This window comes from Globicephala melas, chromosome 1, assembly GCF_963455315.2.
Source record: "Globicephala melas chromosome 1, mGloMel1.2, whole genome shotgun sequence".
Lineage (NCBI taxonomy): Eukaryota > Metazoa > Chordata > Mammalia > Artiodactyla > Delphinidae > Globicephala > Globicephala melas.
The window spans coordinates 80,657,178-80,728,080 of record NC_083314.1 but is presented as its reverse complement, the minus strand read 5'-3'; the positions used below and the strand labels follow the sequence as shown (position 1 = coordinate 80,728,080).

General features: G+C 46.0%; 10 non-coding genes across 10 annotated transcripts; 8 read left to right on the top strand and 2 right to left on the bottom strand.

The window, feature by feature from the left end:
- Nucleotides 1-1,597: 1,597 nt before the first annotated feature.
- Nucleotides 1,598-1,671, top strand: TRNAN-GUU (transfer RNA asparagine (anticodon GUU)). Its single transcript has one exon. It is a non-coding gene; the product is annotated as a tRNA-Asn (tRNA).
- Nucleotides 1,672-9,554: 7,883 nt separating this feature from the next.
- Nucleotides 9,555-9,627, top strand: TRNAV-CAC (transfer RNA valine (anticodon CAC)). The gene has a single exon. It is a non-coding gene; the product is annotated as a tRNA-Val (tRNA).
- Nucleotides 9,628-18,802: 9,175 nt separating this feature from the next.
- TRNAV-CAC (transfer RNA valine (anticodon CAC)) lies at nucleotides 18,803-18,875 on the top strand. Its single transcript has one exon. It is a non-coding gene; the product is annotated as a tRNA-Val (tRNA).
- Nucleotides 18,876-26,434: 7,559 nt separating this feature from the next.
- TRNAH-GUG (transfer RNA histidin (anticodon GUG)) lies at nucleotides 26,435-26,506 on the top strand. The gene has a single exon. It is a non-coding gene; the product is annotated as a tRNA-His (tRNA).
- Nucleotides 26,507-30,176: 3,670 nt separating this feature from the next.
- On the top strand, nucleotides 30,177-30,250 carry TRNAN-GUU (transfer RNA asparagine (anticodon GUU)). The gene has a single exon. It is a non-coding gene; the product is annotated as a tRNA-Asn (tRNA).
- Nucleotides 30,251-36,009: 5,759 nt separating this feature from the next.
- Nucleotides 36,010-36,082, bottom strand: TRNAV-AAC (transfer RNA valine (anticodon AAC)). Its single transcript has one exon. It is a non-coding gene; the product is annotated as a tRNA-Val (tRNA).
- A 15,941-nt stretch (nucleotides 36,083-52,023) lies between these two features.
- Nucleotides 52,024-52,096, top strand: TRNAV-CAC (transfer RNA valine (anticodon CAC)). The gene has a single exon. It is a non-coding gene; the product is annotated as a tRNA-Val (tRNA).
- A 5,954-nt stretch (nucleotides 52,097-58,050) lies between these two features.
- Nucleotides 58,051-58,124, bottom strand: TRNAN-GUU (transfer RNA asparagine (anticodon GUU)). Its single transcript has one exon. It is a non-coding gene; the product is annotated as a tRNA-Asn (tRNA).
- Nucleotides 58,125-58,805: 681 nt separating this feature from the next.
- TRNAH-GUG (transfer RNA histidin (anticodon GUG)) lies at nucleotides 58,806-58,877 on the top strand. The gene has a single exon. It is a non-coding gene; the product is annotated as a tRNA-His (tRNA).
- Nucleotides 58,878-69,684: 10,807 nt separating this feature from the next.
- On the top strand, nucleotides 69,685-69,755 carry TRNAG-CCC (transfer RNA glycine (anticodon CCC)). The gene has a single exon. It is a non-coding gene; the product is annotated as a tRNA-Gly (tRNA).
- The last annotated feature ends 1,148 nt before the right edge of the window (nucleotides 69,756-70,903 follow it).

Below are 70,903 nucleotides of genomic sequence, written 5' to 3'. Positions count from 1 at the left end.
TTACTTTTCTTCGCCTTCACACTTTTCCCATTGCCCAGAGAGGGCAGACGATTGTCAGGGCAGGACTTGGGACTTCCTGGGTCCCTTGGCTACACAGCACCGATGACACTCCAAAGCTGCCACCACCTCCTACGTGTAATATATAAAGTGTGTCCGCAGTGGAATGGGCATGGGAGGCAGGAGACCTCTCCTTTTCTTCTTCATACACTTCTGATGAAGGGGGGCTAAGTTTTTCTTACCACTGTAGATTTGTTAGATTTACCGCGCAAGTAAAAATTAACGTTTACACCAAACACTGAGACAAACCAGGCCATACTCACCAGGGGTGACTCAAAATCAACGACATGCTGTGGAGGCCACAAGGCAGCGCTATGACACTTCGGCAGTCACAGACTCTTTCCTCACAGCGTGGGCAAGTCAGTTTCATTCCAATTTCTTAATATATCATGACCCAGAAGTTGCACGGCTTAAAAGAAGTGTACACATACCCAGGTACCCAAGAGCACTCATTGCTGGGTCATAGAGCACGTGCATCCGAGTTGTCTGACAGTGTATACAGTATTTATGTACACAAAATACCACCACACTAAATATTCACATGTGTAATAGGTATAAGTCCACACTATGTCTCAAAATAATAATCTGCGTTATTTCATTTCCCCTTTACTTCTTCATTTTCTCCCAAAGCCATTCCTCCCCTTATCCAATACACAGAACAGAAAAATTCGCATTAAAAGAAAAGAGCCGTCGGCCAAAAAACAGAGTCAGTAAGATGCCCAGTGTTGCTGGGAGACGTCCCAGGGACTGGACAAGAGTTGACTCAAGGAGGAAGGAGGCCCTTGTTACCAGGAGGAAGTTCACAGCACCGGGCTGAGGAGAAGATGAAACTTCCTTCTGGAAAATCAAGAAGCTGGGCGGCAACAAACAACACAAAGCGCTCCTCCAGGAGAACTTCAAGGTCAGTCAAGGTTTATGAGTGCAAGGACCACAAGGGGTCTCTGGCTGATACAGGAAGAAAAGAAATCCGTGGAAAGGACGTTGAGGGATCACAGAATGGCCGGGAAACCCGGAGCGTCCTGCTGAGTGCCAGACCCTGTTCTGGGCGTGGGGACGCAGGGGCGACCATCACGGCGACTGCTGCCGTTGTGGAAATCGCGTGACGGACACCGGAAACCAAAACACCACACGGGCCCCCGGAGGCCTCTCGGAAGGGTGGGCAAAGTCACATTCATTGGGTGTCGGCGAGGAAACCGGAAGAGCCGTCATGGATGCCCACCGGGAGTTCAGCTATCCTTGGACCCCAATTCGGTTCAGGCGCGGAGGGTCCCGGCCCGGGCTCCGGGTGTCTCCGGGGGCGCTGGCATCTGAGGCGAGTGAGGGGCAAGGCGGGGTCAGGCCATTCTGCTGCCCTTTTAGTTTCGGATAAGGCACCTGAGGCACCAGTTTCAAACAGGATAAAGAACATCATTCATCGCTCTAAACTTTCCGTTTTTCCGAGGCTTTCGAACGGGCACCGTTCTCCTGCGGGACAGGCGGCACATCCTGGGAATTAGTAAGTGTCTACTGCAAAGAGAGTCCAGAAAAGGCATGTGCTGTTGTCTCTGTGGCGCAATCGGTTAGCGCGTTCGGCTGTTAACCGAAAGGTTGGTGGTTCGAGCCCACCCAGGGACGGTGGGAGAGTTTTCTTTTCTTTTTTCTTTTTCCCCAGAACCCATTCAGGGTTTTCGGTGCTGAATACCATTCCAGGTGTTCCATGCTGATTATTACCTGTACATCTGCTTCCACAAAGTTTACCGAACTGTGTTCGGGGTCCTGTCCACCTCACCACTGCTGCCAGTCTTGGGCCACCCCGACTTCCCAGCTCTATTGTCTGTCGTCTCTACTGGACTCCATACTTGCCTAACTCACGACCTCCTGAAAGAGATCAAGGAAGCCACGGTCTGGTGGGATAAAGTCTTTATTCTGCCAAGTCTATAGACTTGGACAAGAAAGTTATATGTTATGTGCCTCAAATTTTTCATCTCTGAACGTTAGTACTTGTTCTGTGAATGATGTTATAAGTGAGCTCATCATCATAATTCTCCTCTGCATTGTTTCTGATAAAGGCCTTTCTTCCATGGTTGTGTATTACTTGGTTTCATGGTTTCACGATGACGAATATGCTGCAACCATCATTATTGTACACACACCTCTGAGCACCCGTGCAGGTGTTTCCATAGCTTAGAGAACTGGAAGTGCAAGTGCTACCTTTAGTGTTTGTATGCTTCTAATGTTGGTAAATGCTTCAAATTTTCCTTCCACAGAAGTGGGACTGAATCATATTCCATTTTATTTTCCAGTCTTTCAATGTCCCTTTCTTCATTTACTTGCCAACACAGCAATCTTTGTATACATCTCTCTAAGATAGTCTAACTAATAAAGGGAGCAGTGCCCTCCCGACATAACTAAGGGGAAGGACAACAGAGGGACATTGTGGGCATTACACAGAGATATTCTATTGCATACGCTCGAAAGCTCAACATTCAATATTTTTAAAATCCTCCAAGAACTGTAATTGTTTTCTCTGCTGACCTAGTCAACAGGGTCCAGAGAAGACTACCCAGAATGACCTCTTTGATAACGTCCTGCCAAGCAACTTATCCAAAGAGAAGAATCTCACTGATCCCAGAGGTTTTTTCCTTCTCCCCTTTTCTCTTTTATTTATAAATTTTGCTTATACTTTTAATTTGATGAAAACAATCTAATGCCTGTCCTTCCTCGTATAAAAAGGGGAATTAGCATGGGAATAAGTGTTTCTGTGTTATTCCTTGTCAGTTTTTTGTTTGTTTCTTTGTTTCTGTGTTTTTTGGCTGTGACTATAAAAGTTAGCCCATCTAAGACACATCGTGGGAGCCAACAGAATCCTGCCCCCCCACAGGTTCCTGCTTCAGACCTGGACCCTTAGAGTTATTAGCTCACGTTTCCTCTGTTCTGTTAAATCTCATGTGCAGAAATTGAGCATTTTGGCTTTTTCATACTGTGTGGTTACTGGACAAGGATTTTCTCTCTCTCCGTCTCATTTGTGCATCACTAATTTCTCCTCTCAGTGCGGGATTCTGGTTTTAATTCTAGGAAGTGAACGTCTGGGGATAATCCCTGTTTGGTGGTGGTTTACAGGGATCCATTCGCTGTTAGGTAGAAGATGACAGCTAATCTGGACCATGAGACTTTCTTGTCTGACGCTTTTCCTGAGGATTCTGGTATTTCCTGGTATGTGACACCGCAGCAGTGAGAAGCTGTCCACCTCTTGTCTTTCCTCTATTTGGTAAAAACCGCGTGGGCCAAGGCAATCCTTGTCAATAACTGCAAAAGTGTAGTAGCTACAATAAGGATGATCTTAATATGCAATGGTTCCCTTATAAGGAGCTCCACAGTAATAAGGGGATTAATACAGGAAGAATATTGAACTTTTAGCATGGAATACGCAGATTTCTTTCATTGGTATACTCAAGATTCTAAATAACTGAAAAAAGTCAAACAAATGTCCTTTAGGGATTACTTAAATCAGACTACAGAAAGCTGAGGAAAGACATTTATATTATTACAAACAAGCAACAAAGCCAGCAACATGAGCACTTGTGACAACCCTACAAGTCAAGAGTTAAAGTTTCCAGAACTGTAAGCCAGTTCAGTCCTTAATACAGATGGATGAGGAGCAATGACGTCATGCACAGATACATACCCTGGAAACTCAAAAGCATATCACAGAAGTACTCCGATTTTCACTAATGAACTTCCTTCAAGGACCTATGTGGCTGACTTATTTCATTTTGTTTCCCTCACTGTTAGTTGCTGTTAATGCATATCGTGGCCTCTGCTTTCACCTTAAATAATGCGCACTAGTTTGATGAATTTTTTTCCCTTTAAATATATTTTCTCAGAAACAAAGCAATATACTTTCTATTCCTTGGGATAGAATAGACAAATTTGGCCTCTAAAACTTTAAATTAATTAAAAATTAGTTTCCCAATTAATTTCAGAAAAGTAATAATCACTTATGTAAATATAAAATAAGAAAATTAAGAATTTCTGGGAAAAATGCATTACTACTTATGCTTTCAATGTGGTATTTATATGAGGAAAAATTTTGTTGTTGAATTGGTGGCTAGGAACTATAACAGATTTAGCTGTAGATTAAATTAATGGTCTTGATTACTGGGAAGAACAGTGAGAAATGAAATGAAATTGATTACAAAGACGACCGTTAATACTTTTAAGCAATTTAAATAATTTATACATTTTATATATAATGACATGTAAAATGTTTATGTCATGTGGTGTGTTTTTATCGAGGTTACTCGGAAAACTTAGATTGGTTTAATAATTTTGGTCTATAAATGACTATATATATTTTTTCAGATTATCTTATAATGTAGAAAATAATGGTGGTATAATATTCTGGTATGTACGTCTTGACTTTATTTTGGCTTGAACATCTGAGTTAAATCGGACTTTTTAAATTTCTTATACTGGTTGTACCAGTTAAATAAGGAAACATATTCAGGAAGATTTCAATGTCATTGAAAAAATCATTTAAATTTATGTGTTGAAGTATATTAAATATACTAGTCAAGTACATTAAATATACTAATATCTTTAAAGAGGAATGAATACTTGTAATTCTAGAAAACAGACGACTCAATTATTCTGCTTACAATTTCTGGTAAATATTTTTAGGTGTCATCTAATATGTGATTCCATATATACGAATATATGATTCCAACATTTTCAGGTTCCAACATGTGTCCGCTTAAATTACAAGTTCAAGAGTTAACTTTAATCCTTTGACTAACATTAAATTGATTTAATTAACGAATCATCTTTGGTTGCCTGCAAATTCTGTCTTTGTGCTTCCCATTTGCCGTGATTTCCTGATAGGTTGGCTGACAACAGCGCTTTCGTTGGGGAATGCTGTTGTTTTCTGGGTTCACATATATTTCTATAGTTTGTAGGTTTGCGGCTGGGGCTGTGGCTATTCTTATGTGTTCCCTTGACAAGAGTTCAGTAGCGTGGCTTGTGTTTTCACTGCTCTGACACGGCAGAATCATAACCTTAATGCTGCGCACTGCACAGCCTCTGAAACCTTCTCAATCGCCTCCTTGCTTCTCGTTACACATTCATTTTTTGCATCGCCCTTGCTTTTTATCACAGCAAGCACCAAAATCCAGCTTTGCACAGAAATGATATCATTGAAAAAAATGTAGGATAATCTAATGTTGGCAGATTTTACTATGTAAATTACACCTCAATAAAGCTTACATTTAACAAAAAAGGACGAAACCAAATGTTGACAGGATGGAGAGCACTGGAAATTCTTATTCATTTCTGGAAAGGGTATTCAAAAGTTCAACAGGTTGGAAGAAAATTTGGCAGCATCAGCTGAGGGTCATCCATACACAGTTACATGCTGTGGCCCAGAAATCGCACTTTTAGCTGTGCAATACCTTTGACCTGTGCTCTCCAATATGATAGGTACAAGCCACATGTAGCTACTGAACACTTGAAAGTTGCTAGGGCCACAGGTTGTAATGATAATATTTTGATATAGTAAGTCTCCTAAAACATTAAAATAGATTAAACTAGAAAATTCAAAATTCCTTGTGACAGGTTTGAAAACTAATAAAGGGAAACGTCACTAAAATGAAGTCGGGAGACCAGAAGTGGGAGCTCTCATGGGGTACCACTCAAGTTCAAAGACAGGAAGTGTCGTCAATTACAGACCCAGACAGAAGAAGCATCAATAGGAAAGAATCATGGATTACAGGCCCCAACAGAAAAACATGTACTTTGCATCTCCTGCAGGAAAGCAGCAACTTGGAAATTAGAAACCGTCACCACCCTGAACTTTCACTTTCCTTCAAAGGGCTTGGGTTCACAACAACCTCCCTCAGCTTCCTCCTCTTTCTGTTAAGTAAGGTTCCTTCCTGTCTTCTGTTTGTGGGACTTGCCTATGGCTTTTGCTATAGTTTGCTTGTCCTGAATTGCAATTCTTCCGCTATTCCTGAATAAACCCTTTTTGCTGGAAAAAACTAAAAAAAAATCCCAACTTTTATATATTTCTAAAGTTTTTACATTTATTTTGCTTCTTTGTTTTTGGCTGGGTTGGGTCTCCGTTGCTCGGCTATGGCTTTCTCTAGTTGCTGTGATTGGGGCCTACTCTTCATCGTGGTGGCTTCTTTTGTGGCGGAGCATGGGATCTCGGCACGCAGGCGTCAGTAGTTGTGGCATGAGAGCTCAATAGTTGTGGCTCACGGGCTCTAGAGCGTAGGCTCAGTGGCTGGGGTGCACGGGCTTAGTTGCTCCACAACACGTGGGATCTTCCCAGACCAGGGCTTGACACAATGTCCCCTGCATTGGCAGGCAGATTCTTAACCAATGTGCAACCAGGGAAGCCCCTAAATATATTATTTTTAAAGTCAACACTGGCATTATTCTGCTGGAATGGGGTGCGCTAGAAAAATGTGTATGTTCACCAAAAGTCAAAAAAAAATATTCATACCTTTTCAGAATATCCTCAACTGGAAACAACTGAAATGTCCAACAGTAGAAATCTATGGAGAGTTATATTCTTACAAGGACTACACACAGAGACAAAGAACTACGTGAAAAATAGGGTTAAATTTCATAGACATAATGTTGAGTGAAAGAAGTCAGACCCATGCCCCTCCAGGCCCCCAAACCCAGTGCATGCCCTGTGATCCAATTTATGTGAAAGTAACAGGCAGAGAGGTTGGAAGGGGTATGTGCGTGATACTCTGAGCTCTTGCATGGGAAGAGTCATGAGGAAGCCTTTTGTGGTCTGGTCGTTTTCCATACCTTAGTTATCCAGGTTGCTTCATCAGTTATTCACGTTGGTGTACACTGGTAATGGTTGGGGAACTGTACATTCTTTGTACTTTATTCATATTATGCCTCATTTTTAAAAAATTTAATGCCACTTGGTAATTGTTAAAGTGATGTTGATACTTTTCTTCTGCTTTGTCCTGGGTTAGGAGGAAAAGTAAGTTCAAAGTACTTACTGGGATATTTTTGTTGTCCTCAGATTTCTGGCTTCCCTTCAGTATCGGATGTCTGACTACTTACTTATATGTTGCTCAAGCCATGACCCTAAGCTGACATTCCACTGTTCTTACTGCGGCAAAGAGAGAAGCAAGAGTTCATGATCAAATCTTGCTCTGTTAAGAATCAATATGAGTCAAGGAAGGGGGAGGGTATATGAAATTGAGAAATTCTGATGAGGATAGTAGTTCAATTAGGCTTAAGTAACGCAGAGGTGCCAAAGGGAGGACACTGGCAGGTCGTCCACAAAGAACAGCCGCCACATTCACGTCACCGCTAAACTCTGAAGAAATTTTGGAGCCTCCACACATAGCCAAAACCCTTTACCTGATTAGTTCGGAACGTCACTAGATTAACCCGTCCAGACTAGGTGTTTGATGGCTTTCAGCTCTCTGTTCCTCAAGGAAAGGGAAAACTCCCCTTTCTCAGGCTTTGTGTGTGTGTGTGTGTTTGTGTGTATGTGTGTGTGTGTGTGTGTGTGTGTTTCCTCTCTTCTCTTTTCTGGCTCTTTTATAAATCCTGTCTTTTTTAATGACAACATCCTAATAACTGTCTCCCATTTTTATTAGGAACCATGTGAGCTAACTCATTCAAAATCTCTTTACTACTTGAAGTAAGTCAGAAAGAGGGAAAGAAATATCGTACATTAACGCATATATGTGGAACCTAGCAAAATGGTTCAGATGAACCGGTTTGCAGGGCAGAAAGAGAGACACAGCTGTAGAGAACAAACATATGGACACTAACGCGGGGAAAGTGGCAGAGGGGTTCGTGGTGCTGGGGTGAATTGGGAGATTGGGATTGACATATATACACTAATATGTATAAAATTACTAATAAGAACCTGCAGTATAAAAAATAAACAAAATTCAAAAATAATCTCTTTACAACTATTGTTGAAGTATGATTTTTATATTCACATCTGTATACACTATATTGGTAGCTTTGAAATGTATTCTTGGGTGGAGACTGCCATGGAAAAGGGAAGTTTAGGCCTTAAATTGTTGAAAGATAGGTCCTTCTTAGTCTTTAAATAGACAGTTTCCAGTTAGTATGTGTTTAACAAGCTCATCGTCATTCTCTCTGCGTCTAACGTCGTTGCTTCTCCAAAGGTCCTGTTTCCTCTTTCTCCTTTTCTTCTTCTTCATTTCGTTAATTAGTTTGGGGAGTTTTGTAGGCCTACCTTTCAATTTTCTTTTCCTTTTGAAATCTTGGAGGTTGAACAAGGAAGGGATGCAAATCTCAGTGAAGTTTTCTCAGTTACTCATGAGCATGGTGCCAAGGGGAAGGGCTCTGGAGGCAAAGTGCCTGGGTCTGAGTGCTGGCTCTCACTGTCACGGGGGTGAGACCCTCAAAAGGTTAGCTCAGCTTTTCAGTGCCTCAGTGTTATCATTTGCAATAAGGGGTGGTAAAGTCCTACACTATCTTCCAGGGTTGTTATGTGGACTTAATAAGTTATTCCAGAGTAAAGCACTGAGGAACAGTGCTGGCCACTCAGTAAGGCTCGAGAAAGCTGCTATTATCCTTATTGTGAAGTCTTTTATTTCCCCTTCTAACTGTACCACTGCTGACCTTCAACATTCCCCAGAACAAATTACGATTGTTTAGCTGACCTCTTCTCCCTCATATAAGTGACCTGCATCTGGAAAACTGGTTGGTGTGGATGGTGATCTAACTGGTGATCTAAAGGCAGTGGGGGACTGGATCCAACTTCATCAGCTTCTTGGACCCTGGGCAGGCATGACGATCGTTTAGCTCACGGTAGACAATCTCTTGCACATGTTTCTATAGCAAGAGCTTTTCACAGATAGTCAGACATACCTTAAGTATTATAAGAAAAGGGCAAGTATGCACCAGTGACCTGTCTTTTTGGTTGTTGTTGTTTGAAGAAATCAGAGGAAGAAAATAGAATTTACCTGGAAGTTGTAGATTTCCTCCTTCAGTTATGATGGAGTGTTTGTAGCAAGCTGGCATTCACCCTGAAAACGACTAAGTCAAGTGTGGATTAAAGGAATTCTGTTTGAAGGCTTTGGAGAAATGCAGCTAGGACCCACAGGATCAGCTCCAGAGAGAGAAAAGCTCACTGGAATGAACCTAATTCTCTACCTTTTCCCCTTAGGCCCAAAGGGCACTTGCGCGAATCCCCGGCTCCCGCGGCTTCTGGGAGCTGATGAGTCAGCGGGGCGACTCCTGCACTCGGGGGCATAGCTGTGGATCCGAGGACTCTGCGGTCGGTGCGGGAGCCCAAAGGCCGACTGTGGGAGACTCGGGGGGTCCTCCCTTCGGGGCAGGCTCGGAACCCTAAAAGCAGGGCCTCTCGGAAGCCGCAGTCTCCTTGCCTGAGAGTTCTTGGGGCTTCAAGTTTCATTCTTCAGTTAAACAACTTGGCGAGTAGGGCAGTGCTGGCAGGACCTACGGATTTCAGGGATGTGTCACTGAGCTGTAGCACCCGCCGTGTTTCCGTAGTGTAGTGGTTATCACGTTCGCCTCACACGTCAAAGGTCCCCCGTTCGAAACCGGGCGGAAACAAACGTTCTTCCTTTCTGAAACTTTTACCTTCCCTTTCAAAAAAGCAAAACGGCCGAAAGGCAGGGGCTGAGGCAGCGGGCGCAGCTGCATTTTCCATCCCCAAGGGACAGGCCAGGAGTTCCGTTGCTGCCTGAGAGCCTGCTCAGCGCTAGGAGCCAGCCCTCCTTTCTCCGCTCTGAGTCACTGCGGAGTCCAGGCCACAGCCAGCTGACCCAAGCGCGGAAAGGACAAGGCTGACTTCGGCTCATTTTTACATCCGGAAATCCCCTCACCTCCTAAGCAGGCGCCTAAATCTCTTGCACATGTTCACGCGAGTTATGTCTCTGGAAACCAAGGAGTTCATCCCTGGCTTGGCTTCACACAAGTTCATCCCTTCACACTTGGCTTTCCCCCACCTCGCCACACTTACGCAACAGTTTGATTTGCGTGACGAAACAAAAGAGACCGAACCCAACTGTGCACCGGGGACTCGAGCCAAAGACACGGAAATGAACAATGTCAGGCTCCACGAACTGAGCTGGTCGCGGAGGGGAAGGAGCCCGTACCGGTGCCGTTAACCAGGAGAGCCCCCAGAGCCAGGGCAGACATCAGGAAGTGGACGGATCCGCCCATCACCTGTTGACATCGCAGTCGGCACCTGACTCAAGAGAAAACCGAGGTTCACAGAGCATGACCTTGGCTCGGCAGCACAGAGCACTGAAGCTAGACCAGGACGGACCTTGTGTCCTGTGTCAGAGCCCACAGCGTCGCCCAAGACTGCAGATGTGAAGGGTGATGAGCAGCCGGGCAAGGGCTGGGAGCCTTGCACAGCTGCATTCAGCCCTGGGCTTCTGGGAAATTTCCGTTCCTGCTCTCTGGGTCTCTGAAGTGTAATCGTTACTTTTACAACTTTCATCTGGAGACGCTAAGTCCAGGCCCCTCAATGGTTCCCTGGTGGTCTAGTGGCTAGGATTCGGCGCTTTCACCGCTGCGGCCCGGGTTCGATTCCCGGTCAGGGAAGCCTTTTTCCTTTTTTTTCCTTTTTTTCCCCTTCAGCATCTCCACTGGCAGGAGTCTTCCTCTTCCTGCCCCGACCAGAGCTGTGTTTATTTCAAGGTTCAGATGCAGAAGAGCTTCTGCATTGAGTCCCCAAATGCCGGTGGGTCCTGGATCAGAATCCTTGACATCGCGCAGGCTGGAGGAGGTGAGATGTAATGAACAGCCTGGGCTGGCCAGCTCTCGCCTCGGCTCTTTTCTCCCTGCATGTTACAAACCCGAAGACTTGTTTACAGAGTTTTCATCCCAAGAGCATCGGGGACACGAGTTCATTGAAAACCAAAAGGAAAACCCTTTGAAACATACAAAAAAGTTGCAAGAGTAATAACATCGTATATTCTATACGTAAGTGCACAGTAAACATTTTCGCACGTTGGGTTTCTCACTCTCTCTCCATATATAAGAATGGCGACACCACATGAGAGTTCCTTGCAGACATCTCCACTCAAGATTGCTCCTTTCGTTTGGCGTGTCTCTCAAAGCCAGCTTCTGCAGGACTTGTCCTCCAAGACCAGGGGAAGCCTTTGTCCTCGCGGGGACGCCCCCTTGCCCTTTCAGGAACCTGAAATCCGTTCTCTTCAGGCTGTAGAGAAGCTTCAGGAGGAGTTTTATTCAGCTCCCCCCGAAGTGCAGGCCAGGCACGTTCTGTGCTAGTAGGAATCCCCCCGGACCGGCTGCCCTCCGGTCTCCTCCCGGTTGCCTTGGCGGGCAGTGGGGTCTTGGGTCAGCCTGAGCGCTGGAACCGCCTACCTGGGGAAAGGCCCTTCAGGGAAGTGCAGCTGCCCCTTGGCTGTTGCCTGGATCTCTGTGCCCTACAGGGAGCGTAAAGGGTTCTGACAGGACACAAAGGTGACGAATCCTTCCCTGTAGTGAGTGGGAGGATGAGAGGAGCAGATGGGAAATGCGTCAAAGGCAGGGGGAGTATTCTCAAGTGCTTGTCAGAATTGTCTGCATGGGTGGCTGCCCTATGATAATAGTGCTTAGTGTTGTCTTTTCCTGACCTTGACCCAGTCTCAGGTCCAGTGTGATTAACTGCTCTAAATCGTCCGTTTTTCTGAGGCTGTGAACTGGTAGAATTTTCCTGCGAGAAAGGCGGCACATCCTGGGAATTCGTAAGTGTCTACTCCACAGAGAGTCCAGAAGAGTCACGTGCTGCTGTCTGTGTGGCGCAGTGGGTTAGCGCGTTCGGCTGTTAATCGGAACGTTTGTGGTTCGAGCCCACCCAGGGATGGTGGTTGAGGTTTTAGAACTCATTCAGCCTTTTCCGTGTTGATTACCATTCCCGGTGTTCCATGCTGATTATTACCTGTACAGCTGCTCCCACAAAATTTACCTAATGCAGTTCGGGGTCCTGTCCACCTCCCGACTGCTGCCAGTCTTGGGCCACACTCCCCTTCCCAGCTCTATTGTCTGTCGTCTCTATTGGACTCTATACTTGCCTAACTTACAGCCTCCTGAAAGAGATCCAGGAATCCCCGGTCTGGTGGGATAGTCTTTATTCGGCCACGTCTATAGACTTGGACAAGAAAGTCATATTTTATGTGTCTTAAACTTTTCATCTGTGAACGTTAGTAATTGTTCTATGAATGATGTTAGCAGTGAACTCATCATCATAATTCTCCTCTGCATTATTTTTGATACAGGCCTTTCTTCCATGGTTGTGTATTACTTGGTTTCATGGTTTCACGATGACAAATATGCTGCAACCATCATTATCGTACACACACCTCTGACCACTCGTGCAGGTGTTTCCATAGCGTAGAGACCTGGAAGTGCAAGTGCTACCTTTAGTGTTTCTAATGTTGGTAAATCCTTCAAATTTTCCTTCCACAGAATTGGGACTAAATCATATTCTATTTTATTTTCCAGCCTTTCAATGTCCCTTTCTTCATTTACTTGCCAACACAGCAATCTTTGTATACATCTCTCTATGATAGTCTAACTAATAAAGGGAGCAGTGCCCTCCCGACATAACTAAGGGGAAGGACAACAGAGGGACATTGTGGGCATTACACAGAGATATTCTATTGCATATGTTCGAAAGCTCAACATTCAATATTTTTAAAATCCTCCAATAACTGTAATTGTTTTCTCTGCTGACCTAGTCAACAGGGTCCAGAGAAGACTGTCCAGTATGACCTCTTTGATAACGTCCTGCCAAGCAACTTATCCAAAGAGAAGAATCTCGCTGATCCCAGAGATTTATTCCTTCTCCCGTTTTCTCTTTTATTTACAAATTTTGCTTATAATTTTAATTTGATGAAAACAATCTAATGCCTGTCCTTCCTCGTATAAAAAGGGGAATTAGCATGGGAATAATTGTTTCTGTGTTATTCCTTGTCAGTGTTTTGTTTGTTTGTTTGTTTCTGTGTTTTTTGGCTGTGACTATAAAAGTTAGCCCATGTAAGACACATTGTGGGAGCCAACAGAATCCTGCCCCCCCACAGGTTCCTGCTTCAGACCTGGGCCCTTAGAGTTATTAGCTCATGTTTCCTCTGTTCTGTTAAATCTCATGTGCAGAAATTGAGTAGTTTGGCTTTTACATACTGTGTGGTTACTGGACAAGGGTATTATCTCTCTCTCTCTCTCTCTCCCTCTCAATTTTGCATCACTAATTTCTCTTCTCAGTGCGGGATTCTGGTTTTAATTCTAGGAAGTGAACTTCTGGGGATAATCCCTGTTGGGTGGTGGTTTACAGGGATCTATTCCCTGTTAGGTAGAAGATGACAGCTAATCTGGAGCATGAGTGTTTTTTGTCTGATGCTTGTCCTGAGGATTCTGGTATTTCCTGGTATGTGACACCGCAGCAGTGAGAAGCTGTCCACCTCTTGTCTTTCCTCTATTTGGTAAAAACCGCGTGGGCCAAGGCAATCCTTGTCAATAACTGCAAAAGTGTAGTAGCTACAATAAGGATGATCTTAATATGCAATGGTTCCCTTATAAGGAGCTCCACAGTAATAAGGGGATTAATACAGGAAGAATATTGAATTTGTAGCATGGAATACGCAGCTTTCTTTCATTGGTATTCCCAAGTTTCTAAATAACTGAAAAAATTCAAACAAATGTCCTTTAGGGATTACTTAAATCAGACTACAGAAAGCACAGGAAAGACACATCATTACAAACAAGCAACCAAGTCAGCAACATGAGCACTTGTGGCAACCCTACAAGTCAAGAGTTAAAGTTTCCAGAACTGTAAGCCAGTTCAGTCCTTAATACAGATGGATGAGGAGCAATGACGTCATGCACAGATACAAACCCTGGAGACTCAAAAGCATATCACAGAAGTACTCCGATTTTCATTAATGAGCTTCCTTCAAGGACCTAATGTGGCTGACTTATTTCATTTTGTTTCCCTCACTGTCAGTTGCTGTTAATACATATCGTTGCCTCTGCTTTCACCTTAAATAATGCGCACTAGTTTGATAAATTTTTTCCCTTTAAATATATTTTCTGAGAAACAAAACTATATACTTTCTATTCCTTGGGATAGAATAGAGAAATTTGGCCTCTAAAACTTTAAATTAATAAAAAATTAATTTCCCAATTAATTTCAGAAAAGTAATAATCAGTTATGTAAATATAAAATAAGAAAATTAAGAATTTCTGGGAAAAATGCATTAATACTTATGCTTTCAATGTGGTATTTATATGAGGAAAAATTTTGTTGTTGAATTGGTGACAAGGAACTATAACAGATTTAGCTGTAGATTAAATTAATGGTCTTGATTACTGGGAAGAACAGTGAGAAATGAAGTGAAATTGATTACAAAGACGACCCTTAATACTTTTAAGCAATTTAAATAATTTATACATTTTATATATAATGACATTTAAAATGTTTATGTCCTGTGGTGTGTTTTTATCGAGGTTACTCGGAAAACTTAGATTGGTTTAATAATTTTGGTCTAAAAACGACTATATATATATTTTCGGATTATCTTATAACATAGAAAATAATGGTGATATAACATTCTGGTGTGTAAGTCTTGGCTTTATTTTGTCTTGAACATCTGAGTTAAGTTGGTCTTCCTACATTTCTTATACTGGTTGTACCGGTTAAATAAGAAAACATATTCAGTAAGATTTCAACATTTAATCATTTAAATTTATGTGTTGAAGTATATTAAATATACTAGTCAAGTACATTAAATATACTAATATCTTTAAAAAGGAATGAATACTTGTAATTCTAGACACCAGATGAATCAATTATTCCGCTTACAATTTCTGGTAAATATTTTTAGGTGTCATCTAATATGTGATTCCATATATATGAATATATGATTCCAACATTCTCAGGTTCCAACATGTGTCAGCTTAAATTACAAATTCAAGAAGAAGCAGCATCAATAGGAAAGAATCATGGATTACATGTCCCAACAGAAAAACATGCACGTTGCATCTCCTGCAAGAAATCAGCAACTTGGCAATGAGAAACAGTCATCACCCTGAACTTTCACTTTTCTCCAATGGGCTTGGGTTCATAACAACCTCCCTCAACCTCCTCCTCTTTCTCTGTAAAGTAAGGTTCTTTCCTGTCCTTTGTTTGTGGGACTTGCCTATGGCTTTTTCTATAGCTTGCTTGTCCTGAATTGCAATTCTTCCACTACTCCTGAAGAAACACTTTTTGCTGGAAAAAAACAAAAAACAAGCCCCCCACAACTTTTATATATTTTTATATTTATAATTTTTTTATATTTAATTTGCTTATTTGTTTTTGGCTGCGATGGGTCTCCATTGCTGGGCGAGGGCTTTCTCTAGTTCCAGTGGTTGGGGCTACTCTTCATCGTGGTGGCTTCTCTTGTTGCGGAGCATGGGCTCTTGTCGTGCAGGCGTCAGTAGTTGTTGCATGAGGGCTCAGTCATTGTGGCTCACGGGCTCTAAAGTGTAGGCTCAGTAGCTGAGGTGCACGGGCTTAGTTGTTACACAGCACGTGGGATCTTCCCGGACCAGGGCTCGAACCCGTGTCCCCTGCCTTGGCAGGCGGATTCTTAACCAATGCACAACCAGGGAAGCCCCCAGAAGTATTATTTTTGAAGTTAACACTGGCATCATTCTGCTGGAATGGGGTGCCGTAGAAAAATGAGTATGTCCACCAAAAGTCACGAAAAAAAAAAATGTTCGTACCATTTCAGAATATCCTCAACTGGAAACAACTGAAATGTCCAACAGTAGAAAACTATGGAGAGTTATATTCTTACAAGGAATACACACAGAGACAAAGAAGTACGTGAAAAATAGGGTTAAATTTCATAGACATAATGTTGAGTGAAAGAAGTTAGACCCATGCTCCTCCAGGCCCACAAACCCAGTGCACGCCCTGTGATGCAATTTATGTGAAAGTAACAGGCAGAGAGGTTGGGAGGGGTATGTGTGTGATTACTCTGAGCTCTTGCATGGGAAGAGTCATGAGGAAGCCTTTTGTGGTCTGCTAATTTTCCATACCTTAGTTATCCAGGTTGCTTCATCAGTTATTCACGTTGGTGTACACTGGTAATCCTTTGGGAACTGTACACTCTTTGTACTTCATGAATATTATGCCTAAGTTTTTAAAAGTTTAATGCCACTTGGTTATTGTTAAAGTGATGTTGATACTTTTTCGTCAGCTTTGTCCTGGGCTAGGAGGAAAAGTAAGTTCAAAGTACTTACTGGGATATTTTTGCTGTCCTCAGATTTCTGGCTTCCCTTCAGTATCGGATGTCTGACTACTTACTTGTATGTTGCTCACAACCATGACCCTAAGCTGACATTCCACCGTTCATACTGCGGCAAAGAGAGAAGCAAGAGTTCATGATCAAATCTTGCTCTGTTAAGAATCAATATGAGTCAAGGAAGGGGGAGGGTATATGAAATTGAGAAATTCTGATGAGGATAGTAGTTCAATTAGGCTTAAGTAACGCAGAGGTGCCAAAGGGAGGACACTGGCAGGTCGTCCACAAAGAACAGCCGCCACATTCACGTCACCGCTAAACTCTGAAGAAATTTTGGAGCCTCCACACATAGCCAAAACCCTTTACCTGATTAGTTCGGAACGTCACGAGATTAACCCGTCCAGACTAGGTGTTTGATGGCTTTCAGCTATCTGTTCCTCAAGGAAAGGGAAAACTCCCCTTTCTCAGTCTTTGTGTGTGTGTGTGTGAGTGTGTGTGTGTGTGTGTGTGTGTTTCCTCTCTTCTCACTTCTGGCTCTTTTATAAATCCTGTCTTTTTTTAATGACAACATCCTAATAACTGTCTCCCATTTTTATTAGGAACCATGTGAGCTAACTCATTCAAAGTCTCTTTACTACTTGAAGTAAGTCAGAAAGAGGAAAACAAATATCGTATATTAATGCATATATGTGGAACCTCGAAAAATGGTTCAGATGAACCGGTTTGCAGCACAGAAAGAGAGACACAGCTGTAGAGAACAAACATACGGACACCAATGCGGGGAAAGTGGCAGAGGGGTTCGTGGTGGTGGGGTGAACTGGGAGATTGGGATTGACATATATACACTAATATGTATAAAATTACTAATAAGAACGTGCTGTATAAAAAATAAACAAAATTCAAAAATAATCTTCTTTACTACTAATGTTGAAGTATGATTTTCATATTCACATCTGTATATACTATATTGGTAGCTTTGAAATGTATTCTCGGGTGGAGACTGCAACGGAAAGGGACAGTTTAGGCCTTCAATTGTTGGAAGATAGGTCCTTCTTAGTCTTTCAATAGTTTCCAGTTAGTATGTGTTTAACAAGCTCATCGTCATTCTCTCTGCGTCTAACGTCGTGGCTTCTCCAAAGGTCCTGTTTCCACTTTCTCCTCTTCTTCTTCTTCATTTCATTAATTAGTTTGGGGAGTTTTGTAGGCCTACCTTTCAAACTTCTTTCCTCTTGAAATCTTGGAGGTTGAACAAGGAAGGGATGCAAATCTCAGTGAAGTTTCCTCAGATACCCGTGAGCATGGTGCCAAGGGGAAGGGCTCTGGAGGCAAAGTGCCTGGGTCTGAGTGCTGGCTCTCACTGTCACGGGGGTGAGACCCTGAAAAGGTTAGCTCAGCTTTTCAGTGCCTCAGTGTTCTCATTTGCAACAAGGGGTGGTAAAGTCCTACACTATCTTCCAGGGCTGTTATGTGGACTTAATAAGTTATTCCACAGTAAAGCACTGAGGAACAGTGCTGGTCACTCAGTAAAGCTCGAGAAAGCTGCTATTATCCTTATTGTGAAGTCTTTTATTTCCCCTTCTAACTGTACCACTGCTGACCTTCAACATTCCCCAGAGCAAATTACGATTGTTTAAATGTTTAGCTGACCTCTTCTCCCTCATATTAGTGACCTGCATCTGGAAAACTGGTTGGTTTGGATGGTGATCTAACTGGTGATCTAAAGGCAGTGGGGCACTGCATCCAGCTCATCAGATTCTTGGACCCTGGGCAGGCATGACGATTGTTTAGCTCATGGTAGACAATCTCTTGCACATGTATCTATAGCAAGAGCTTTTCATAGATAGTCAGACATACCTTTAGTATTATAAGAAAAGTGCAAGTATGTACCAGTGACATGTCTCTTTGGTTGTTGTTTGAAGAAATGAAAGGAAGAAAATAGAATTTACCTGGAAGTTGTAGATTTCCTCCTTCAGTTTTGATGGGGTGTTTGTAGCAAGCTGGCATTCACCCTGAAAACGACAAAGTCAAGTGTGGATTAAAGGAATTCTGTTTGAAGGCTTTGGAGAAATGCAGCTAGGACCCACAGGATCAGCTCCAAAGAGAGAGAAGCTCAATGGAATGAACCTAATTCTCTACTTTTCCCCCTTAGGCCCAAAGGGCACTTGCGCGAACCCCCGGCTCCCGCGGCTTCTGGGAGCTGAGGAGTCAGCGGGGGCGACCCATGCACTCGGGGGCATAGCTGTGGATCCGAGGACTCTGCGGTCGGTGCGGGAGCCCAAAGGCCGACTGTGGGAGGCTCGGGGGTCCTCCCTTCTGGGCAGGCTCGGAACCCTAAAAGCAGGGCCTCTCGGAAGCCGCAGACTCCTTGCCTGAGAGGTCTTGGGGCGTCAAGGTTCATTCTTCAGTTTAAAAAGTTGGCGACTAGGATAGTGGTGGCAGGACCTACGGATTTCAGGGATGTGTCACTGAGCTGTAGCACCCGCCATGTTTCCGTAGTGTAGTGGTTATCACGTTCGCCTCACACGCGAAAGGTCCCCGGTTCGAAACCGGGCGGAAACAGACGTTCTTCCTTTCTGAAACTTTTACCTTCCCTTTCAAAAAAGCAAAACGGCCAAAAGGCAGGGGCCGAGGCAGCGGGCGCAGCTGCATTTTCCATCCCCAAGGGACAGGCCAAGAGTTCCGTTGTTGCCTGAGAGCCTGCTCAGCGCTAGGAGCCAGCCCTCCTTTCTCCGCTCTGAGTCACTGCGGAGTCCAGGCCACAGCCAGCTGACCCAAGTGCGCAAAGGACAAGGCTGACTTCGGCTCATTTTTACATCCGGAAATCCCCTCACCTCCTAAGCAGGCTCCTAAATCTCTTGCACATGTTCACGCGAGTTATGTCTCTGGAAACCAAGGAGTTCATCCCTGGCTTGGCTTCACACAAGTTCATCCCTTCACACTTGGCTTTCCCCCACCTCGCCACACTTACGCAACAGTTTGATTTGCGTGACGAAACAAAAGAGACCGAACCCAACTGTGCACCGGGGACTCGAGCCAAAGACACGGAAATGAACAATGTCAGGCTCCACGAACTGAGCTGGTCGCGGAGGGGAAGGAGCCCGTACCGTTGCCGTTAACCAGGAGAGCCCCCGGAGCCAGGGCAGACATCAGGAAGTGGACGGATCCGCCCATCACCTGTTGACATCGCAGTCGGCACCTGACTCAAGAGTAAAGCGAGGTTCAGAAAGAGAGCTTGACCTTGGCTCGGCAGCACAGAGCACTGAAGCTAGACCAGGACGGACCTTGTGTCCTGTCTCAGGGCCCACAGCGTCGCCCAAGACTGCAGATGTGAAGGGTGATGAGCAGCCGGGCAAGGGCTGGGCTCCTTGCACAGGGGCATTCAGCCCTGGGCTTCTGGGAAATCTCCGTTCCAGCTATCCGGGTCTCTGAAGTGTAATCTTTACTTTTACAATTTTCATTTGGAGACGCGAAGTCGAGACTCCTCAATGGTTCCCTGGTGGTCTAGTGGCTAGGATTCAGTGCTTTCACCGGTGCGGCCCGGGTTCGATTCCCGGTCAGGGAATCCTTTTTTCTTTTTCTTTCTTTCTTTTTTTTTTTCCTTTTTTTCCCCCTTCAGCATCTCCACTGGCAGGAGTCTTCCTCTTCCTGCCCCGACCAGAGCTGTGTTTTATTTCAAGGTTCAGATGCAGTAGAGCTTCTGCACTGAGTCCCCAAATGCCGGTGAGTCTGGGCCTCAGGGTTCTTGACATCGCGCAGGCTGGAGGAGGTGAGATGTAAAGAACAGCCTGGGCTGGCCAGCTCTCGCCTCGGCTCTTTTCTCCCTGCATGTTACAAACCCGGAGACTTATTTACAGAGTTTTCATCCCAAGAGCATCGGGGACTCGAGTTCCAAAAATTCATTAAAAACCAAAACCAAAACCCTTTGAAACATACAAAAAAGTTGCAAGAGTAATAACATCCTATATTCTATACGTAAGTGCACAGTAAACATTTTCCCACGTTGGGTTTCTCACTCTCTCTCCGTACATAAGAATGGCGACACCACTTGAGAGTTCCTTGCAGACATCTCCACTCAAGATTGCTCCTTTCGTTTGGCGTGTCTCTCAAAGCCAGCTTCTGCGGGACTTGTCCTCCAAGACAAGGGGAAGCCTTTGTCCTCGCGGGGACGCCCCCTTGCCCTTTCAGGAACCTGGAATCTGTTCTCTTCAGGCTGTAGAGAAGCTTTAGGTCGTGTTTTATTCGGCTCTCCCCCAAGTTCAGGCCAGGCACGCCCTATGCTAGTAGGAATCCCCCCGGACCGGCTGCCCTCCGAACTCCTCCCGGTTGCCTTGGCGGGCAGTGGGGTGTTGGGTCAGCCTGAGCGCTGGAACCGCCTACCTCGGGAAAGGCCCTTCAGGGAAGTGCAGCTGCCCCTCTGGCTCTTGCCTGGCTCTCGTTGCCCTGCAGGAGGCGTAAAGTTTTCTGACATAACACAAAGGTGAAAAATCCTTCCCTGTGGTGGGAGGATGAGAAGACCAGATGGGAAATGAGTCAAAGGGAGGGGGAGTATTCTCAAGAGCTTTCCAGAATTGCCTGCATGGCCGCTGTCAGCTGGTTGTCTGCCCTATGATAATAGTGCTGAATCCTGTCTTGTCCTGGCCTTGACCCAGTCCCAGGTCCAGTCTGAATCCAAGCTCAGAGGCATCTCGGTTTACTGTACATATTCCATTGTGCCTCCCTCCAAAGTGAGGTAGTGATCCAACCTCTATTTCCAGGATCCCAGTGGATAGCAACCATGGGTTTTTTTTTTTTCCTTGAACTTTCTGTTTTGCTGAAATGTACGTCAGGCAAAGAAAAAAGGTTTCGCTTTAGATAAATTAGTACTCTCCATGCTAGGTACAAGAAAACAAATTCAGGTTGATAATTAGGATGAATCTCGAATACTTTTAACACTCTAGAGAATTCTAATAATTGATGTATAATTGCATAGTAAATATTTATGTCCTATCATAGTTCCAGAGAGAACTGCTTGTATGCATCACAGTGGTTTAATAATTTTGGTCTAAAATCTACTTTATGTTGTCTTCCAGATTTTCTAACAATGTGGAAAATATGGGTGGTACAGTATTCTAGTTTTTATAAGTCTTGCATTTATTTTCTATTCAAAATCCTAATGAAAGTGAACTCCCTAAATTTCCTGTATTGGTTTTAGTATCCCTTAAGCAAACTTTAATTCCAATAAATATTTATGTTTTCAAAATTTAAAATTATGTGTTCCACTCTACTCAATACTGTGTAATGACATATATGGGGAAAGAATCTAATAAAGAGTGGATATATGTATATGTATAACTGATTCATTTTGCTGTACACCTGAAACTAACACAACATTGTAAGTCAACTATACTCCAATAAAAGTTTAAAAAAATTATGTTCCAGTATATTAAATATACCATATAATATCTTTTTTTTTTTTTTTGGTACGCGGTCCTCTCACTGTTGCGGCCTCTCCCGTTGCGCAGCACACGCTCCGGACGCACAGGCTCAGGGGTGATGGCTCATAGGCCTAGCCGCTCCACGGCATGTGGGATCTTCCTGGACCGGGGCACGAACCCGTGTCCCCTGCATCGGCAGGCAGACTCTCAACCACTGCACCACCAGGGAAGCCCCTCATATAATATCTTTTAAATGAAGATTAACTCTTATAATTCTAGAAATCATAGTGACTTAATTATTCCACTTACAATTTTGGGGTAAATGTTTTTAGGTATCATCTAATATGTGATTCCAACTTGCATTTCTGTGTTACAATTCAGCTCAGTTTGCGATTTTAAGATCTATCATTATCTTTAAGTTCTTTGACTGATACTAAATCGGGTTAATTAATGTGTAATCTTTGCCTGGAGAATTTCTAATTAAGGTAGAAATAACAAAACACTGTTTTAATATGCTGCCTCATATTCTTATAGATTATAGAGTGGCCATAGGTTAAAAGATTAAGATGTGTGGGAACCTTTAGGAGATGTTGGTGAATGCAGCCATCATGTCACTTGAAGAAGTGTAAAACACATGGACTATCTAAGCCAGGAAGTAAGGACCTGTTGTTTACCTGAGGTTCTTGTTTATTTTTTTTTAAATCCTGATTCTTGGTTACTTGCCTTCTAGATCTGAAGTCACCCATTTTCCCCTGTGCTATGCATCTCTTGTTTCACTCACTGCTGGTGCCCTTAGGCTCTGGAAGGTGGATAAGCCTGGGAAAGACATGACGGGGTTTGGTCCCACTGTGATTCTTATTTTTGATGACTCCAGATGTGGAGTCATCCAGATATGGATGCAGTAGGGGCAGGGACCTCGAGTTTGCTCCTGATGCAGCATCTCTCCTGGAGAGGGGTCTGGTACCGTAAGCACCTAATAAGTGCTTGCTGATTGAAGGCAACCTAATGCAAGGTCCTGGAAAGCTGAAGAGGAGGAGAAGAAAGTGGGTAAGATCCACAGCTGCCTAGAGTATAAGGGACAGAGAGAGACAGATAGGCAAACACTCAAAGAGAGAGACAGGGAAATATCCTAGAACCTAGAAACATCCTAGATTTAGTATGTGAAAACCAAAGAGCTCTTGTTTGCTCATGAGATTCAACAGAGGAATCAATGGAAGTTGAACCAATAACTTTAAGGATCCAGGTTTGCACAAGAGGCATTATTGGGTGCAGAATTCTGTAGGTTGCAACAATCTGTCTCAAATGGGATCATTTTTGCAGAAATAGCCACATACTGTCAAGAAATCAGATAAAGACAGTCATGGGCATGCAAATGCACCCTGGTATAGGAGGGAGACCAGTCATTAGATCGTATGCATCCAACCAAAGCAGAAATGAAACTTATGAAGAGAAGGGAAGAGGAATAAATGTCTGGGACCAGCGTTTTTTGTTTGTTTGTTTGTTTTTTTCCTCTCTAACTGATAAGCTGCTTGACAGGAAGCAATCCATAGGCATTCTGGCTGATCTTCTCTGGATTCAGTTAAGTAGGTCACCACTGAAAACAATTATAATTATTGGAAGACTTTCCAAACATCTTGAGAATATAGCTGCTGAACATATGCAATATGGTATCTCTGGGTAATGCCCACATTGTCCTTCTGTTGTACCTCCCACTTAGTTGAGTCAGTAGGGCACCACTCCCCTTGTTAGAGTAACAGGTAGATGTACAGAAAGTTTGTTGTGATGGCAAGACTATGAAGAAAAAGGCTCTATCCCTGAGTTGGAAAAATACACTGGAATATAAATTAGCCCACCTATTGCAGTAAAAATAAGAACATAAAGAGATGCCTTCAGCTTCTGACAAAGGTGGAGTGACAGAAATCAGATTTACCTTCCTGCCTAAATCTCACTCTCCCCCTTTTCCCCACCCCTAAAGGGAAAAAAAGGATAAAAGACATGAAATACTGGTTTTCAAGACCCTGGAAATCAGGCAGCAAAGGACAGCAACCCCTGAGAGATGAGACACAAACAAGATGAGTCCTGCCACTGGCCCAGCTTACTGCTTTCAGAGAGTTTCCAGGCTGGGCCCCAGGAGGGGGATCTGAGGTCTATTCCTTGGACTGTGGGGATGAAGCTGAGTGTTGGTGGAGAGCAAGGCAGCTAGAGTTCACGGGACAAAGATCCAGTGATAAGAGAGAGAGGGAGAGAGAGAAAGCAGGGATATGAAAGCGTCTCCCTCAAGTACTTAGCAGAGTAATGAGCAGGGTATACTTATGAAGATACTGCATGAGGCTAAGGAAAAAAACTTTTAAAAAGATCATGGAACAATGCCTGGTGCTTACTCAGGACAGGCAATTGTACTTGCTCCCCCCAGCCAGACTGGACTACACATGATTCATGGGCTATTGGGAAGAACACCCAGGAAACTCTTGTTTCAGTGGTGGGAATAATCAGCCCTGGACTGACCTACCTAAAAAATCATCAAAGCAAGATCCAAAGGGATCAAACTGTTTACAAGTCACTTAACTGTACCCCAGAACAAAACTCAAGAAGTTTTATAGGAATACCAAAATAGCCAGTGCCCAAGAAGGGAAACTTTGACAATGTCTGGTATCCAATCAAAGAATGCCAGGCATGCAAAGAGGCAGGAAAATATGATGCATAAGGAGGAGACTAATCAATCAATCAAAACTGAACCACAACTGACATGATGTAAAAATCAGCAGAGAGGACTTCAAACAGTTATCATGACTGTTACATATGTCCAAAAAGTTAACTAGAAATATGGAACATGGCCAAAATTAAACTTTAGAGATGAAAACTATAACATCTAAGACAATAAATTCACCAGGTTGAACAGCAGATTAGACATTGCAGGAAAAAAAAAAGATTAGAGAACACAAAGCCATGAACAACTGACAAGATCCAAAATGAAACTCACTGTCAAAAAAAATGTTTTTAATGAACATAGTGTCATTGAGTGGTAGGGCAACATTAAAAGACTTGATACACGCGTGACTGATGTCCCTGAAAATACATAGGGAGAAGAAACAATCTTTGAAGAAACAATATCAGAAAATTCCAGTCATAGTAAAGATTATAAACCCACCGATCCAATGAGCCAAATGAACAAAATGAATGAGCACAAGAAACATGAAAAAACCACATCTAGTCACATCATAATTAAATTGCTCAAATCCATTGAAAAAGAATAAAATCCCCAAAGGGACCAGAGGAAAAAGATAGGGTACATACAGAAACAAAAATAAATGTCAGATTTCTCATCAGAAGCAATGAAAGTGAGAAGACAGTGGAACAACCTCTTTAAAGGACTGAAGGCAAAAAAGACAAGGTGGAATTTTATGACTCCCCCCCCCCAAAGTCTTTCCAAAATGAAGGTGAATAATGACATTTACAGACATACAAATGCTGAAACACTTCATCACCAGCAGACCCACATCCCAAGAAATGTTAAAGGAGTCCTCCAGGAAGAACAACACGGACACCAGACGGAAATCTGGACGTGCACAAAGGGATGAAGGAAAACAGAAATGGTATCAGCATGGGAAAAATATAAGATTTTTTCTTGTTTAAATCTCTTTAGAAACGTGGGACAGATTTTTTTAAAATAACGATGGATTGTGGGGTTTATAACATATGCAAAGTAAAATGCATGACAACAATAGCCATAAAGACAGGCAGAAGAGAAATGTGAAGAGATACAGTTACTAGTTGCACTCTTTCAGGAAATTCTGGACTCCCAGTGACTTGTCCTGGCAATCTCTTCTTCGATGCTCTTGGCCTCTTATGCACCAGACACATACAGGAGAGTCCTAGTGGCGGAGCCTTTTCCGGAAAGTATGTTCGGTGTAGGAAAAAACCACAATGCCTTTGAGTATTTCCTAAAAAGGAGTAGCCTTTCGATTAACCGTGACACGCTAACCCATTGCGCCACAGAGACAAAGGAACATTATTTTCCCCGCTTACCCCGGGATGAACAATCACTCCTTCTGCGCTGGGCGGAGCCTCTCGCCTTTCCAGGACAGCAGTGCCGGCTCCAAAGCCTCGGACAACAGGAGAGGTGGAGTCCCCGCAGCGCGTTCGACCCGTGGGAAAGCCGTGCGTCGGGCGATTCTGAAGGCAGAAGGGGAGCCGAACGTCCCCGCCGCAGATGCCAGTGCCCCGGAGACGCCCCCGGGCCTGAGCCGAGTGGAGCCCAAGGGAAGCTGAGTGCCCGAGGGGCTCGTAATGGTTCTTTCTGTTCTTTGCTCCGCCTTCATCCGATCTTCTGCGCGGGGGGCGCTGCCCTCCCTCCGCTCGGCCGCGATCGGTGGGGCGGGAGCCTGAACCAGGGGGTGGGGAGGGTTGGTCCAAAGGGGCAAACGCAAGAGGCGGGAAAGAAGCCGGCGAGGTGAGGACGAGGACAATGAGACTTCCCAGAAAGCACGTGCCGGATTTAGGGAGATGAGAATTGGTTTTTGGTTTTCTTTTGTTCTATCATCCTGTATCAGAATTGAAAGGAAAAGAGGGGAAACCGGTGCTCGGGCATGAGAGAGAGAATAGGAATACCTGCAATTTCCAAGAATAAAGCGCCGCAGTGACTGGAATCCTTTTACGTCATATGACATACATCAAGGGTAGTTGTTGTCACTTGGAATATAGCGCGCCGTGATCGTATAGTGGTTAGTACTCTGCGTTGTGGCCGCAGCAACCTCGGTTCAAATCCGAGTCACGGCATTACCTTTACACCTGGCGTCTGCTTTCCCTTTTCTTACACCCGGTAGTGGTCTACACTGGGTTCTCAGACATGTGACCGCTAATTTTTATCCAAAAAGGAAATTATTTAGGTGTATTAACAGAACGAAACGCACAAATCATTAACGAATAGCTATTTGATGTGAAATCATCATGAGGATTACGACATAGAAAATTTTTACCAACCAAGTATGGATGAAACACTTTGATACATGGATGAAGCCCTTTGACACACTTTCCAGGTAATGCCTATCCACCTGCTGCTACTTGAAACTATTCTGATGTCCACCCCTCAGGTTAAGCTTGTTCTTTCTTCAAATTCACATAAACGAATATATACTTTTTACTATCTAGGTATTATCAAGCAGAGATTCTGAAGTCGAGTTTCTCACTAGTAGGGGAATCACAGAGGTCAGCACATCATGAAGGCAATGGACAAGACTTTGCCCTGGAGAAAGCACCTTCAAGATCATGGTACTTCTCCTGCTAGGTAACTCTAAGTACATACCCCACAGGCCACCATCTTTCACTCAGGGTCATCATCCTCCCCTCCACCTGAACCGAACCACTCTCCACAAAGAAATTCTAGCGAAGATCTCCCAATCCCCCCGCCCCTCCCCACACACGCAGAACATACGCGCCCGCCCACCAGACTGACCGCCTTAGGGCAGCGGCTCCAGAATCACAGACACCCGCAGCCACTGTGCTGTCTCATCTACTGTTGCCTCTGCTGGCTTGGTCCACCCTGCTCCCCCTCCTCTTGCCTTGCAGTGGACATAACATTTATCCTAACAGGTCTTCTGAGTGAGTGTCCAAGGGAGAAGGGAAAACGTGCCCATTGCCTGGTAGAGACCACGGGGATTCAAAACAACTGCAGCTGGAGAAGTTGGGGCATTTACCTAGATCACCATCCTATTGATATTCTGGTGTTGATTTTTACACCTACCTTCTGCTTATGTCGCAGATAACAGCTTTCCCTTGTGGTAGTGAGATGAATTGGAAACTCAAATTACTCAGGGAAATGAATGTGAATGAATGGATTGAAAGAGAATATTTAAAAAATATATTCCGCCCTCCCTCAACTGACGAGTGCATGGAGATGGCAAAGGCCTGGGAGGCCCAGCATGTCCGCTGATGCTGGGCCAGTCATTGGATCTGAACCTGTTGCTGCTCGGAACACCTGGAGCCTGGGTCTCTGTCTCTGAGAGATGCTTTGGAGGATCCATCTGCATGGCAGCGACCGACCACACCACCCTGTTTCCTTTTACTGAGGCTAAGCCGGGATCTTCCTGGATCACAAAGGTAGATATTTTAATGACCAAAAGTTATAAGAAAATATTATTGACATTTTTACTCATCAGGGAAATAAGCATTAACACTATAAGGAGGTATCATTACACACCCTCCAGCATGGCTGTAACTTAAAAGAATTCGTGCTCCAAATGCTGACACAAGTGTGGAGCAATTGCATCTGTAGTATAGCTGGTTTGAAATCATTCTAAAATACTGTTGGCACTTTCTAATAAAGTTCATCTTGTACCTAGTCCATGACCCAGCAGTTGCAACACTTCTATGAATGCACAAGTATACAAAAAGATTGATATGAATATTCATCAAAACACCAAGAATATTCATCAAGAACACTAATTAACACCACCCCCCACCAAAATTACTCCAATAATACCAAAATTAATAAGTGATATATATAATATGAATATGTTTAATGAACAAAATGTTGCATGAAACAAAAGTCAGTTACCAAAAATGTACATTCATTCATCTGAATTTCAAGAGCAGGCAATAGTAATCTATTGCAATAAACTTCAGAATAGTAATTAACTAAGTGATCTAGTGTAGGAATTGCCTAGAAAGGGGCTCAAGTGACATTTTTAGGATGATGGCAATTTTCTATAACTTGATCTGGGTGGCGATTACATTTGCCAAATTTCAACAAACTGTGCCTATGCCCTAAAGATTTGTGCTTTTTACACTATGTGAACTATATAGTTCAATGATTTACTGTTCCCATAAAAATCAGTGCATGGTGGATGAAGGCAGGTTGGTGTAGACCATGACAACTAGTTTGCATTTTATTGTAAACTCATTAAAAACTCATTCTCCTTTAGTGTAAAAAATCCCACTGATATTTGAAATATCAAATATTCTTTACCGGAAAAGAGGGCAATCACCATGTCATTTCGTTAGTGCAAGCTATAGACAAGGATCCTTGAGAGGCAGTATTTCAACTTTGGGGATATGTTCTGCTCAACAGTGAGACAAGGAACCATCCTAGGTTTCACTTTGACTGGCACCCGCGGGTTTGTGCACTGTGGGATTTACTCCTCACTGCATCGTGCTCTGCGGCCAGTGCCAAACTCTGCTCTCCAACCACTGCTAAGGGGCATAGCTGGTGCTGGCATTAAAAGCAAATGGATGGAATATTATTCAGCCATAAAAAAGGAGATATTGCCATTTGTAGCAGCATGGATGACCTAGGGATTATCATACTAAGTGAAGTAAGCCAGACAAAGACAAACATCATATGATATCGCTTATATGTGGAATCTAAACAAAACAAAACAAAAACGATACAAATGAACTTATATAAAAAACAGAGGTAGACCCACAGAGGTAGAAAACAAACTTATGGTTACCAAAGGGGAAAGCGGGGGAGGGATAAATAGGAGTTTGGGATATACACAGTGCTATATATAAAATAGATAACCAACAAGGACCTACTGTATAACACAGGGACCTATACTCCATATTTTGGAATAACCTATAAAGAAAAAGAATATGAAAAAAATAGATATGTATGTATAACTGAATCATTTTGCTGTACACCTGAAATGAACACAACAGTGTAAATCGACTATAGTCAATTTAAAAAAAAAAGCAAATGGAAAGACAGGTCATAGACACTACCTTGCTATAGCTTGGATTTGAACTGAGGTTGCTGCAGCCACTATGCAGTGTTATCCACTAGACAATCACAATGCACCACAGGCCTGCAGGTGACTTTCTTGACATAAATATATTCACACTGCTTTTGCTGTTTTATTCTTGGACACCTACAGATGTTCGTGCTTTTCTCTCTTTCATGCTCTTCTCCGATTCTCCCTCCCCATTCTGCTACTTAATAAAAACAACTCTCATCTCAGAATCTGGCCCGAACCTCCTCACAGGCTTCCTGGGAGGTCTCGCTGTCTCATCCATGCCTCTGCTTGCTTTCGCTGCTTTTCACCTTTTCTCTTTGGACCTGATCTCTTTCCCGCTGCTGCCATACCGAGCACACCTACTAAACCTGCGGGGCAGATGGTCGGGTGAAGGCGGAGCAAGCCGGGAGCCGTTACAGAGCCCACCGGGCGTTCAGCTTCCCTTGGGCCCCACTCGGCTCAGGCCCCGGCCGTCTCCGGGGCGCTGGCATCTGCGGGTGTGGAGCAATGCGCAGTGGGGACGCTCGGCTGCCCTTCTGCCTTTGGAATCGCCCAACGCACGGCTTCCCCATGGGACAAACACGCTGCGTGGACTCCACCTCTCCTGTTGTCCGAGGCTTGGAGCCGGCGCCGCTGTCCTGGGAAAGGCGAGAGGCTCCGCCTAGCTTGGTAGGCATGCTTGCTCTCTGTGGGCCTGAAGAGAAGGGACTCCTCGTGTCTCTGTGGCGCAATCGGTTAGCGCGTTCGGCTGTTAACCGAAAGGTTGGTGGTTCAAGCCCACCCAGGGACGCGTCTCACCCTTTTAGAATGTAAAGGATGTATCAAGGTTTCTAGTCTGCGCATCCTCTCCCATGCTCCACTACTAGGCTCCTGCCCCCTGACACAGGAGGACCTAAGTCCAGATAATCACTGAGCCTCAGAGAGGATCTCTGGAGGAAAGCACTGGGAATCCCGGAATTCACGAAAGAGTAGACTCATCATCTTTACCCTGTAAACTCCTTTTACCAATGAAGTTTCTTACACTGTTTGTACTAGTCTTTATTTAACCCTTTCCATATACTTCTGCAATTAATTTGGTACTATGCTTTTCCTATTACAAGTAATGCTATAGTCATCATTCTTGTACACATGGCTATAGGGTAGAATCTTGGAAGAGCAATTATTCTATCATAGCTTATACATGGTTTTGCATATATTCCATTTTCTCGCCTTTGTTGGCTTACTAGTTATAACTCTTTCTCTTGTTATTTCATTGATTGCTTTAGGCTTTAGAGCAGATATCTGTAACTTACCACAGCCTGCCTTCAAGCTTTTGTTGTCATGCATTTTACTTAGCATATGTTATGAACCACAAATCCAAGGTTATTACTTTTCCTTAAACTCTCCCATGTTTTTAAAGAGATTTAACTGATAATAAAAAATCATATATTTTCCCATGCAGATACTATGTCTCTTGTCCTTTCATTCCTTTGCTTTTTTTATTTACTTTTTTTTATTGAAGTGTGGTTGATTTACAATGTTGTGTTAATTTCTGCTGTACAGTAAAGTGATTCAGTTTATATATATATACATATATATGTATATATACAAATATATATATATATATGCTTTTTCATATTCTTTTCCATTATGGTTTATCTCAGAATATTGAATATAGGTCCCTGTACTATAGAGTAGGACTTCATTCCTCTGTGTACATCCAGAATTCCATCTGATGTGAACTCTCTTCTTGGAGGACTCCTTTAACATTTCTTGCATTATGGATTTGCTGGTGATGAAGTCTTTCAGCATTTGTATGTCTGTAAATGTTGTCATTCACCTTCATTTTTCAAAGAGTTTTCTTTGGGGGGGGAGGCACAGAATTCCACCTTGACTTTATTTTTCCTTCAGTCCTTTAAAAATGTTGCTTCACTGTCTTCTCAGTTCCACTGCTTTTGATGAGAAATGTGACATAATCTTTTTGTTTTCTGTATGTACTGTGTCTTTTCTCTCTGGCTGCACTGGGGAATTTCATTTTCTTTTTCAATGGATTTGAGCAGTTTAATTATAATGTGACTAGGTATGGTTTTCTTTATGTTCCTTGTGCTCAGGGTTCATTTGGCACCCTGGACTGGCAGGTTTATAATTTTCATTATGATTGGAATATTTTCTGTCATGTTTCTTCAAAATTGTTTCTTCAAAAAATTTCTCCTGGTATTTTCAGAGACTCCAAACACTCCTATATTAGGCCTTTTAAAGTTGCTCTACGATTCAATTATGCTATGTTCAGTAAAAAAAAAAAAAAAAAAAAAAAATTTTAACTGGAGTTTCATTTTGGATATTTTCAGTTGTTCAAGGCTTTGTGTTCCCTAATCTTTTTTCCTGCAATGTCTAATCTGTTGTTGATTCACACATGTTATAGTTTTCATCTCTAAAGTTTGCTTTTTGCCATTTTTGTATGTTCCACACTTCTAATGAACTCTTTGGACATATGTAACATAGTCATGATAACTGTTTGAACTCCTCTCTGCTGATTTTTACATCATTTCAGTTCTGGTGCAATTTTGATTGATTACATTCTTCCTTTCGCATCGTATTTTCCTGGCTCTTTGCATGCCCTGCATTTTTTTGCTTGGATGCTGGACATTGTCAAAATTTCCCTTCTGGATACTAACTACTTTGGTATTCCTATGAATTATCTTGAGTTTTGTTTTGGAGTACAGTTAGGTGACTTGTAAATGGTTTGATCTCTTTGAATCTTGCTTTATGATTTTTTAGGTAGGTCAGTCTAGGGCTGATTAGTCTAGGGCTGAGTGTTCTTCCCAAAGGCTCATGAATTGTATGAGTAGTCTAGTCTGGCTGGTGGTGGTGAGTACAATTGCCTGTCCTGTGTGAACACCAGCACTGTTCCATGATCTTTTCAAAAATTTCTTTTCTTGGTCTCAGGCATTTCTTCACAAGCATGCTCTTGTCAGAACTCTGCTTAGTACTTGAGGGAGACTTTCATATTCTTGGATTCTCTCTCTCTCTCTCTCATCACTGGACCTTTGTTCTGTGAACTCTAGATGCTTTGCCCTCCACCAACACTCAGCTTCATCTCCACAATCTAAGGAGTTGGTCTCAGATAGCCCTCCTCATGCCCAACCTGGAAACTCTCTGAAAGCATTAATGTGGGCCAATGGCAGGACCCAGCTTGTTTCTCATCTCTCAGAGATTGCTGTCCTCTGTTGCTGTCCTCTGTTGATTTTCTGTGTCTAGAAAACTGACATTATGTATTTGCCTCTTTTTCCCCTTTGGGGGCAGGCAAGAAGGGGAGGGTGAAATTTCAGGCAGGAGGGTAAACCTGGTTTTTGTCATTCCACCTTTGTCAGAGGCTGAAGGCATCTCCTTATGTGTTCCTACTTTGATTTCAGTAGCAGGTGTGCCAATTTGTATTCCTATTTTTCCAGCTCCATGAAAGAGCTTTTTTCTTCATATTCTTGCCATCACAACAAACTTTGTATACATCTATATGATACTCTGACAAGGGGAGTGGCGCCCTCCTGATTCAACTAAGCCCGAGGTACAACAAAAGTCCAGTGTGGACATTACTCAGAGATACCTTATTGCACATGTTCAGCAGCTAAACTTGCAAGATGTTTAGAAAGTCTTCCAATAATTGTAATTATTTTTGGTGGTGACCTACTTATTCAGGTGCAGAGAAGACTGACCAGAATGACTTCCAATTGCTTCATACTAAACAGTTTATGGATAGGAGGGGGAAAAAACACTGGTCTCAGACATTTATTCTTCCCTTTTCTTCATGAATATATTTTTGCCATCTTGGATGCACACATCTAATGATTGGTCACCCTCTTATTCAAGGCTGTGTTAGCATGCTAATGACTATCTCTATATGATTCCTTGACAGTGTTTGGCTGTTTCTGCAAAAATTATCCAATTTGAGACAAATCACCGTGACAAACAGGATTCTGCACCTGACAGTCCATCTTGTGCAGACCTGGATGCCAAGAGTTACTGGTCGACATTCCCTGGGTTCTTCTGTTGAATCTCATGAGGCTTTTACACACTAAATCTAGTTCTTGGACATTCTCTCTACTCTCTTAGTGTGTGTCTTTGTCTGTCTTTCTCTGTCCCTCATACTCTAGGCCTCCACCAACATACCTACTTTCTTCTCCTTTTCAGGACATTGCACTAGATTGCCTTCAATCAGTGAGCACTTATTAGGCACTTACTAGATGCCAGGCCTTGCTAGGGGGAGGGGGAGAGAGATGCTGCATCATGAGCCAACTCAAGGTCTCTGCTCTGTGGAGCCCACATCTGGAAGCATCGAAAAAGGCAGTGCAGCGGGAACATAATTGGTTCCTGGCAGTTTTTCCCAGGCTTATCTGCCCACCTTGGCCTAGGGGCTCTAGAAGTGATAGAGACAAGAGAAGCATAATGAAGAACAGTAAGATGGATGACTTCAGGCCTAGAGGTAGGTAACCTAGAACCAGAAACATTGTTTTATTAAATAAACAAGCACTTTAGGAAAACAGGAGGCTTTCAGTGACAGCTCCCTACTTCCTGGAGCAGATATTCCATGTGTTCTACAATTCTTGCAATTACATTGATGGCCACAGTCACCAACCTCCCATAAACGTTACCTGAGCCTCCTCTCAACCTGTTCACATATGGCCATTCTCTAATCTATAAAAATACGAGGCAGCGTCATAGTAGAACAGTGTTTCTCATTTCTATCTCAATTATACAGGCAAAGACCACAAATCAATTAATTTAATATCAAAGAACTTAAAGATAAAAATAGACCTTAAAATCAAAAGTTGAGCTGACACATAATAGAGAAATGCATGTTGCAATCATACAGTAAATGATACCCCAAATTGTAAGTGGAATAATTAAGTTACTCTGACTTCTAGACTTATAATAGTAAATCTCCATTTAAAATATATTATATGGTATATTTAATTTACTGGAAAACATGATTTTAAATTTCATAAACTTAAATATTTATTGGATTAAAAATTTCTTGTTAAACAAGTAAAACCAGTATAAAAATTTAGGCAGTTCAATGTTATTAGAATTTTGAAGAGAAAATAAATCCAGGAAAGAAAATAAATAAATCCAGGACTTGTGAAACTAGAGTACTATGCTACCCATATGTTCCATATTATTGTAATATTTGTAAAACAACATAAAGTAGTTTTTAGACTGAAATTATTAAACTGTTGTGATGCATACAAGGAGTCATCTCTAGAAATATAACATTTTCTGTACAATCATATGTTAATTATTAGAATTCTCTAGAGTGTTAAAAGTATTCGAGATTTATCCTTACTATCAACTTGAATTTTTTTTCTTGTACCTAGCATACTGGGTACATACTAATTTATCTCTATGATACAGTAAAGCTAAACTTTTTGGTTTTTCTTCGGAGTTACATTTCAGAAAGAAAGTTCAGTAAAAAGCACCTTGGATGCTATCCACTGGAATCCTTAAAGTATAGAGGCTCTATCAGAGCCCCACTTTGGGAAGTGACACAGTGGAATGAATACATAACTACAAAATCAGGATGCCAGCAAAAGGACACTTCCCTGAGCGGGAATTGAACCCAGGTCATGGTGGTGAAAGCACAGAATCCTAACTATTAGACCACCAGGGAGCCACGCAAAACGTCCAACTTAGTGTCTTCAGGTGGAAACTTTGAAAGTAAAAATTAAATTCCTGAGACGCCTAGAGCAGGAAAGGAGGTGATTCCCAGTGGCCCGCGGCTGAAGGCGGCTGTGAAAGGCTCCCAGCCCTTGCGCCGCTGCTCATAACCTTTCACCTCTCCTGGGTGACGCTTTGGGCTCTGAGGCCAGGCCGCAAGGTAACTGGCCGGGTTCCATCCTGGTCTAGCTTTAGCGCTGTGTGCGGCAGAGCCAAGGTCATGCTCTCTTTCTGAACCTCGGTTTCCTTATGTGTCAGGTGCTGACTTGGCTCTCAGAGGCTGATGAGCGATTCCGTCTACTTCCTGATCTCTGAGCTCACTACAGGGGCTCTCCTGATAATGGCACGTGTAAGGACTCCTTTACGTGCCCCTACCAGCTGCAATTCTGGAGCCTGAAATTCGTCTACGTGTCTTTGGGTCGAGCACCCAGTGCGGAGTTGGGTCGGTCTCTCTTGTTCTGTCACGCAAATCAACGTGTTCCGCAAGCGTGCTGAGGTGGAGTAAGCAAGTGAGCTTCACAGGGATAAACTTCTTGTTTCCAGAGACAAAATACGTGTCAGCGTGTAGAGGAGATTTAGGCGCCACATGAGAAGGTGAGGGGATTTCCGAATGTAAAGATAACCTTAACTTGGCTTTGTCCTGTGCCCTTCTTGGTCTGTCTGTGGCCTTGTCTTCAAAGTGACACAGAGCAGACAAAGGAGGGATGATTGCTAGTGCTGAGTAGGCTTTCAGGCAATAAGGGAACTCCTCCTGTATTTCGGAAGGATAAAAATACAGCTGCACGCGCTACCTCAATCCACCCCACTCGCCCCGTTTTTTGGTGTTTAAACGTGAATGTTAGTTTCAGAAAAGAATCGACGTGTTTCCGCCTGGTTTCGAACCAGGGACCTTTCGCGTGTTAGGCGAACGTGATAACCACTACACTACGGAAACAGCTCTTTCTCAGGTTTTTAAGGACACTTTCAAGAACTGTATCTCTTGCCACGACTGGCCACAAATATTTTCGAAAGCAAAAGACCCTGAGAGCACAGGCGAGCCCTCAGGTAAGGAGACTGAAGCTCCCGAGAGGCCCTCGTTTAGGGATCTTCGCCTCCCCCGAAGCGAGGTCCCTGGGGCCCCCACAGCTTCACTTCCCAATCCCGCATCCAACACACAGCTATGCACCGAGTGCAGGGATCGCCCCCGCGGACTCTCCAGCTCCCGGAAGCCCCAGGAGCCGGGGGTTAGGTGAGCCTGAGCCCCAGGCGACCTCGCATCCCAGCAGCGTGGACACCACCACTCCAAGGCTGCGGACCCGCGCCTCGGTGGCCCTTTTCACGGCGCAGGCGGTCAGTGCTCTGGGCTCTCGGAAATGATCGATGCTTCGAATCCACCCGGGAACCATAGGACCCGCCCTCCCCTCCCTCCCCTCTGCTCCTTCTTCGAAAGCCCTTTCGTAGCAGCCCTTCTCCGGCGTCTCCCGGCAAACGGGCTTCCTCAGGTTCCTGCCGCTGTGGCTTATTCTAGTCGTCTAGCTGAAGTCCAATACTTTAATCACACTTTCACGCTTAGCAGGAACCGTAGCAAAGGCTGACGTCTCAGGTCATTTGAATGTTGGAAAAACATCGAACGTCAACGCAGGCCGAGCTGCGCTTCCCGGCCTGTATTGACTTCGTTTGAAGACCAGGCCCAGCAGAAAGCCGCGGAGGACGCAGGCGCGGTCCACGCCGATCTCACGGCTGTTCATTCCTCCCTCAGCGTACGTGACATTCTTCTTGAGCAACAGTTTTGTTTTACCTTTTACAATGTCTGAAACGTCTTTTATTTGCCTTTTGCAATTTTCCGGTTCAACAGGTCATGGAGAGCGAATTTTAACCTAGGAAGACGAAGAGGTAAAGGCGGTTTTCCCAGAAAGCCGGTGTCTGGAGGGGGTTTCGTGTTCACCTCACAGCACACGGCCAGCAGGCAGACGACTTTCTTTTTGCTGAAAGACTTTAATGCAACGTTGTCTGTCTGTGTGTCTGTGTCTCCCTGTCTGGTTTCCTTTCAAAGTAAAGCTTTACAAGTGTGGGGAAGCACGTGTCATTTTCTCCAGTCGTTGTTTTCCTTCTTTCTCGTTGTGGCGGTCACCGCGTTTCCTTCACACGTGAGGTTCAAGTGCTGCGACCCCGAGGAAGGCGCGGGCAGCGTGCGCACTGACCCCCAAGCCGCGGGGCTCTGCCTTGTTGCGCGTCGACTCCAAGTGCCGTCGAGGGTGCGACCGGACTGCAGCATCCTCGCCAGCGCTGGAGGGCTGAGTCCCCAAAGAGGCGGACTTGAAAATAGCTTTAGATCAGGACATTTCATGAGGTTTTCCCCCTTTTCCCTCCCCTCCAGGTTCCAGTTTTCACCTCCCACGCGCAGCCAGAGGAACGGATTCGGTCTTTCGGTCGCGTCCGGCGCGCTGCCGTCCCACGTGGACAGGACGAGGGGGCGGTCGTCCTTTCCCCGACAGGGGAGGAGGGACATTGGGCCCCCGAGGGACCACAAACACACACCCGCGCTGCTGGGGCCCGCAAACCCGATCAGGTGGCCCCTGGAGCCTCCCTGCAGCCGCAAGGGAAGGCGCGGGGCTCCAGAGCCGGCGAGAGGAGCACGCTGAGGGCACCCGGCCCCGGCCCTGGCCTCGAGGACGGACCCGGAAGAGGGACGCAGCCCAGGAAAAAACACAAGTGTCGCCCACCACCACCCCCCATCCGAAGTTCAGGGTGAGGGAGCCGAGCATTACGCTGATTTCCCCGCCTTTATCATGAGAGTCCTTTGCCCAAGCCCAGAGTCGTGAAAAGGAGGGACTGTGAAGGCCAAAGTCCACCTGGACTGAGAAGCAAACACGAGGTCCTAACTAACTGCATGTAGGGTCTGAGGAAAACGCTGCGTGAGAGACAACTCTTGGTCGGAGCCTTAGGACCTGGAGTTGGCGTCATCTAAGGCGGGAGAACGGCAGGCGCCGCAGGTAGTGAGGGGAAGACCCGGAATCCAGGTCTGGGGAGAGGTCATGCTCTCTTTCTGAACCTCAGATTCTTTATGAGTCAGGGGCAGACTTGGTTCTCAGCGGGGGATGAGCGGGTCCATCTACTTGCTGATCTCTGACCTGACGCTGGAGGGTCTCCTGATAATGGCACGTTTACCGGCTCCGTTTCCTCCTCGGCCAGCTCAGTTCGCAGAGCCTGACATTCTTCATCTTTGGGTCTTTGGCTCGAGCCCCCGGTGCAGACTTGAATTCGTTCTCTTTTGTTCTGTCACGCAAATCAAATTGTTCCTCACATGTGCTGGGGTGAGGGAAAGCCAAGTGTGCTTCACAGGGATGTACTACTACTTGGTTTTCAGAGACATAATACGTGTCAGCGTGTAGCGGAGATTTAGGCGCCAGAGGAGGAGGTGAGGGGATTTCCGAATGTAAAGGTACCCCGAAGTCCGTCTTGTCCTGCGTCCTCCTTGGATTAACTGGCTGTGGCTTGGTCTACAATATGACTAAGCAGAGAAAGGAGGGCTGGTTCCTAGTGCAGATTAGGCTTTCAGGTAGTAACGAAACTCCTCCCAAGTATCTTGGGCGAAGGAAAATGCAGGTCCGCCCGCTGCCACACACCTTCTGCCCCCCTTTTTAGTTTGTTGAATGGGAATATAAATGCCAGGGAAAAGAAATATGTTCCCACCCGCGTATGAGGCGAATGTGATAACCGCTACACTATGGAAACAATCGCCTATGTGTGGGTTCAAACCTATGTCCGTGAAAAGCTCAGGTCCTGCCACTACTATCCTAGTCACCAACCTTGTAAACTAAAGAATGAACCTGGAACCACCAGTGCTCTCTCAGCGGAGGAAACTGCGGCTCCCGAGAGGCTCAGCTTTAGGGTTCCTCACCCCACCTCCCCGCCCCATTTTACAGATGAGGTAGCTGAGGTAACTCAGACACTGGAAAGTTAAGTACATTTGCCCAAGGTCACACAGCTAGAAGCCACATTGCTAGTATTCCAACCCAGGCATGTGTCTCCATTTGATTCATACAGTATTTGAGGGAGAATCCAGAGGCCTAACTAGTCCACCATCCAGTCCCCACAGCCCCGCAGGCTGTCTTTGTCTAGTTCTGGGCCTGCCGTGTACATTTCTGCCCTTCTCCTTGCACAGATTTGCTCTTTATTCTATCAGCCTGGGCTTCCCCACTTCACACACTTTCCCACGCAGCTTCCTCCTTACCCAAGCCTTGCAGCCGGTCTCATCTTCTCTGCCAGCTCCCCCTCCTCAAACAGCACTTCCTCCTCCAGCACAGATTCAATGAGGTCTTTGTACTCTTCACACTCTGGGGAAACAGAGACGCTGCCTCAGGGGAAAGCTGGACAGGCTGCTGGGTCACTGCCTTCAAGGGAGGAGGCAGGGTCCATCCCCGGGACTGATGTAACCTCGGTAGCAGGCTCTACGCAGGGATTTCCACATCTGATTCCTCAGCCTCCCCATGTTAGAGCTGAGGAAAGAGAAGCTCACAGGCAGGTATAATAACTTTCTCAAGATGATTCAACTGGAATGAAGCAAAGTCAGAATTCACATACCCTGAGTTCTGACTCCAAAGCTTTACCAAGCCTTGCAGCCTCTTAAGTAGAATATTAACCTGGGGCATGGAGTAGGAATTGCCCGTGTTTGGGGGAAGGCTCCAAGGACTGTAGGGCTGACAGTTGTCCCACACTGAGAGTTTCCGTAATCCCCCAATATTTCAAAGATTTAAAAAATTTTTTATTTATTCATTTATTTTTGGCTGTGTTGGGTCTTCGTCACTGTGTGCGGGGTTTCTCTAGTTGTAGTGAGCGGGGGCTACGCTTCATTGCGCGGGCTTCTCATTGCGGTGGCTTCTCTCATTGCGGAGCATGGGCTCTAGGCCGGCGGGCTCAGTAGTTGTGACACACGGGCTTAGTTGCTCCGCAGCATGTGGGATCTTCCTGGACGAGCGCTCGAACCTGTTCTTAACCACTGTGCCACCAGGGAAGTCCCTCAAAGATTTTAAAGTTTATCTGGAGACAAACTCTGTAAAAATGTGTATGAAGGGGAAAAGTCTGAAAGACACATGCTCAAAAGCTAACGGTGCTGTGTGTTAGTCTGGAGGCAGAACTAATACACAGTGTTTGCCGAGGCCTTGTTCTAGTAGATTTTAGAGAATTATCATCCTGTAATCATCACCACTACCTGAGGAGGTAGACACTAGTCCTATTACCATTACAGATGTGGAAATTGAGGCAGAGAGAAGATAAACAACTTGGGTTTAAATCCAGGAAGTCTGGCGCCAGGGTACATGCTCTTAATCACTGCACTGTGTTACCTTTACAAGAAGACGTTGGATGATATCTTTCTTCTGCAGTTTCAAAAAAAGTTGCGTTATGATTATAATAACTGATACTAAAAAACCTAACATTCCCAAACCTCAAAGCTTGTCTTTTCACATCGTTGACAAGTAGGCTTTAATTTCTACTTTTCAGCCCATGTTAGTAAGTTGGATAGCAAATTTTATCCCCCATTGGTTTATTGAAAAATAATGGTAGAAATTTGAAAGCAAACTCAATTTCAGGGTCAGTAAGAATCCTCCCCTTATATCCCTGTCCCTCTCGTGCCCTCGCTCCCCTGTTCCTCAGTCACTACAACTCCACCCCTCCACTCTCTGTTATTGATGTTCTCATCTCCAGATATCTATGGTTCACTTGGGAACAGAGAGCTTTAAACTCCTTTAAGGTAGGTGGGGTCTCCTATCACTTCTTTCTCCCTGAGTGCAGCTAGAACTGTGCTTTGCAAATGGGTGCTCATAAAAGTTTGAATTAAATCCTGACATGTTTAAGCCAACAAGGATCTGACATGTATTCCTGGCAGAGAAAAGAAAGTTTAGCGCCTGAACCGAGATCTCAGCCTCTATTCCTCCATACACTCCCACTGCAAACTTTACTCCTTTGTGCCTCAGTGTTTCCATTCTCTGCAAAATGAGGGTAAACTACCCACTTCCACCATTCTAGGAGTATAGTAAGGATGAGATTTATTTGATTTGATTGGATGATGAAGAGAAAAGAAAGTCTGGAGGGTGTTTAGGTGCTTAGAGGGAAGATGGACAATCATTTATCACTTTGGTGACTGTGAACACATAGGACTTACTGTATTTCTGCAGCTGTTTGGCCAGGGAGTAGGCAGTAGCTTGGGACATGAGGAATTTCTCTGTGAGGTCTTGAAAGTCCTGTTTGCTTTTTTCCAGCTGGGAGCGCAGGTACTGGTTGGTTTCCAGGATGCTCATTTCACTTCTCTGACCAGAGAAAGTGGTGAGAGATACTGCCATGCTGAAGCTTATGGTGGAAGAAGTAGAGCCAAAACCTGGGGAGAAGAAACCCAAACAAATAATAAATTAAAAACAAGTGATGGATTCTGGTGATGGCCGCACTGCCTGGTAAATTACTAAAATCACTGAAGCATACAATTATATTGGGTGAGTTTTATAGTATGTAAATTATACCTCAATAAGATTTCATTAAGTGAAAAAATGTATTTAAACAGGTGCAAAGAATGCAAATGTAATTCATTACTTAGTTCAGGCCAGACTTTGTCAGCATTCCACAACCGAGAATCCTTAACCACAAAAATAAGGCACAAGATGCCAAAGCTCAGAGGTCAGGCTCTGACAAGAGTGCCCGAGGGAGGACCCAGTGTGCAGGTAACCAAGCGGCGTCACAGTAACAGAAATGGAAGGTGGCGCTGTCATGGAACCTTGGGAGCCCCTGTCTTCTAGTTGCCTAGGCCACACTGAGACTCAAGGCCACCGGGTCTGTTCTGAAGGTCACCACTGATGGGGACACGCCCTCAGCAGCTACTCTCAGTATCTTGTACTGAAACCACAGGTCTGTCTCTTTCAAAAATTTAATACTATTTTGTACTGTTTATTCTTGCAAGCATAGAAAACACCAAGGAATCGAGATTTTCCCAAATTCTTTCATTGTCTTAAGGACTGTCATGAAGACACTTTTCTTACAGAAAAATTGAAAACTTTTAGTTATATTAAGGGGGTAAATACACAGTCAAAATTATATTATTATTTTTAAAGGAATAAAAATGAAGTATTAGCCTAACTATCAAGGAAAGGAACAAAAATGTGCAACTTCAAAGAAAGCAGAGAAAAGAAAATAATAAAGCAAAAAATTTTTAAATGCTGAATCGAATGGTTGCAAAATGTTGTGAATATACTAAAAATCACTTAACTACATACTGTAAAATGGTGACTTTTTGGTATATGTAAATTATATCTGAAAGCTCTAATAAAAAGGAGTCAGTAAAGAGAAAAGCAGTAGAATGAAATACACTTTAAAATCTGGTTCTTTTGAGAAAAAAATAATGAAATACAGTAAAATTGGCAACGTTCTGGAAAATTTAATCAAAGAAAAAGGAGAGAAAAAGAAACTTTAAAAAGGAAAAGAGGGCTTCCCTGGTGGCGCAGTGGTTGAGAGTCCGCCTGCCGATGCAGGGGACACGGGTTCGTGCCCCGGTCCTGGAAGATCCCACATGCCGCGGAGCGGCTGGGCCTGTGAGCCATGGCCGCTGGGCCTGCGTGTCCGGAGCCTGTGCTCCATGGCGGGAGAGGCCACAACAGTGAGAGGCCCGCGTACCAAAAAAAAAAAAAAAAAAAAAAGGAAAAGGGATAAAATAAATACGAAAAAAACTTAAATTATAAATGAATACTACCTGTCAACCCTTACACAAATTTTAAAATTTCAAAAAAAGAAAAAGAAAAATTGAAAACTTTTAGATAGTGTTGGTGCTCTTCTTTGATTCTCTAGTTTTCTCCACACCAATTTAATATTGTGGGGAAAAAATCCTGAGTATAATGCTGTGCTCCGTGTGTGCATAATTAATATATAAGGATTACCAGCCAGCTTGTGTCTTATTTACCTTCTTGCTGGAGACCAATGTTATGGTGGCTTCTTTTCACTCACTAGGGAAGCATGGAGGCTTCTCATTAAACTTGAAATCAGGTTTGACCTCCCTGCCTCCAGTCCCGCCCTCCTCTTCTCCTGTAGGTTGCTTTGTGTTTTAATCTGTATATAAGATGTCGTGCTTGTCACTTGTAAATGTCATCCTAGCGCCACAGGGTTTCTTTCCAACTTGTCAAAGTCACTGAAATACTTTTTTTATGTTTCTTTGAAACACGCAGTGGCCACCTAATTTGGGGTGACTTGGAAATGAATGCTGTTCCTTATGCCCAGAGCAGTTGTTCACAGAACTCTGACTGATAGTTTGTGTTGACCCAAAGCTATTGACCTGTGGTTGTATTCTCAGCCAGAGCACAGTAAACATCAAGATCATGGGTCTATGGTTGTTGGTGGTGACCACAGCACTCCTGAGCAGTGGGATCTAGTGACATAGAAGCTGAGGTTTTAAAGAGGGGCACAGACAGGCAGGACAGAAAGTGATCTCCTGACCTCTGCTTACTTCCTAGGTATCAATGCGTCCCTGGTTTTGTGAGCCTGAGACTAGGGCAACTCCCCTGAAATATCTCTCTCTTCTCGTCAGCTGCCTAGCTTTTCCAGGCTGATGGCCTACACATGTGGGACCACGACCACCTCCATAAGTTCTACTGAACATTCATGACAAAGTGAAGGAAAGAGGACAGACTACCCAACCCGCTCGCCACCCTGCTTCTAGCCTGTAGTGTTGGTGTGTGAGATGTCGAAATTGTATATGACTTCCATCCCTTTAAATGTATTTTAGCTTATTTTATGTCTTAGTGTCTAGTCTCCTGGAGAATGTTCTCAGTGCACTTGAGAGAAATTCTATTCTGCTCTTGTTGGGTGGAGTGTCTATAGGTGTCTGTTAGGTCATATTATTTAAATCTTCTGTCTCCTTCTGCTCTTCTGCCTGGTTGTTCTATCCACTGCTGAAAGTGTGGTATTGAAGTCTCCAATAATTATTGTTGAATTGTCTGTTTCTCCCTTTGATTCCGTCAGTTTCTTCTTCATGTATTGTGGGATGCTGTTAGATGCACTGTGTTTAAATCTATTACATCATCCTGATGGATTAACCCTTTTATTGTTATAAAATATCCCTCTTTATCTCTGGTGACATTTTATTGTTGTAAAGTCTCCTATCTATTTTGTCTGGTGTTAGTATAGCCACTCCAGCTTCTTTATGGCTATTATTTGCAGAATTATATTACATTACATGGCAAAAGGCACTTTGCAGAGGTAATACAGTTGACCTTAAAATGGGGAGATTATCCAGGTGGACTGATCTAATCACAGGAACCCTTTAAATCTGGGTCAAGAGGTCAGAACTAGGGAGTTGGAGAGAGTCCAAGCTTGTGAGGGATTCAGTGAGGCTTTGCTGGCTTTGAAGGTTGGGGGAGCCACAGGCAAAGAAACAAATTCCTCAGTCCTACAGCTTCATAATTACTGCTACCTACATACATTCACTGACAACTTTAAAAATGCATTTAGAATGCGTGCTGTACAGATTCAGACGGATTCCCACTGCCTCTGACCACCCTTGTCTTCTTTCAGGTTACTGCATCTGTCGAAATTCGGGGACACAACTGCCAGGGCTTTGTTCAGCCTCTTCTCTTCTCTCACGTGTGTATGGCTCTCTGGAGCCAATGACACTGTTGAGGGCGGGGTGCTGAGCACAGGCTCCTGGTGTGCTTGGAAGCCACAGGCTCCTGATACATCTAGACTCTGAACACCACTCATCTGGAAAGCCCAGTACCCTCCTCTAGCTTCCTGTCAGCAATAAATAGATTAGTACATTCAAGCCTTGCCCTTCTGTGCACCCCTGAGGCCATGGCCTCTAACATCTCAGACACTTTTGGATGGATATGTCCCACCCCAGGGCTACTCTCCTTCCTGGAGGTTCACTTCCTTCATCCCTACAGCACATTGAGAAGCTACTGGTGACCAGCCCAAGGGCCAGCTTGCAAATCAGGGTTAAACAGTGACCTGAGGATGCTTTGTCTAGATCAGCCAGAGGTGTAGGTGAATATGCCAAGGAGATTAGTTCCAAATGTTCTACACTACAGAAACACCCCAGAACCGACTTCCCATGGAATAGACAACCTGGAGCAGCGGTTGTTTCACCTCAGGCCAAGCACTAATCCCTCCAGGATCACAACCTGGCCCCCAAGGCTGCCAAGCTACTGTTTAGACAAACTCTTGAATATCTTTTATTCCAAAATCACGGCTGGGTTCTCCACAGTTTCTTCAGTTGACAGCATCATTGCTCCTGGCTGCTAGGTCTCTGCATGGAACAGACTTACCTGTGCAATAAACAGTCCAGCAGAGGTAGTAAAAAGGGTGACTCTTCTAATCTTGCATGCACAATGAAGATTCCCACACATGCTCTGCAGAGGCAGAAAATAAACTGTGGCAGAGTGAATGGCAAACACATACCTTGGCCAGGAGTCAACACTGGGTACTGCACATGAAACCGCAGATACTGCCATTGAACTACGGATGTTCTAAATTCAAGGTTGGGTGCAAGCTCATAACACTCCCAATAGTTCACGTTCTGCAACCACCATATCTGGACTTGGGGACACCACAGCTCCCAACTACACTGAGAGCCCCTGTGGTTTGGGAGCGTGGTGTGGAAAGAACCAACTGGACCAGAACTGCAACTAGGATCCTGTTCCTCCTCAAGGCTACAAGTTCCCACCTGGGGTCTGGAATCCAAAGCTGTGCCTGTACAAAGGTCAGGGTGCTCCAATGACACCTCTGAGACTTGACTACTAAGAATTCCCCAAGCCTAAGTTCCATAACGTTCCTCTAGCGAGTTTCCCTAGAGGGATCTTCAGGGGCCTCCATCCCAGCTGCCAGAGAACTGAGTTGAATGAATTCAGAAGTCAGAAGTTCAGGCACATCAGAGGACTGCTGTTGGTCAGTTACTCCTTTGATTACTGTGGTCCAGATGCTTTCAGGACCTTGGCTGATAGCTGAAAAGCAAACATTCGAGTGGTGCAAACCTTTGGAATTTTGTCTTCCAAAAAAGGAGGCGGGGGAAGGGAGGCTCCCAGAGTGAGACCCAGCATCTCCAGTATCATAAAGGACGACGGATGTGGGAACGGGGACGGCCTGGGTGGAAAGGCTTTCTAGGAAGGCCCCAGGGCTCTGAACGAAACTCCGGGTCTTTCCCCTAAAACCTGCGGCAATGGCAGCTTTCCCGCCTTAGTTGGTGATCCGTATGCTCATGCCAAACACACATCTCTTTTACGCCGGTCTTTCTTTCACACCACACTTCCAATTTGTCAGAAAATCGTATTTTTTCTTTGATTAATTGAGCACTTTGATCCACACATATTTTTCTTGGTCTGATTTTGGCCCTCGACTCTCCTGAGAGAGGCGTAGAGATCGATTCAACTCGCGACCCTCGGTCAGCCAAGGGTTCAGGGTTTGAGACCTTTAACCTCGGGAGCGTGGGGCCGGTCCGCGCTTGAGACTTTTCTTGGCTCCGCCGGTCCAAATCGGCCTCTTCCGGGCCTGTCCTCGAGGGCCGGGGGCAGGGCCGGGCCGCCTCCGCGGGGCCCCTCTCGCCGGGTCGGGAGCCCCGCACCTCGCGTGGCGCCGGAGGAGAAGCTTCGGGCGTCGTGGGTTCATTGGCCAGCGGCCCGCGAGACGCAGGGGCGCGGTGCGCGCGGGCGCACACGGCGACTTTGTGGTTCTCGGGCACCCGCTGCCCTTCCGGCTCCTCTCGTTCTCCCTCGCGGGCAGTAACGTCCGGACAGGAAGACACAGGTAGTAGAAGGGCAGCCTCTCCTTTAAGTCCTGTCCACTCAGGACCCAAAAACGGTCTTGAAGAGACAGAGGGAGAGGTGGAAACAGATTAAGGGAAAAGAGGAAATCCTATGCGAATTCCTCATCAAAACGCACCCTGAAGATGAGGTCAGCGTCCGCAGGGACCGAGTCGTGCCGGCTCTGGTGAAGGTGAGTCGAGTTCCCCTGAGCAGTTGTCGCCAACGCAGACAACCGTGGCCAGGCGGCCAGCGAATAAGCAGCCCCTCCGCTTCCCCAGATGGGCAGCACTTGAACTTGTAGCACTTGAACGTCTCTCCGTTGGCTTTTGATGGATTCCAAGGATGCAACAGGTTTCTTTTTAATGCACTTAGCGTAAGACCACTTTAAAAGTTTTAGCAAAGAAAACGATTGCCCAGAGATTTTAAAGTGAGGATTTTTGGGTGTGGGGAAACTAGACAAAACAACCATATACTGCCGAGAATGTCACACACTCAGGGGCACCTCAGCCGGCTAGGTGTTACCCCCAGATTGGGCCCATTTTACTTTCAACGCATTGTTTGTGGAACTCACTGAAATATGCGTTATATGTCGGAGGGGGACGACTGCAATGCGGTTTTGTGGTAAGACAGCGAGAGAGATCAGGCTCTACACTGAATACAACAAAGCAAAGTGGGAATTTATAGCCAAGAAGCACGGTGAGGGTTAGTGAATGGAACATTACTAAGAGGAAACATCAGGAGTAAGGGGAGATTATGGCTAAACCAAGCTAAGGGATTCTTGCTGAATGCCGGCCAAAGTGATCAAGCATCAGCTGGGGTACCGGGGTGGAGGAGGAGGAGACTATCATGGCAGGGGTCTGTTTAAAATGACTTAGCAGGATTCTTGCTAAAATTGGACAATGCAAACACAAACCCTGAAGTCTGAGAATCAAGACCTAGTTGAGAAGAGAGTTCGGAGGAGCCTGACCTACAGTTTGGTCCAGGAGAGAATATGTGTCAACAATCAGAGCTCCCATACATGTTGATGTAACTATAAAGTGGTACAAACACTTTGGAAACTTTAGGCAGTTTCTTATAAAATTAAATCTCCACCCTGCCTCTTAGGTTCCATCAACTACTTCTTTAAGTATTCAACCAACAGAAATGGAAGTGGGGCGAGGGGGCTGGGGGGGGAATGTGCTCACAAAGACACGTATAATAAGAATGTTCATAGAAGCTTATTCATAAGAGCCCAAACTGGAAACAACCCAAATGTCCAATAGCGGGAGAATGATAAAGAAATTGGAAAATATCTCTGCAATGGACTGCTCAGGAATAATACTATTTCTTCAGTCTTGTCTGTGCAATAGAGAAATCAGCCTTGCAAAATTCAGTAAATCTCCATTTTGGGGAATCAAAAGCAGTGTCCTGGGGATGGGACAAAAATTCAACCACTGTCCCGCAATTGCTGACATGACTGCCTTACTCTCGTCCCAGCTGCCTTCCAAAACAAGGAAATCCCTGCAGTATACAGCATAGGCGCCTGCACCGTGCTGCAGCGATAATAATCAAACGTGGAAGGAAAGGAGGAAAGCTCTACCACCTGGGTAGAGCTGTGTGACTAGCCAAGGCAGCTGAGACCCCTCTGTGGGAGAGCAGGACTGGCTGAGGCTCTTATTCCCTTGGTGAAGGTGTCGGGATCTAATGAGGAAGCAAAGTCAGCTGCACAGCCGGCCCCACCCTGGAGTACCCGCGGCTGAATTGACATTCAGCTGTATCTCAGCAGAGGGAAAAAGGCATTCAGAATTGTTATTAGATGTGAGATCTTATGAAATCTGTTTATCGCTACAGGGAAATAAAGCAGATGATATTATGGTATAATGGTTATTCTCTAACCTGTGCTGCCCTGTAGTGTAGCCAATAGCCACATGAGAGTATTTAAATTTAAATTAATTACATATTATGAAGTAAAAAAAGAAATATTCAATATCTCCTCACTAGTGGCAGGCATTTCAAGCACTCAGTTGCCACGTGTGTCTAGTGGCCACTGTATTAGATAATGCAGATCAAGGTCATTCATCTAGCGAGTCAGTACACATAAGATTTTTAAATTTCAAGGTCCTGACTTCTCACTCAACATTATATTCATTCTAGTCCATTTGGTTCATCCCTAGTACCAGTAGCTTCTGGGTCTATACTGATCTCTATGTGGTCTCTGAGCTCTGATTAAGAGGAGGAACTTAATGGTTCCCAGGCTGGAAAAGAAGAAGCATTCCATACCCTAAGGGCTACTATAGGGCAGTGGTAAACCAGGCACAACCAGGGTTTTCTCACATCGGTCACTCCAGCCCCAGTGCTGCTCTAGATTGCCCTAAAGGCCGCCCCTGCCCAGACCTCCAAGGAATGTTTGTGCAAACTCATGAGCTTTGCTTATTAACTCTGCTATAAGCCATAATAACACCTGTTTTCTTTTTATTTAATTTTAGAATTACATCCTGCTTGTGGCAATTCATAGTGGTATTTCAGTTGTGGTAGTGAGAGGTAATTAATTTTAAAAATAAATTTTCCAAATAAAAATGTGAATCAAAGCATGAAAAATGTCAGGTAATCAATGATAAAGGTACATGGATATGGCTAAATATGAAAGTGATCTGTTCATTAATGAACTTAGGAAAGCATGCTTTTGTCTGATTTCTATGGGATGTGCTCCCTACCTCTTTTCCCTCGAGGAGCGCTTCCTCTCGCCTGAAGTCAAGGAGGCAGGAATGCTTAGCTGTTCCCTCTAAACTTGAACACAGAAGGCACTGTCACCTTTTTCTGGGAGCCCCTCTGGGAACTCCCTAGTTCAGATCAGGAAAATCAAGGCCCGTAAAGTCATCTGGTTGGAGATGTGATTGCATCCTCTCCAGAGGCATAGAGTCTGTTTCTTTGGGAAGACTAAATGGTTCTGTTTAGTCTCTCTCTTCTTCTTCATTGCATTAATTGGTTCTGAGTGTTTTGTAGGCCTTCCTTTCAATCTTCTTTTTCTCTTTGAAATCTTGGAGGTTGAACAAGAAGGAGGGGATGCAAATCTCACTGAAGTTTTCTCAGTTACCCGTGAGCATGATGGCCAAGGGGAAGGGCTCTGGAGGCAAAGTGCCTGGGTCTGAGTGCTGGCTCTCACTGTCACGGGGGTGAGACCCTGAAAAGGTTAGCTCAGCTTTTCAGTGCCTCAGTGTTCTCCTCTGCAACAAGGGGGTGGTGATATACTACATTATCTTTTAGGGTTGTTATGTGGACTTAATAAGTTCTTGCACAGTAAAGCCCCGAGGAACAGTGCTGGTCACACAGTGAAGCTCCGAGAAATCTGGTATTATTTCCACTTCTACCTGTATCACTGCTGACTTTCAACATTCCCCAGATAAATTAGTGTTTAATGGTTTACCTGATCTCTTCTGCCCCATATTAGTGACCTGCATCTGGAAAAGTGGTTGGTTTTGATGTTGATCTAAGTGGTGATCTAACTGCAATGGGGGACTGGATCCAACTTCATCAGTTTCTTGGACCTTGGACAGGCATGATGACTGTTTAGCTCATGGTAGACAATATTTTGCACATGCTTCCAGCAAGAATTTTCAATATACAGTTGGTTAAGTATTATAAGAAAAGTCCAAGTATGTACCAGTGACCCAGTCTTTTTGGTTGCTTTTGTTTGTTTGTTTGTTTTGTTTGTAAGAAATCAAAGGAGGGAAATACAATTTATCTGGAAGTTGTAGAAGATTTCCTCTCTCGGTTATGGTGCAGTGCTTGTAGCAAAGCAGCAGTGACCCTGAAAACAACCAAATGCAGGCTGGCTTAAAGAAATTCTGTTTGAGGTCGTTGGAGAAATACCTATGCACCTAGGACCCCCAGGAATAGCGAGAGAGAGAGAGAGAGAGAGAGAGAGAGAGAGAGAGAGAGAGAGAGAGAGAGAAAGAGAGAGAGAAAGAAGCTTATTGGAATGAAACTGATTCTCTACCTTTTCCTCTTAGCGCATTTGCCAGTTCTTGGCAAGGCACAAGTGACAGGGAAGCTGGGGACAGGGCAGCTGCTGAGGGTCAGGGACAACAGCAACACTCTAAGTAGTGTCAGAAATCTGGTAAAAAAAAAAAAAAAAGGAGTGGGAGGAGGGCCAGGAAGAAAGGAGGGGTGGAGGAGGGGAGGAAAGGGGAAAGGGAGGAGGAGAAGATGGGGCAGGACGAAGGGAAGGGAGATGAGAAGAAGAAGAAGAAAGAAAGTAATGTGGGCTGTCCACGTATTCAGACTTAAGGAGCCAATATCCTGGAGTGGCTTGATGAGTGTGTTGGATGCTTTCTTCAGGATTTCCCCTTAAGATATTTGCAAATTAAGCCATGTGCATGTATGACGCTATGAGGGCAAGCTGAGTGTGGCTGAAAGAGAGTGGAATTTCCACCAGTATCGTGGTACGAAGGAGATAAAAATGGAAGTTCAGAATTCCTCAAGGGGCAGGACCCAAGGAAACACCTCAGGGTCTCAGGTGGGAGCCCTTGCCGTCTAGAGCATGGCACTGTGAGAAAACTAGCCCTGGGCTGAGACTTCCCTGCAAATCAGCTCAGTCAAGGACTGGATTGAGGTGATCTTCCCCTCTGCTGCCTGCTGGGGGAGAGGGTGCACAATCTTCAGAGAAAGATAACATCATGACTCTATCATTTTTCACACAACAGGTTCATCCTTCAGTCACAATATTCTAGGAGTATAAAGGAACAGAAGCCAGGAAACGTGGAAGTTGACTCAACAGATGATTGAGATATTGAAGTGAACAGGTAGGAACCTAAAGTGATATGTTTTAACTGTTCAGAAAATAGATGACAGGATCAGTCTTTTTCACCAACGATAGAGAATCTATTTTAAAGAACCAGTGGAAATTCCAGGAGCTGGGGAGTCAGCGGGGGCGACTCCTGCCCTCAGGTGCTTAGTTGTGGAACTGGAGACACTGTGTTGGATGCGGGATCCCGAAGTTAAGCGAGGGCCTCTCAGGAGTTCAGTCTTTTCGCTTGAGGGGTCGCTGGTGCTTCCCGGTTTATTGTTCGCTTTAAAACGTTGGTGATCATGATACTGGTGGCAGGACCTATGGTTTTCATGGGTGCAGCTAATAGCTCTCAGCACCGTTTCCGTAGTGTAGCGGTTATCACGTTCGCCTCACACGCGAAAGGTCCCTGGTTCGAAACCAGGCGGAAACAAATGTTCTTCCTTCCTGAAACGTTTACCTTCCCTTTCAAAAAAGCAAAACGGCCGAAAGGCAGGGGCTGAGGCAGCGGGCGCAGCTGCATTTTCCATCCCCAAGGTACAGGCCAGGAGTTCCGTTGCTGCCTGAGAGCCTGCTCAGCGCTAGGAGCCAGCCCTCCTTTCTCCGCTCTGAGTCACTGCGGAGTCGAGGCCACAGCCGGCTGACCCAAGTGCGCAAAGGACAAGGCTGACTTCGGCTCATTTTTACATCCGGAAATCCCCTCACCTCCGAAGCAGGCGCCTAAATCTCCTCTACACGCTGACACCTATCATGTCTGAAAACCAAGGAGTTCATTCCTGCGAAGCACCCTTGGCTTTCCCACACCTCAGCACACGCGCGGAGCACGTTGCGTGACAGGCCAAAAGAGCACGAACACGACGCCGCCCCGGGTGCTCGACCCAAAGACACGTAGATGAAGAATGTCACGCTCCACGAACTGAGCGGGTCGGGGAGGCAAAGGAGCCGGTAACGTGCAGTTATCAGGGGAGCCCCCAGAGCAGGGTCACAGATCACGAAGTAGACGGATCCGCTCATCACCCGCTGAGAGCCCAAATGGGCCCCTAATTTAAAAGGAAACTGAGGTTCAGAAAGAGAGCATGTCCTTGCGTCGGCCGCACGTAGAGCTAAAGTTAGACTAGGATGAAACCCAGCCAGTTACCTTGTGGCCTGACCTCAGAGTCCAGAGTCGCCCAGGTCGGGAGAGCTGAAGGGTGATGGGCAGCGGGGCAGCGACTTGGGCGCCGCGCACTACCGCGTTCAGCCTAAGGGGCGCTGGGAATCGCCTTCTTTTCTGCTTGGCCCTTCTCAGAAATTCACCCTTTACTGTCACAATTTTCAAGTGGAGAGGCCAAATTTGAGAATCTGTCTCCTGCGCGGCTCCCTGGTGGTCTAGTGCCTAGGATTCGGCGCTTTCACCGCCGCGGCCGGGTTCGATTCCCGCTCAGGGAAACCTCCTTTCGTGGAAGAAGAATCCGACTCTCTTTTCCTCCTTCATCTCAGAAACCTGATGGTTTCACAGAGTTTTCATCCAAAGACAACCTGCGATTTGAGTTCCAAAAACTCATTAAGACATTTGAAACATACAGAACACTTGAAATACAAACATATATTCTGGACCTAACCGCGCAGAGTTAACATTTTCCCACGTTTGCTTTCTCACTCTCTCTCCATATATACGAACTGCGACGCCTTTGGAGTAACCTGGAATCCGTTCTCTCCAGGCTTGTAGAGAAGCTTCAGGCGGTGTTTGATTCGGCTGTCCCCCAAGTGCAGGCCAGGCACGTTCTGTGCTAGTAGGAATCCCTCCGGACCGGCTGCCCTCTGGTCTCCTCCCGGTTGCCTTGGCGGGCAGTGGGGTCTTGGGTCAGCCTGAGCGCTGGAACCGCCTACCTGGGGAAAGGCCCTTCAGGGAAGTGCAGCTGCCCCTCGGCTGTTGCCCGGCTCCCTGGGCCCTGCAGGGGGCAGAAAGGTGAAGGATCTTCCGTGTGGTGGGAGGATGAAGGGAGCAGGTGGGAACTGCGTTAAAGGGAGGGGGAAAGTTCTCAAGAGCTTCCCAGAATTGTCTGCATGGGTAGACAATTTTGTATGCATCACAAGAGTTTAAGAACTTCTGTCTAAACACTACTTTATGTTGTCTTCCGGATTTTCTAATGATGTGGAAAGCATTGCTGGCACAGTATTCTAGTGTGTACACGTCTTGGATATATTTTCTCTTCAAAATGCTTATGGCACTGAACGGCCTAAATTTCCTCTTCTGGTTTTACTGATCCAATAAGCAAAGTTTAATTCCAATAGCGATTGAAGTTCGTAAAATTTAGGACTATGTGTTCCAGTAAAATACATGTGCCCTAGAATATCTTTTAAATAAAGATTACGTCGCAGAATTCTGTAAAATCATAGCGACTTAATTATGTCAGTTACAATTTGGGAGTAAACCGTTTTAGGCGTCACCCAATATATGATTCTAACATGCATTTTTCTATTAGGATTCAGTTCGAGTTGCCATTTTAAGATCTATTGTTCCCTTTAATTCTCTGGCTGATATTAAATTGAGTTAATTAATGTATAATCTTTGCTCGGAGAGTATCTAATTAAGACAGGAAAAACAAAACACTGTCCAACTCAGTATAATGCAGCCGCATATTTTTATAGACTGCAGAGTGGTCAAAGTTTCACAGGTTAGGAGGAGTTGTGGGCATCTTTAGGGGATGATGGTGAACGCAGCCATCATGTCCCCTGAGGAAGAGTAAAACCCATGGCATAAGTGCTCCAGGAAGTAAGCAGCTGTCACTGGAGACCTGCTGTGTTCCTGAGGTGTTTGTTTACTATTATTATTTTTTAAATTCCTGGTTCTTGGTCACCTGCCTGCTAGAAATGAAGTCATCCATTTTCCCATTCCTTCCTATGCTTCCCGTGTTTCACTCACTGCTCCTGCCCTTAGGCTCTGGCAGGTGGACGAGCCTGACTGTGTTCCCACTGGACTGCCCCATTTGGATGCCTCAGGTGCAGGTGCAGTGGCGCAGGGACTTTGGGTTTGTTCACAATTCAACATCTCTCCTGGAAAGGGGCCTGGCACCTCATAAGCACCGAATTAAGTGCTTGGCAATTGAAGGCATTCTAATGCAAGGTCCTGACACGCTGAACAGCAGAAGACAGTGGGTAAGATTGGGGGCAGCCTAGAGTATGAGGGACAGAGAGAGACAGAGAGACACAGGCACACCAAGACAGAGAGTGAGTGAGAGCAAGGGGGGTGGGGAGAAAATGTCCTATCAGATTTAGCATGTAAAAGCTGAAGAGCTCGGATTTTTGCTCATGAGCTTCAACAGAATAACCATGGGAAGGGAAGGGAAGGCAAAAACACTAAGAAGCCAGGTCTGCACAAGATGCATTACCAGGAGCAAGATCCTGTGGTTCCAACAGTTTGTCTCAAATAGGATAACTTTTGTACAAATAGCCCAACACTGTCCAGGAATCATACAGAGACAGTCACGGTCATGTTCATGCACGCTGGTGATATAGCAGGGAGGCCAGTCATTAGATTGTGTGCATCCAACGAAAGCAAAAATACAATTCAGAAGATAAGGGAAGAGGAAGAAATGTCTGGGACCAGCGGCTTCTCCCCACTCCAGTCCATAAGCTGCTTGGCAGGAAGATATCTGGGGTCATTCTCGCCAATCTACTCTGGACCCCATTAAGTAGGTCACCACCGGAAACAATTACAGTTGTTGGAAGACCTTCTAAACATCTTGGTAGTTTAGGTGCTGAACGTATGCAATAGGGTATCTCTGGGCAGTGCCCACATCGTCCTTCTACTGTACCTCTGGTTTACGTGAGTCAGGAGGGCAGCACTCTGCTTGTGACGTGTCAGTTAGCGATGCAGAAACTTTGTTGTGATGGCAAGAGTATGAAGAAAAGGCTCTTACTCTGTGTTAGAAAAATACATTGGGATACAAATCGGCCCACCTCCTATTGAAGTCAAGCTAGGAACACATAAAGAATGCCTTCAGCTTCTGGCAAAGGCGGAGTGATAGAAATCAGATTTACCTCCTGCCTGAAATCTCACCGCCGCCCAAACTACCATCCCCAAGAAATGAAAAAGATAAAAGACATGAAATACCAGTTTTCCAGACACTGTAAACCAGGCAGCAAAGGACAGCAACCCCTGAGAGATGAGACACAAACAAGGTGAGGCCTGCCACTGGCCCAGCTTACTGCTTTCAGAGAGTTTCCAGGCTGGGTAGGCACCAGGAGGGGCATCTGAGGCCAACTCCTTGGATGGTGGAGATGAAGCTGAGTGTTGGTAGGACAGCAAGGAAGCGAGAGTTCACAGGACAAAGATACAGTGATAAGAGAGATAGACAGAGAATCCAGGGTTATGAAAGTGTCTCCCTGGAGCACTCCGCAGAGTAATGATTGGGGTATGCTTCTGAAGAAACGGCCTGAGGCCAAGGAAAGAAACTATTAAAAAGATCATGGAAGAGTGCCTGGTGCTCACACAGGACAGGCAATTGTACTCGCTTCCCCCAGCCAGACTGGACTTGGACTACTCATAATTCGTGGGTCATTGGGAAGGACATTCAGGAAACTCTTGTTTCAGTAGAGGGAATAATGAGCCCTAGAATGACCGACCCCCAAAATCATGAAAGCAAGATCCAAAGGGATCCAACTGTTTACAAGTCGCTTAACTGTACCCCAGAACAAAACTCAAGAAGATTTAGAGGAATACCACAATAGCCAGTGCCCCAGCAGGGAAACTCTGACAATGTCTGGCATCCAATCAAAGAATGCCAGGCATGCAAAGAGGCAGGAAAACTTGAGGTGTGAGGAGGAGACTAATCAATCAAAACTGAGCCACAACTGACCTGATGTTAAAATTAGCAGAGAGGACGTTAAGACAGTTATCATGACTGTGTCGCATATGTCCCAAGAGTTAAGTAGAAATGTAGAACACATACAAATGGCCAGAATCAAACTGTAGACATGGAAATGATAACATCTGATATTATGTAATTCACCAGATAGAATTAAGAGCAGATTAGACATTGAAGGGGGAATTTAAAAAAAAAGAAAAAAAAAGGATCGGGGAACGTAAAGCCATGAACGACTGACGGTATCCTAAAATGAAACTACATACAAAAAAAGTTTTTTAATGAACATAGCATCACTGACTGGTGAGGTATGTTTAAAAGGCCCAATATAGGAGTAAGTTGGAGTCCCTGAAAAGACCAGAAGAGAAGGAACAATTTTTAAAGAAACATTGACAGAAAAATTTCCAAAGAGCCAAATGAACACTATGAGTGCAAGAAACATGAAGCAAAACACACTTAGCCACATCATAATTAAACTGCGCATGACTCCATTGAAATAGAACAATATCTTCAAAGCAGAGGGAAAAGGCACAGTATATACATAAAACAAAAATAAAGACTATGTCAGATTTCTCATCAGGAGCAGTGAGAAGACAGTGGAGCAACATCTTTAAAGAACATGGAATTCTATGCCTCCTCCCCAAGAAATGTCTTTCAAAAATGAAAGTGAATAATGACATCTACAGACATACAAATGCTGAAAGAATTCGTCACCCGCTGACCCACACTATAAGGAATGTTAAAGGAGTCCACTGACACCAGATGGAAATCTGGAGGTACACAAAGGGGCGAAGGACAACAGAAAAGGTATCTGCCTGGGAAAATACGTAAGATTTTTCTTATTATTTAAGTCTCTTTAGAAACATGGGACCGATTTTTCTAAAGTAATAACGGTGGATTGTGGGGTTTAGGACACATGCAAAGTAAGATGCATGATGACAATAGCACAATGGCCGGCAGGGAAGAAATGCGAAGAGGTGTGGCATCGCTTGAAGGCAGACTGTGGTAAGTTACAGAAGTCTGTTATAAAGCCTCAAGCAGTCGCTAAAATAAGAAAAGAAAGAGTGAGACCTAATAAGCCAGCAAAGGAGCGGAACTGGAAGCATATACGAACCATGTCAGCACTATGTGATCGAGCAACTGCTTCTCCAGGACTCTTCCCTCTAAGAAGACCTTGTACAAGGGGCCAAAGATACCGTACAAGAAGGATGACTGCAGCATTATTTGTAACCGTGAAATCGTAGAACCAACTTAATTTCAAAAGTATATGGAAAGGGTTAAATAAATACTAGTACGTGCAAACAACGGACGGAAGAAAGTCCATCGTGAAAAGGAATTCATAAACTAACGAAGACAGCCGTACTCTTTCTAGGATTTCCAGGGATCTCTTCCGATCGCACCTTATGTCCTCGTGTTGTGAACACGACACGGGGGACAGGAGGGTAGTAGTGGAGGACCCTTTTTCGACCTTTACAGGAAAGAATGTGCAGAGCAGAAAGAACCACGAAGACTTTACTTTCTAAAAGAGGCGAGAGAAAGGCGTCCCTGGGTGGGCTCGAACCACCAACCTTTCGGTTAACAGCCGAACGCGCTAACCGGTTGCGCCACAGAGACACACGTGCAACTCCTCGCTGTCACCCCTGTAGTGATCAAACACCGCATCCGCGCCAGGCGGAGTCACTCGCCTTTCGCAGGACAGCGACGCCGGCTCCAAAGCCTAGGACAACCGCAGACGTGGAGTCGATGCAGCGCGTTCTTCCCGTGGAAAAGCCGAGCGTCGGGCGATTCCGAAGGCAGAAGGGCAGCCGAGTGTCCCCGCCGCAGATGCCAGCGCCCCGGAAACGTCCCCGGACCTGAGCCGAGGGGTCCCTGAGGGAAGATGAAGGCCAGGTTTGGCTCCGTGACGACTCCCCATTCGCTCCGCGCGCGCCGCCCGCCCTCCGTTCGGCCGCGGTCGCCGGGGCGCGAGCCGGAACCAGGGCCTGCGGAGGGTTGGTCCAAAGGGGCAAACGCGAAGACGCGGGAAAGAAGCCGGCGAGGTGGGCACGAGGACAGCTTGACTTCCCAGGAGGCCTTTGCAGAGGCACGTGCCGGATTTGGGGAGATGAGAATTGGGGTTTGGTTTGGTTTGATCATCATGTACCAGAATTGAGAGGAAGGGAGTGGAACACGGAGAGCGGGCATGAGAGAAGACTATGAATACCGACATTTGTCCAGGCACAGCGCAGTAATTGGAATGATTTTACGTCAACATCGTAAGAGCAAGAATTCTTGCCGCCGCGGGGACCGTGGCGCGCCGTGATCGTATAGTGGTTAGTACTCTGCGTTGTGGCCGCAGCAACCTCGGTTCGAATCCGAGTCATGGCAACCTCCTCTGTCTCACGTGGCACGGCAGCTCCCGTTTTACTTTGTCTTGAAACTTGCACCGGCCTGGGGGCCAGAGAGCACTGCTTTCCCCAGGCCACCTGGCGGCAGGAGGTCAGGAGAAGGGAAGGAAACCCCACCCAGGCCACTCACCCCGTTTCTGAGCAGAAGGAAACCCAGGGCAGTGGTTTCTCTTCGGTCCTGCTCCAAAATAGGGAAGCCCGGCAAGGAGCCTCTTTTGCTGTAACTGGTGAAAAATGTTGTTTCTGTGTTACTCAAAATCTGCAGGATCTTAAAGACCAGATAAAAAATTTTATCAGATAGGCGACTCCCCCTGCCTAGACCTGTTTTGCTGGTTTAATCTTGGCTCCTGGGAATCTCTGCTCCGAGGACTTTTTCAATCCTTGGCTATTGTTCCCTTTAGAGTCACCGAAGTAACCTCTCTAGTGCCTTTCTATACTCTCAAGGATTTTAAGTGCCTGTCGGCAGCCACTCAAAAGACAAATGGTATCCAACAGGACTGGACAACTGGAAGACCTTAACAGTCACCGCAGAAATGATGATAACGGTGACTGCAGCACCCTCCGCCCTGACGACCCAGCTAGTGGACACCAGCGAATATGTGTGATTCTTCTGCCTGACTGCATCAATGCTGGTACCCGAGAGTACCGTTAGACTGAGAGCATGACCAAAAGCGGAGAGTTGGTAAAAATCAGACACAAATGGAGATCACACTTGAAACTTCCCTGAGCAGACAAACCCGTTTAGTCATATAAGGAAGAGCTCATTTAGCTTATTTTGCAAAACAAGTGAAACTTACCTTGGGCCACTTCTTGTTTATGCCTCTGAAAATCATAAACAAAGCCTAAAACTGTTCGCCAAAATTGATGGGAGGTAACCATTTTAACCAATTCCCTATCACGAGGAAAACTCTAATGTTATAACCAGTCACTGCGAAGGACAAAACAGCCACCGCCCCCTCATGAGATAAGTTGCTTTCTAACAGTGTAGCACCTCTGAGCCTCCTTCCATATTCCGTTGGAGTGCTCCCAGTTCCTGAACGGTAAAGCTTTTTGTGCACAGTAAACCTTCACTAATTACTGTTTCGGTGATCACGGTTGGTTTAACGTCTGCTATATCTGAACTTTGACGGTGCCTCGACATTTTCATCCACCAGATTGGACCAACAAGGGAACTCCACATCATGCTGCTGTTGTCCCATTGCCTGGACTTAGTGACTACCCAGTCAGTCACGCAGAACCATTAAAATCATTGCCATTGTCCTCTGTTTTATTTGTTAACAGTCACTGTCCAGACTCCTTTCACTTTACCTTTGCCTCTTCTAGAATGTCATGGAAATGGGATCATAGTGCACACACTGTTGCCTGCACACCTCTTCATCTTTGCACAACGTCTCTGACTTTATCGATTGTTGAGTACAGCAGATGTCATTCCTCGTTCATTGCTGAGTTGTATTCCATGGCAGTAACATAGCACAGTCTGTTTACCATTCACTCGATAATGAGCATTTGAGCTGTATCCAGTATTGGCTATTGTGAATAAAGCTGCTTTGAAGAGTCTTTCCACAAGAAATCTTGTGGACGTAGGTTTTCATTTCTCTCGGTGAAGAATAGCTGGTACCAGGGAGTAGTATATGCTCCACTTCATAAAAACCACCAAAGCCTTTTCCAAAGCAGTTGTAGCATTTTATGTTACCACCAACAATATGACGGTTGTGGTTATTCCACATCTTTGCCAAGACCGTTGGTGTTTCCTCTCCTTATGATTTTAGCCGCGCTACTAAGAGTAGTGGTATCTCAACATGGTTTTAATGTCCGTTTCTGTGACAGCTAAAAATATTGAGGACTCCTGGTATGCTTTTTTGGCCATGTGCATTATAATGACAGGCGGTGAGGGTTGTCAGCTATGTGTTGTGAATATTTTCTCCCTGTCTCTAGCTTGCTTTTCCATTTTAGTGGCCTCCTTGGATGAGAAGATACGGCTAACATTGATGAACTCTAATTTATCATTTGTCTTTGTTTTATACATTCTTTGGGTCCTGGTTAGTAAATCTTTTCCTACCACCAAATCATGAAGAATACTCAAAATGCCTTACACCTTTAACTTTTATGTCTTGGTCTATGATGCACTTCAGATTGACTTTTGTCTCTAGTGTGAGATAGAAATACAGCTGCCCCCCTCCCAATATGGAACCTATTTCCTTTCCGCATTGAACTGCTTTTCTTGAAAACTCATTCACTGATTGAGCTATGGGTCGGTTTCAAGTCTCTGAACCCAGTCCATTTTCCAGTTGTGTACCCTGATGCAACTTGCACACTGCTGGTCTATGTTGGGGGGGGCGGTCACAGTAACTCGTAACGTCAGGTAGTGCAAGTCTCCCCATTCCGTTCTTTTCCACACAGAGCGATACATTTTGCAACATGTAATAACTCAGGTTACCATCCCCCAGGTCAAGATATGCATGCCATCACATCATACTTCTCATTTCCTTGGGGGACACAGGCCCTCCCTCCCATGTACTGGCTGCCCCCTTGTGGCCCAAGAGCCTCTATTTTACTCTCTGGAGATAACAAACGCCCAGTTGCCTGCAGGGCAGCTGAACCAAGCCAGAAAGATCTACAAGACTCAAAACAGTCGGCATTTTCGGATGCAGGGCTGGGGGCGGGGGGTGGTGGTGAGGGGGCGGCGGGAAGTTAGCTCACTTTTCAGGCCTTTGGTCTTAGAGAAAGTTTCCTTTAGTCTTTCCTAACTGTGGAAAGTACAAAGCTTTGTGCTGCTTAACATTTCCTCTTCTTTCTAGGCAGAGAGAGTCCCACGGAGCATACCTAATTTGCGAAATTGTTCGCTGGGTGCGATGTTGAAAACTGGAGGCTGAGGGAGAGCTCTATCATGTTTTGTTTTGTGTGAATAAAAGAAAATGAGGAAGAAGCGGAGATACAGAGAGGGGAATAATAGGCTGGATCCTGAAAAGCGATCGTAGGGTCAGGCCCTGGATGTCAGATTTTGGAGAAAGAGAAGACATTGATGAGCATATCCAGGGAAGGACTTCGTTGGAAAGAGCAGACACTTAAGGCTATTTTATGACGTTTTCCATTCGTTTATATGTACTTCTCCTTTCCCATTGTTGTAGGTAAGGCACAGGTGAGCTTGATTCGTTCGTTGCTTTTTGGAATGCATGCTTAAACAAAAGTGACTTCCACACTTCAAATATTCATCTGTGAACCTCCTAGACTCCTCTTAGGCGCCACCACCTGTGCATTAAAAGTAAAATGGGTCCAACCTGGGGACTCTACCTGGGAAAGTGCAATTAATATTAAGGGGGTGGGTGAGAGAGAAATGAGACAGTCTCAACAGTGGTTGCTTCCCTTACTGCAGTGGTTTTCATATATGCTCCACACCCGATCGATCAATTCTTTCCTCAAGTCCTTTCCTCCTTTTCTCAAGCAGTTGAGAAAAAGAATTCAGTGAGTTGCATCCTGGAAATGCATGGATTTCATGGCTAGGGAAGTTCAAGTATTCCCAAGTGGGAAGATTGGGGACTGCCTACTCACTGGTACCCGGGCCATCGTTGTCTGCTGTGTCTACTTGGTCTGGACTGGACAAGGGGACTCCACTCACCTTCGCCAGCCAGGGGTAGGACGCGGTTCCAGAGGCGGTCAACTTCATGGTGACTCCAGATCCTGAGGCCTCATAGGATTTTTCTTCACTTTCCCTCTCATGTCTCTTCTGCCTGCCCAATAAGAGAGGATTCACTGCCTTTCTCTCTGTCAGGACCCATTTGGGTGTCCCTTGTGGACAGGACTGAAGTGGGCCTCTGGTTCCCCCTAGGTGTCCCTCCTGGCTTGGGCGTCTCCGGAGCTCAGGCTGGCCCAATACGGAACCCCCGGCTGGTGGGACCGCGGGGAGCCCAGAAGGCTACACTAGCGGTGGTGGAGGTGTGAGCCCCAGGTGGCAGGCGCCAGTCAAACCCTATTCTTCCCCGTGCACCTCCTCCTCGGGGATGCACGGGGCAGCTGGAATAAAGCGGCCCCTAAAACTTCTCTGCCGACTGAATCCAAAGAGGCATGAAGTCCCAGAAGCAGGGAGAGGAACCTCACTGAGCAGACTCAGACTTCTTCCCGGCTGCCTCTCCTGGGCAGGCTCAAAAGAAGCTGATGTCGAGGATGGAGCCAAAGAAAAGGCTTCATGGCAGAAAACCCTGCGATCTCAAGAGACATGAAAGTCTTAAATCCTAACGTCTAGATGAGCAGGGGGCCAAGTTGAAATCCACCCCTGTGCCCTGAACAGGAGAGTCATCTGCATGAGTTCAGAGGCCAGGAACAGGAGCGAATGTGCACATCTCTGGTTCTCAAACGGGGGCGATTTGGGCTCCCACCCTCACCCCTGGACCCCTCTGTGACACTGGGCCTTGTCTGGACACATTTTTTTATTGTTAAGACTGGGGGAAGGGGGACGGAGAGTTTCCACTTGGCATCCAGTCAGTAGAATCCAGGGGTGTCACTAAACATGCTTCGGTCCTCAGGCGGAGCCCTCCCCCACAAAAAATGATCCCGTCCAAAATACCAACACTGTGGAGGTTGAGAAACCCCGGTGTAGATCAATGTCCACACACTTGAGAGACGAGAAAACACGAATTCCTGACTACTGGGATGTGGGGTCTGAGGAAAACTGTGGCATCAGAGAGAACTCCAAGATCGCTGACCTGGGTATAGAGAACGATGGAGTTGGCATGGACTAACGCGGGCAAACTGCAGGTGCAGCAGGTTGTAAGGGGGAAGATCTGTTATCAAAGGGCACTCGGGTCCTCTGGCCCATCGCACAGCAAAGCCAATCAACGGACAATAGGTAGTGGTAAGGAAAGTACAGCGTTTATTGCAGGGTGCCTGAGCAAGGAGAACGGGCAGCTAAAGCTCAAAAGACCCAAAATCCTGGATGGCTTTCAGGACAGTGTATTTAAAGGCAGTGTGAGGGAGAGGGTCTCAGGGTGCGTGATCAGCTTCCACACAGTTCTCTGGCTGGTTGATGGTGAGGTAACAAGGTGAAGTTTCGGGAATCAACATCATCAATCTTCTGGCTCTAACTGGTCTGGGGTCTATGTGCTTGTGGTCAGCAGTTTCCATCTGGTGGGGAATCTGGGTTCTGTAAAAACCACTTGGGAATGTGCATCAAAGAGTGTTATCTATGTCCTTCAGGGTGGAACTACAGGTCCCGTGGCTCTGCTATATGACTGATATATTGTGAAAATTCTTACCAGTTCTCCTGCCCGACTGCTGTTCTTTGTTTCTGCATGTTTTCATTCCTTTAATCATTAATTCTTGGGTCAGACTTTTTGCAACTCAGGGAAGGCTCAGGAGACTGAAGTTTTTCTTTACGGAGAGCTGGGGACACGATGGGATGGGTTAACCGACAAAGCCCATCCGGGGATTGCTCGGCTTTAGATCCGGAATCCAATTTAGCGCCTTGGAGCCTGGCTTAAAAGGGTTTTCCATCCAAGCCGTCTCCGTTGCTGCATCCGCCTGAGTCCTTTTGGACAATGGAGATGCCGGCTCTCGGTGCGTGGCCCCTTCTCACCCCGGGCACATTCCCTCCCGCCTCCTCCCGGCCACCGTGCCCCTCGCACGCTCCCCGGGCCTCGCTGACCTTCTCTCCACACGCGGCCACCTCACAAAGACGCGTCACAAGGCTAGTTCTCAAGGCTAGGTGCGGCCGGGATGAGGCAACTCGCTCGGGACTTGCGGACCCGGCAGGCCCCGCGGGCGTTCGGGCTCCTTTTTTGGAGGAAGCACGGAGGGAACGGCCTTAGGGAACGATTTCTGCAACGACGGATGACCCCTCCGGAAGGCTCAAGGCCTTCCAGAGCAAAGGGAAAAGGTCACTGTAGTCCGAAGCACGAGAAAAGCCATCCACCAGCAGCTCCCTGGTGGTCCCGTGGCTAGGATTCGGCGCTTTCACCGCCGCGACCGGCTCGGGTTCGACTCCCGGTCAGGGAAACCTTTTGGGCAGCTTTCCATCCCCTGAATTGTGTTGCGGCGTGTGCCCCACACCGAGGAAAACCAGAGTGGCCGATTCCCAGGGCACCTAGGTCGTTCTCATCTCCAGGGCAGCCCTACCCCACCCGCGCCCGCACAGCGCCACATCCCCTCATCTCCACCGCACAAGTGGCTTTCCAGGGCCTCCGAGCATCTTGCTCAGGTTTACACAGCCCTGCAGAGGTTCAACTCCCTGTGGGGTGCAAACCCACGCCCGTTGCCACCCGGGGCGCAGGTCATGTTGAGTTCTGAATAACCGAGAGAGGCCAAGCCGAGTCTTGGTGTTAGTATCAATAGATGCCCTGGATGAAATGCTTATTAGGCGCTCGGCAGAGGTGCCTGGAGGCGATATCCACGAGGGTTGAGAGGAAGGTGAGCGCTGGGTCGGATCCTGGTGGTTGTTCCACTTGTAGATTAGGCGGTGTAGGGAGTTAACATCATTTAACTGACGTAACAAAGGCAGCAGGTGAAGTATGCGCAGAATGGAAAATTGTAACACTGCTGCCGTAAGCAGAAGGTAGGAGTAAAAATCAACACCGCTACGTCAAAACGATGCTACCCACCACAATCAAGTCCCACCGTTTCTACAATGGCTGTTGCATTTATACCCTGCACACTCTCCCAGGCACTGGGTGCGTTTTGCCTTTTCCTTTCGACGCTCACTCCGAAGACCTGTTGGGATAAATGTTGCGTCCACTGTAAGGCAACAGGAGAGAGAGCGAGAGCGTGGCAGGTGCTGCGGACGGAGCCTCAGAGGCAGCAGGTGGCGTGTGTAGATGATGAGACAGCGCAATGGCTGCGGGTCGGTGGGTTGGGCGCCACTGCTGAAAGGCGGTCAGTCTTGTAGGCCGGGCAGTGGCATCTTCTGTGTGTTGGGTAGGCGGGAGTGGGCGATCGGTGGCTTTTCGGAGATCGGTTTGGAAGAACAGCGAGGGGAGGGGAGGGCAGGGTGTTGACCGTGCCTGCGGGGTGCATGCTCATAGTTACCGGGCACGGGAGAGACTGTGGTCACGAAGGTAGTTTTCCCAGGACGAGGCTTGTCTACTGCACTGGGGCGTGCTGATGTAGGGATTTGTGCTGATGAGAGATTGCGTTCGTGCTCTCCCCTGATACCTCTCGGTTCATGACAGACGACGTCTCTTCCGTGGTGTCTCGCTGCACTCCGCTCCCCGGGCGCAGGGCGAGAGGCGCAGCCCCAGCCAGCGCTCCACAGCTTGGGAAATCGGGTCTGCACCCGCATCTTCCGGGCTTTCCTGTTAAGTGACCTAAGTGTATGGATGGGTCCTATTCTTGAGCCACGCCTCCTGTCTGTTCACAGGTGCTGGACGTGCCTTCTCCTCTAGCCCGCTTCCGGCCACGCGCGTGTGTGTGCGCGCGCCGGGACCCGCCCACTGGGCCCCGCTCTGGTCTGGGCAGTTCCCGCAGGCTGGCCGGCAGGCATCTGTAGGAGAAAGGCCACGCGGCCGCGGTGTTGCGAAAGCGTGGGTACGTTGCCCGAAGGTCTCGCACTCCACAGTCCCCTGGGGGCCAGATCGGAAAGAGGCAACCCTTCCAGGAACAAGGAGGCCCGAGGCCTGCCTTCGCAAGGAGGCTCCCGGAGCCGGCGCGCAGTATCCTTGCCTGGGCTAGCCAGCCCTTCTGGCCTTCCACCCGGCCTCGCTTTCCTCCTTCTCCTCTTCCGCCCCAGCCGTGTTCCTGCGGAGAGTGAGCGCTCCCTCCACCCGCCCCTCGGCGCCCCCCGCCCACCCCACCCCACCCCACCCCACCCCACCTCATCCCACCCCAGCCCTCAGAAATGATCTAGCTGCCTCTCCGGTGCTTACGGCGGGAGTTGGATCAGTGTTTTCCTGCAACGGGAGGAGGGAGAACCTGCGGCGGCAGGAGGCAACCCGTTCCCTTGCTGGTTCTCTGGGCTCAGCCCATCGAGGGGACTAGCTCAGGAGCCTGGGTCTCGCGCGGCCCGACGAGCCGGCCAAGTTGGCGTCTCTCCCACTGCTCCTCAACGGGAACAGCAGGAATATCCTGTGGGGTCCACTCTTACCCAGAAGAGGCACCCGGGAAATCATCCAACACAAGGCCGGACGCTGCGCGATGGACCACTTGGGAGCAACGATTCCGTCGGTCTGTCCTTCCCTCCTAGGGCTTTGGGGAGCGGAGAAATCATCTAGGACGACGCGCTCTTCAGCGTCCTGTCTGAGACAAAAGAGGGAAGGAGGGTGTCTTCCAAGAAGGCAGCAGCGCCGAAGCCTGTGGTCGCAGAGGCCTGTGGATCAAGGGCGCCCTCTCTCGACCAGGGTTATCCAGCTGCTGCGGAAAACTCACCTGGCTGAGGCCCCCTCCTCCGCCTCCTCCCCATCTTCCGCCTCCTCTGCCCGCCCCTCCTTCGCCTTCCCCTCCTCCTCCCCCCCTTCCTCTTCCCCCGTCTTGTTTTCTATCCTGGGGTTCCTTGAGTGCCTACCTTCCTTTGTGCCAGAGGACCTCTCACCTCCGCCGGAGGGCTGCAAAACATACAAACAAACAAAGAAACAAAACCAAAAACATATCCTGTTGAGGGCAATTTCTTAAAGTCTTCTTGGGAATTAACTAAATGGGCACACTTGCCATTTGCCTCCCTTTACCGCCGTCCCCTCTAGTGAAAACTAAGAACGACACAAGTTGCCCTCAACAGGATTTGTTTGTTTTTTTTTTTTTTTTGCAGCCATCCAATACCGTGAAGAGAGCATGTTTTTGAAGCTCCAAGTGTGTCTGCTGAATCTCTGCGGTTTGGAATACTTGAAACTGAAACCATTGTTACTATTATCCTTTCTCCTATCCTATTCTTGGGCTATATCGCACTTGGAGTGGGGATGAAGAAATGAAGGTCACTGAAGGACTGTAGCTGTGACGGGAGGGGCCTCAGGGGCCCAGGGAGGGGGACGTTTCTGGGGAGGAAATCGTGCGGAGATGCAGGAAGTTGCGGAGTGGGGCCTCTAACCTTGGTACGCCTGAGTTTACCGGTCTTGGTATAATTCAGGACAAGGAACGACCTGTCTATGCCAAGGATATTGCCCATGGAAAAGGGGAGAGGCAACCGAAGAAAAGCAAGCATTGGCCTGGAATCAAACCCGGTTCTACCGCATGGGAGGTGAGAATTCTACCCTTGAGCCACCAACGTTTCCACCTGTGCAGCTCGACTAGGATTCCTCTGGAAGAGGCTCGGGAAGGACTTTGAAAAGAGTTCTGAAAACAACAGGCCTCTTTGGTAGACATGCAGAACAAACTAAAAAACAAACAAACAAGAAAATACCCAGAGCAAAAGCTTGCATAGGAGGCTTACGTCAGGCAATACCATCAAGCTGTGGCTTTCACATCAAAATACTGCGGGCTTCATTTCCTCACTGACGATGCAGTCATTCTCTTTGCTCCCCCCCCCCCATCGCTTGGTGCCTCCCAAACCTGTCGAGGCAGAGGGTGGTGTGTGATGCTGACAGGGAACTCACTGGTGTGTTGAGTTTTAGCATTTGTGACTCTGAGACGCATAGGGGGCATGGATTTGTGATTTAGGAGTTGTGAGTGGAAAGTGCAGGTTTGTAGTTTAGAAAGGGGTGTGGGAATACATGTAGATCTGGTCGATGTAGTTGGTAAATGAAAGCATGATGGCCAGAGCTGGCGTGTGTCTTTGGTGTTGGGCAGAGGGCAGATAGAGCCAAAGGTCTTCAGGGTCAAGGAGATGGTTGTTTTCCTTGTTGAGTTCAAGTTTCTGACTCAGCCTCCACCTAGCTTGGCTTCTCAGCAAGAGAAGCATGACTGCACGTCTGCAGCTCCTATCTTTCAGAAAGGCATAATGGTTCCTAAGTCCCAACATGTGGGGGAGCCCCCCCGCCAGGTTCCTTTCTTCAGTGTAATTTCCCCCAGGAAAAATTGGGAAAGAAATCTCTCTGTATTTCAATTTCATCAAAGGACCAATATGTTAACCTCGACACTATTCTAAAAATTAGTCTGCTCCTTATATAACCAAAACACCAAAGCCTACGTCCCACATGCATCTCAGAGTCACGAATGCTAAAACTCAGCACAACACAGAGTCCCGTTTGGGAGATTAGATTCTCCCATATAATCAAACATTGGTTGCAAACAATAGTAATTAACCTTTTAATAATTATGATATATCACATATCCTTCCAAATGCTTTGAACACCTTAAAAAGCAGACGCATACTATTGTTATAACGGTTACAAAAATGACTCACTATTCTTGTACAAAACAACGGTGTGTTTCTTCGTTACCTCTCTTTTGATTCTGGCCCTTTCCTTCTTCTCATTCCAGTCTAATTCTGCTTCTGTTTCTTATTTCTTGCCTGGATGAGAATTTCACTTGCCTAACCTAGCAAGTTGGATTATTTTCTCAGACTCTCTAAGGTAAGAGTTTGAGGTTGAGAGTTGCAGGTATAGGGTCATAAACAAGGGATCTGGATGAATTTCCGATGTTTTTTCGGCAGGGGTCTGTTGTACGGTTAGAAAGAGCCTTTTTCAGAGTTGCGGTGTGAGCTGACGAAGCCAATATTTTGATATTTTCATTTGAATGTTCCCACTTCATGCTGTTGCCTGCTTGTAGGCCTTTTTCGCAAGGCTTTGTTCCGAGTGCCTGTCGGTCTGTGAGCTCTGTCTTTCAAAGACAACGCTGTAGGCCCATTTTGGAACCTCTTTGTTTTGCCGCCGCGGGTCCCTCGGTCGCCCTGGAGATGCTTTCTGGAGAGCCGTCAGAGGCTTGCACGGAAAGGGGCATTGGTGGTTCAGTGGTAGAATTCTCGCCTCCCATGCGGGAGACCCGGGTTCGATTCCCGGCCAGTGCAGAGTGTCTCCTCTCGATCCCTTTTCCGGCCCAGACTTTTCACCCTTGGTTTTTGCCTGCTGCACACACAAGTCCAATGACGTCGTAGTTCTGGCCACAAGGAGTACGAAGATGAGAATTAACACCCGAAGGCAGTCCTGAGCGGAAGACGTTAAGGAGCGTCTGAATGGGGACTTTGCAGAGCCCTGGGGCTGTGAGGGAGTACCATACGGCAGCAACCACCTCGCTGGCCAGTCGGTACCTTTCTACCTGCAAGTGTCCTCCACCTCTACTCATCCTCCTTCTCCTGGCCCACTTCCTCCCCTCCTTATCCCCCTCTTCCCTTCCCCTCTCCTTCTCCTTCTCCTTCCCTTTCCCCTCTCTCTCCCTCCCCCTCTTCCCCTCCCCCTCCTCTCTCTCCTTCGCCATCTGTAATGTTCCCTCATTGGGATTTCACTTCTAATATCCCTTATTCGTTATGAACTTGAGCACCATTACATATTTGTTAACCATTTGGATTTTCTCTTATAGGTTCTCCCCCACCCCCATCCCCACCCCCAAGACCTTGGTGATTTTCCTACAGGTCTTTTTTTCTTGTTTTGTAAGAATTTATTAAATATCTTCAGTACCAGTTGATTATGCTGACTGCAAGGACATTCGCTCAAGTTGTGACGTGTCTTTTTTACTCTTTAGTCTGTGGTTTGATGAACAGAGATGCTTGATGTAGTCCAATTGATCAGTCTTCGTTAAGAACTGGTCTTTTTTTCCTACATTTTATGATATATTCTTATTAGTTATCCATTATACATATTAGTGTATGTATGTCAATCCCAATCGCCCAATTCATCACACCACCACCCCACCCCCTGCCGCTTTCCCCCCTTGCTGTCCATACGTTTGTTCTCTACAGCCGTGTCTCTATTTCTGCCCTGCAAACCGGTTCATCTGTACCATTTTTCTAGGTTCCACATATATGCGTTAATATACGATATTTGTTTTTCTCTTTCTGACTTACTTCACTCTGTATGACAGTGTCTAGATCCACCCACGTCTCTACAAATGACCCAGTTTCGTTCCTTTTTATGGCTGAGTAATATTCCATTGTATATATCCATTCTTTATCCATTCATCTGTCCATGGGCATTTAGGTTGCTTCCATGACCTGGCCAT